Here is a 61,311-nt window from a genome sequence, read left to right on the forward strand (position 1 = left end):
CACTCCTTCCTCTTTTTTCATTCCTTCCTCATTTATTCACTCCTCTTCCTCTTTCTCTTTCCAAAAATTTATCTTCTTCCTCCCCCTCCTCCTTTTCTTCCTTCTTCTCCTCCTCCTCTTCTTCCTTCTTCTCCTCCTCCTCCTTCCCTTCCTCTTCCTCCTCCTCTTCCTGCTCCTACTCCTCCTCCCCCTAGTCATCACCCTTCAATTCCTATTACTACCCCTGTTTCCCATATCACTCTTTCTCCTCCTAATCCTCCCTTCCCCTTCCTCCCCCTTCCTCCTCCTTCCTAATCCTCTCAACCTCCTCCTCTCAACCTCCTCCTCTTCCACTCTCCTCCTACCCCTCCCCCTCCCCATCTTCTTCCTCTTCCCCTTCTATTTCCTCTTCTTTCCGTTCTGTTTCCTCCCTTTCTGTCCTTCTTCCTTTCCTCTTTCCCCTTGTTCTTCCTCCTCCTCTTCCTCCTCCTCCTCCAACCCTTCCCATTCCTCTTCTCTTCCTCTCCTCCTCCTCCCCTACCCGTCCCCTTTACTTCCTCCTGTCCATCCTCCTCTTTCGCCTCTCTCCTTTCCTCTTCCTTCCCCCCCCTTCCTCTTCCCCTTCCCGTCCCTCCCTCTCCCCTTCCAATTTCTTCCTCCTCATCCTCTTCCATCTCTTTCTCTTCCTCTTCTCTCTTCCCCCTCCTCCCCTTCCTCTATTCTCCCCTCCTTTCCCTTCCCCGTCTTCCTGCTTCCCTTCCCTCTTCTCTCTCCCTTTCCCTTTCCCCTTCCTTCTTCCCCTTCCTGTTCTCTCTTCCCCTTCCCCTTCCCTCCCCTTGCCTAACCCCCCCTCCAGGCAGAGGCTATTGGACAGTTATCCGGCCATTTTAGTATTGATCTCGCATTTCTAGCAAGTATTTCCCACTCTCTCTCTCTCTCTTGATAGACAGATATAGATAGATCGAAAGATGGATAGATAGATAGATACAGACAGACAGATAGATAGATATAGACAGATAGATAGATATTAGGATGGACAGATAAACATAAATAGTTATATGGATGTAAAGATAGAAAGACTCATACAAAATATGGATGACAGATAGATAGATAGATATACATAAGTATAGCCAACATTACTTCTATTGCCAGCACCAGTACCAACATCGCCATCATTACCAACATCGTCAGTCCTAATATCATCACCAGTACTAACATCAGCATCACTCCCAACATCATTTCCAACATCATCACCAATACTATCATCGTTATTAATACCAACGTCACTACCACCGCCTGTCATCAGCAACATTACCAACATCACTGACATCATCATTATCATCATCAATTTAAAATAACACTACAGGTTTATTAGCATTATTTTTCCTCACCATCGCCCGTATTATTATTATTATTATTATTATTATTATTATTATTTAACCCTCCCACAGCCCTGCGGGAAGTTTTCGTGTTTTTGTCAATATTATTATTAGATATTAGTGAGGATCTAAATCGCTGCCATTCGCCTATCGTTTGAGCTAGTCTTCATTCTCTGCCATACATCATAGCCCTGGTTGGCCGCTTCATCTGACCAAATATCATCCCAATCAAACTGCCGGAACTCGGATAGGATCGGCAAAAAAAAAGAAAGAAAGAAAAAAAGACCTTAAAACTCAGGAACCACTTCAGTTAGAGGGCTGAAATTTTGATGGCATATACCTGGCACTGTCCAGAATGCAGTGCTTAATATAGCTCAGATCGGATCATCATTCTCTGAGATCGCCTGTGGTACAAAACTTTAGACTACTACGGAAGACAGAAAGCACCTGATTTTACATGAAGGAATAATGCCAGAGCCGCCAAACTTGGACTGACGCATCTTGATGACCGAAGGTGACATGGGAAGATTTTATTTATCAATATTGTCCTTCAAGAATTTTACGTCTTTCTAGTTATTATATTATTATTATTTTATTGTTAATATAGGCCTAATCATTTTTGTCATTGTTATTGCTGCTGCTGCCTTTTTGTTGCTATTATTATTATTATTATTATTATTATTATTATTGTTGTTATATTTATTATTATTATTATTATTATTATTATTATTAGTATTATCTTACTACATCCGTCAGACGTGTGAAAGCCGACTTTCATTGTTCGTTCATTCACTTCCAGTACCACCGCCACCTCTGCTATCAACACCATCATAATTCCACCCCACCTTGAGAGAGAGAGAGAGAGAGAGAGAGAGAGAGAGAGAGAAGAGGGAGGGAAGGGGAGCGGAGGGAGGAAGGAAGACTGGGAGAGAAAGGAAGGGCGATAGAGAGGAAGAGAGGGAAGAGAGAAGGAAGGGAGAGAGATGAGCGGGGAGGGAGAGAAGAGGGGAGAAAGGGAAGGGAGGGAGAGAAGAGGGGAAAGAGGGAGGGAAGGGAGAGGGGAGATAGAAGAGAGAGTAGTGGTGGTATCGCTAAATAAAACCCTCGCTAAATGTGCCGGAATTGTGCGCCGGCTGAAAGGTCGTGGGTGAGAGAGAGAGAGAGAGAGAGAGAGAGAGAGAGAGAGAGAGAGAGAGAGAGAGAGAGCGTTAATAGGGAAATTAATGTAACAAAAATAACAACAGAATGATTGAGAGAGAGAGAGAGAGAGAGAGAAAGAGAGAGAGAGAGAGAGTCTGGGCTGATATACACATAATTACACTTATATATACATCCTCTAAAACACACACACACACACACACACACACACACACACACACACACAGAAGGTCAAGGTCGGTGGCTGTTTGTTTGTTAGGCCCTTTTATGGGTGCACATGCGTTTGTTGTTGTTGTTGTTGTTGTTGTTGTCTTAGGTACTGTTGTTTTTGTTGTTGTTGTTTGTTTGTGCTGTTGTTTTGTGGAAATGCTGTTGCTGATCATACGCAGACATACACGGACAGGCCGATGGATTGATAGACAGATAGATAGATAGATGGATAAATAGATAGATAGACAGATAATTAGATAGACAGTTAGATAATTAAAGACAGATAGACATAGATAGATAGATAGATACAGATAGATAGATAGATACAGAAAGAGAGATAGACAGCAGATAGATAATTAGATATATAGTTAGATAAAATTAGACAGACAGATAGATAGATAGATAGACAGACAGAGATAGATAGATAGATAGATAATTAGACAGACAGATAGACAGACAGATAGATAGACAAGTGGACAAATAGACAGATAGATAGCTAAATATATAGACAGACAGACGCGCTACAGTAATAAAAGCCTAAGTTCACGGACACAAAGACACAAGCAAAGAGATTTAACAAAGAAAACCACAGAAGAAGACGAGGACTTCAGAGAGTGCATACCCCTTCTGTGGCTGCAGCATCCCTCCCCCTTTTATCTTTATTTTTTTATTTTTCGTCCATAATTTAATCCCGTGGCTCTCAAATGATCCCCTGTCATTACTCTAGATTTGGTGCTACTTCATATAATAACGTTTCCATACGACTGATGAAATGTAGACAGACAGACAGACAGACAGACAGACGGAGAGCTATATATAGGAGAGAGAGAGAGAGAGAGAGAGAGAGAGAGAGAGAGAGAGAGAGAGAGAGAGAGAAACATACAGGCAGAATCAAATAGACAAACAGACTAATTGGTAAAAGCAAAGACAGACAGACAGACAGACAGATGCAAACAATTTCCACAGACAGACAAACAGATTAGCACAGTCAAGCAAACAGACACGCGAACATACTTACAGACAGGCTGACAAACAGGCACGAGGAAGTACAATGACAGATTAATAGAGTGACTGGCAAACGCAGAGACAGACAGGCAGACAAACAGACTAGAAGATGCAGACAGACAGACAGACAGACAGACAGACACGCAGACGAAGACAATTTTGAGAGACAGCCTTTCCTTCAGTTTTGAGGGACAAGAATGGATAATAGCGTGTTAAAGTGGGGTTAATATAGTTGGTCTTGTTTACTCAGGTTGTTTGTTAGTGCTATTACTGCTACACCCGTACTCGCGAAGCAAGAGCGAATGTTATGTTTTGCTCAACGTGTGTGTGTGTGTGTGTGTGTGTGTGTGTGTGTGTGTGTGTGTGTGTGTGTGTGTGTGTGTGTGTGTGTGTGTGTGTGTGTGTGTGTTCCGCATAATGTCTTCTTAATGTTCTCTCTCTCTCTCTCTCTCTCTCTCTCTCTCTCTCTCTCTCGTGTACGTATGCATGTAGGTATCGTGGCCGTGTATGTATGTGGGAGTATCTTTATGTGCGCGTGTGGGTGATGGTTCCCAATGGCGGTCAGAGGCTGCAGGTGACATCTCTAATTTCCCGCCCAATCTCTTGTTATTGTAGTTTTGCCTTGCCTAAATGACAACGCGAACACAACGTCAGCTCCACCGCGAGTTAATGAGCCCGCTGCGTCGTGGAGAAAAGTGCAGGAGTGGATAATAGAGTTCTTTGGTCAACGTTGTTACTGTGATGGGCGGGAGAAAGGGTATTTTAGACGAAGGGAAAGAGACTTTTATGCTTTGACTCGAGGTGGATGTGAAGGAGACAGGATAGACGATGGGAAGGAGGCTTTTATGTTTTGACTTTAGGTGGATGTGAATGAGACAGGTTCTTTGGTCAGTCTGGTAACGGGCTCGAGAAAGGGTATTTTTAGACGATGGGAAAGAGGCTTTTATGTTTTGACTTTAGGTGGATCTGAAGGCGACAGGTTCTTCGGTCACTGTGGGTAACGGGCTCGGGAAAGGGTATTTTTAGACGATGGGAAAGAGGCTTTTATGTTTTGACTTTAGGTGGATGTGACGGAGACATTTTTTTTTTTTTTTTTTTTTTTTTTTGTCACTCTGGGTAACGGGCTCGAGAAGGGGTATTTTAGACGATGGCAGGGAGGCTTTTGTGTTCTGACTTTGGGTGAACGTGAATGAGACGAGTTGTTTGGTCTTTCTGGCTTGTGTGCTAGAGAAAGGATATTTTAGACGATGGAGAAGAGGCTTTTGTATTTTGACTTTAGGTGGACGTGAAGGAGTCATTTATATTGGTCAATGTTGTCAGTTTAGGTGGCGGGCTGGAGACAGGGTGTTTTAACTTTGATATTGGGTGGATGTGAAGGATTCTTTTAGTCAAATGATGGTACTTTCAGGACACAGGATGGAGGAGAAATATTCTTGGAGCTGAAAATAAGTGAAGGGGTCTTGTATTTTGACTCGAAGTTTAACAGTGACCAGACCTGTGGTCAAATGTTTTTACTTCAAATGATGTCTCCGAGAAGGGGTATTAATGAGGATGGGAAAGAATGACTGACCCGCTTTGACTCTGGGTGGATGGTAACGAAGTCCATGGTTAGAAATGTTAATTTGAAAGTGACTGAAGGAGACAAATGTGTTGAACTATAGGTGGACAGGTAAGGGTGCTTTGGTCAGTGCTGTTAAGTGATGGTTCCGAGATGGGTTTTTTGAGACGATGGAAATTACTAAACGGGTTTACACATATTTTGACTTTTGGGTAGATGGGAAGGAACGTTCTAACTCAGCTGCTGTTGCTTTCAGGCGATGAGATGGAGATGCACCATTTAAGATGAAAATGAGTGAATGGGACTTTTGCTTTAACTCTGGGTAGGTGGCAGCGAGTTCTTTAATCAAATGTTTATATTTTGGAGTAATGGGATGTACTCTAGAGGATGGGAATGAGCAAAAAGGGCACAGGCTATTAATTTCGGTGGCTGAAAACGCGTTCTCTGGTCATTAGTGTTACTTTGGGGTGATATAGTTGAGACGAGGTGTTTTAGAAGACTAGGGATGGAGATTTTTAAAGGAAATCGTACAATTAGGAGCAGTACAAAGTTTGTGTGTGTGTGTGTGTGTGTGTGTGTGTGTGTGTGTGTGTGTGTGTGTGTGTGTGTGTGTGTGTGTGTGTGTGTGATATATTGCATGTCTCATCCGTGTGTGCATGTGTGCCAGCGTGTGTGTGTGCGCGCGCATGTGAGTACATTATGTGTGTATGTCTGTGTGCAAGAGGCTGCCGTGTGAGCGTGTGGTGTGTGCGTGTGGCGTGTGCGTGTGAGGAGCGGCACTGACACAACCGCATAATGGGCACACAACACACGTCACCTGTCCACACTCACACGCCGCATCCTCTTATATACACACTTCTCTTCCTTCTTGGTGTTGGCAGCTTTGTTGGCAGTGATGAGGATGGCACTGTAATTTTTGTTGGCATTGTTGTTGTTGTCTGTATTGGTGCTGTTGGCAGAGTCTTTCCGATAGTATGACAGTTAAAAAGTCTACGCGTTGAGGAAGATGATCCATTTAGGTGAGTTACAGTGGTTAGGAAAGTCGTATCGTGTGTCTATGAAATTTTTAGGAGTTCAGGGATCCATCTACCCATAATCCTTTAAGCAGTCACATATGATTCATTCTGCGTGCCTGATGATGTACGGCCACCATGAAAAGTCCTGTCGCCTCTCCTGCATCACTTTCCATGGCCTTTGAAAATCACTGTGGTAAATCTGCAGAAATCGACACTAAAGACACGAATCTGTGGCTAAATAAAGTCACCAGTGTCAGTTGTTACGGATTCATTACACTGATTTTCAAGGTCCAAGAAAACCAGGAGAGGTGACAGGAATTTTGATGTTCACTGTACAATATGGCGAGTATTTGTGGCGGTGTTAATGCACAGTGGAATTACCCGCCAGGACTGAGGCATATGTTAAAATTTCTAATCCTCTGGTGGCAATGGAAAAACTACTGAAATCTGGTTAAATTTTTGTACATAGAAAGACACATGCATGAGAAGAAAAAATAAATGTTCTTCCGACGTTATGGGCCAAGTCTAAGTAAATTGTATAAGAGTTATTTCACTTCAGCATCCAAGTACTTTATCTGTCTTTATTTTACTATTACCTGTTCACTTTAACTAGGTGATTCATTTCCTGTTGCTCAATGGTTGAATAACACAGTACCGTGGTTCTACGTCCTTTCCATGATACTTCTTCGTGACTAGCACGATACTTTAATGTTAATCTCCTGTTAAAGCTCAACGTTGAAGGGAGTAAGATGTCAGTTTGATGCTTATCCTCATTTCAACTTAACTTGGCCAGATTTTCGTCCCTTGGTAGTTAATTTCACGAAGCCCATTGGAAAAATAAGACAACACCACGGCTCCACATCCTTTCCATACAGCACTTATTCGTAGCTAGCATCATATTCTACTGTTAACCACATCCTTTCCATACAGCACTTATTCGTAGCTAGCATCATATTCTACTGTTAATCTATTGCAGCTACCCAAAACACATGACTGATTGATGGTAACTTTAGGCCAAATTAGAGTAAGACGATTATAGTTTATGTGAGCTGAGTATAGACGATACAAACATTGCAGCAGTACTAATTTTTGTCCAAAGGCAGATTCCACTGGTTGCTGATCACATTCAAGATCCCGTATAATGTAACTAATCCTTTACAAGCGGAAATGTTGGGTAGGAAAGAGACACAGATTAAAGCTTGGATTCTTAATTTCTCTAACTTTTCGGGCTGTACAGAACCCAGACTTTGAAGATGGGTTCCGAAATGTTAGAGAAAATTTTTAAATCTGTCTCTAACCTGTTTCTCTCTCTCCCTCCCGATATTTCCTTTCCGTTTCATGAAGACTAGACTTTTTCTACTCATTTTTAAGTATTTTATCGACTGAAGAACACGACCTACACTCTATCCTCAAAAATAATTCACCCGCCACATTCAAATACTAGGGAGAAAATTTACATGCAGGCTACACTGAAGCATTATGTATATGTAAAATGAATGTAACTAGAGTGTTTTTACTCTAACCTGACAAAAATCTAGAGTCGCTTTCAGGCCAGTTGATCTTTCTCTCCTCTCTCTCTCTCTCTCTCTCTCTCTCTCTCTCTCACACACACACACACACACACACACACACACACACACACACACACACACCCTGCCCCTTACTATAATTAGAACAACTAAGCACTTGATGCTCCCTTAATAACTTCAGCTCGCTCCTTCCCTCTTGCCCTCACTCACTCTCTTACTTTCTCAGCCTTGTCTACCTCCCCCCCCCCTCTCTCTCTCTCACACACTCTCTCTCTCTCTCTCTCTCTCTCTCTCTCTCTCTCTTTCGCATTCACTTACTCCCTCACTAACTCACTCCCACGCCATGCTTGTCACACACACACACACACACACACACACACACACACACACACACACACACACACACACACACACACATTCTCTCTCTCTCTCTCTCTTGTAATGCTGGTTTGATGGATATATTGGAGGATGAAAATAAATATAAAGACAGATAGATAGAGACAGGAGGGGGAGAGGATGGGGAGAGGAGGGAGGAGAGGGGAGAGGAGAAGGGAGAGGAGGGAGGGGAGGGGGCAGAGAAGGGGGGAGAGAAGGACCAGTTTAGTGAGCAGGGAAAGGTTTGAACGAGTAAATGAATTAAAGAAGGAAATGTGACAGGTGAGAATAAATGAAGGAGAGAATGGAGGACAGGGAGAACAGGGAAGGAAGAGAGGTGGTGGCTAAGTGGCAAAGAAGAGGGCTGCTGATCTTGAGACCCCTTGATCGATTCCACATGACCCAGGGGAGAAAAATGAGAATCCGAATTTCGCTTCGTCCCTTCAGTCCAACGACGCATTTTCTTCATTCTAATCTCCAGACGGATTTATTCAGCGCAGGAGGGATTTATGGTAGGGAAAATCTTGCTGGTGGCTCTAACTAACCTCCTTGAATCCAAAATTCTTTAATCTCATAAAATCGCCTGGAGATGACAATTTAAGAGAAAATCAATCTATCCGTCTATCTATCTATCTATATATATCTGTCTGTGTATTTATCTACAGCCAGACACCTTAATCCCGTAAAGGGTGGCCACACACAAATCGCCTCCATGTCGTCCTGTCCCCTGCCATTTCGCTGCCCTCCCCCCAACTTACACTCCCCTCTCATATATAAAAAAAGGTATTTAAATTGAAAGGAATCAGCACTTCAGTACGATAACCACTATCATTTTATTCTTGCTCATTTCAGAAACCATTATTAAGCTTAAGAGATATATCCAGCCACAGAAATTTCCAGCCACATAAATTTCCATCCACAAAAATTTCCAGCCACATAAATTTCCAGCCACGGAAATTTCCAGCAACAGAAATTTCCAGCCACAGAAATTTCCAGACACAAATTTATAGCCAAAGAATTTTCCAGCTACAGAAATTGCCAGCCACGGAAATATCCAGCTACAGAAATAGGTTGAGCGGACGGTTCGGTATTAGTGCCCAGGTGTTGACATGCGAAGGTGTGTGTGTTGTAATTTGCTGGTATGTATGAGGAGTGCCAGGCTTCAGGTAACGCAGTGCCTGTAACATAGCAGAGTCGCATAAATAAACATAGAAGGGAAGGGATGCAAGAGCTGGCAGGAGAGATGGAGGAAGGAAGGAGGAAGAGTGACGGAGGAAGTAAGGAAGAGAGGGGGAGAGGGAAGGAGTGATGGGGGAAAGGAAGGAACAAACGTAGGAGGGAGGGAGGGAGGGAGGGAGGGAGGGAGGGAGGATGGATGGAAGGGAGCATGTGAAAGCTGGATGAATGGACGGATGGATAGATGGATGGATTATGAATGGATGGATGGAGGGAGGGAGAGAGGGAGGGAGAGAGAGGGATGGAGGGAAAGAGACAGGAGGGAAGATGGACGGGGAGGGAGGGAAGGATGGGAGGAAACATGTATAGGATGGATGGGGAGAGGGAGGGAAGAAGGATGTGAGGGATTATATGATGGATAAAGGGAGGGAGGGAGGAAGATGGGATGATAGGGAGCATATGAAGGAGGGAGGATAGGAGGGAGGAAGGATATTAGGGAGGGAGGGGGAGGGAGGGGAGGAGAGAGAGAGAGAGAGAGAGAGAGAGAGAGAAAGGAGGGAAGACGGACGGGGAGGGAGGGAAGGATGGGAGGAAACATGTATAGGATGAATGGGGAGAGGGAGGGAAGAAGGATGTGAGGGATTATATGATGGATAGAGGGAGGGAGGGAGGAAGGATGATAGGGAATATATGAAGGAGGGAGGATAGGAGGGAGGAAGGACGTTAGGGAGGGAGGGAGGATGTTAGGGAGCAGATAAGGGAGAGAGGGAGGGAGGGAGGAAGGAAGCAGATGAGGGAGAGAAGGAGGGAGGGAGGAAGGGAGCATGTTAGGGAGCATATGAGGGAGGGAGGGAGGGAGGGAGGAAGGATGTTAGGGAGGGAAAGAGGGAGGGAGGAAAGTTGACCTTTGAAATTATAAACTCTTAAGTTGGTTACCCTCTCCCCCTCCTCCCTCCCCTTCTTCCCCTCCCTCCCTCCCCCTCCTTCCTCCCATTCTTCCCCTCCCCTTTCCTCCTCCAAATCCTCACCCCCTCATCCCTTCCCCTCCCCTACCTCCCTCCATCCCACTCTCCTCTTCCTTTCTCCTCATTTCTTTCCTTCTTTACCTCCCTCCTCTCTACCCTTCCCTCCTGCTCCTTCCTTCTCCCTCTTCTTCATTTTCTGTTCGCCTCCTCTTTCTCTTTCCTCTTCCTCCTCCTCCTCTCATCTTTCCTCTTCCCTTCATTGTTCTCTTTTAAATCCTTTTCCCTCTATTATCCTTCACCCCTTCCTTCGTATCTCTCTCTCTCTCTCTCTCTCTCTCTCCCCCCCTATTATTTTTACACCACGACCCCCACCTCTATCACCGCCATTCTATTCCACAGCCTTTTATCCCAGGTAAGGTATATCCGTCACTTCCCTCCCTGACAAATCATATAAAAAGCATCATCTATAGACAGAGAAGACACCAAGCCTCTCTCAGCTTCAAAGCATCAGCAAACAGAGGGACGTGAGCTGTGAAATATTACGCGAATTTTTGCAGTCAATATTAACATTCTACGGAGCTCCTTCAGTAATAAACTCTACGGGATTCGTCTGCCATGTTTAATTTACTCGCTGTGGGATTTGTGCCCGCCTCCTTCAGTATTAAACTCTACGGGATTCGTCTGCCATGTTTAATTTACTCGCTGTAGGATTCCTGCCGTCTCCTTCAGTATTAAACTCTACGGGATTCATCTGCCATGTTTAATTTACTCGCTGGGGGATTCGTGCTGACGTTTTTCTTATGTCTGTAAATCATCTTCAGCTCATGAGGGGCTTGTCTGTTTTTTTTATTACTTTTTTTCTGTGCAACACAAAATTATTTTAATCCGCTTAGGAAAGACTTCTCTCACGGATGGAGCAAGTGTCTTAAATCCAGTGACGTATTTTTTTTTTTACAACCCAGCGATTTTATTCATCTTAAAATAGGATTCTGGCACTGAAAGAATTAATGAAGGCTTTATGTGACCCCTGTAGCTGTAATTGGCACCACTATACCCTATTAACCTTAACTTGGCCCAGTTTTTGTCCTCTTTCAGCTTGTGTCATGTAACTCAGTGGCAGAAAAAGACAGTGTTATGGCTCTATATCCTTTCCCCGGCACTGCATCATAACTTGCATCATATTCTTGTGCTAATCAATTGTTACAACTCACCATTCACGATAAAGATGGATTTTTAGGCCAAGTTAGAGTAAAAAGAGGATAATCAGGACAGAACTGCCTGGTGGATGGAAGACTAATAAAGATACAACGTCAGGAGATTGAGGGGGTAACGAAGGGGGGAGGAAAGGGTGAGTATTAACCACACAGCATCTCAAAATACTGAATAACCGTGTGTGTGTGTGTGTGTGTGTGTGTGTGTGTGTGTGTGTGTGTGTGTGTGTGTGTGTGTGTGTACTCAGGCAGGGGTGTGGCTGGGTGTGGGTGTACTGAGGCAGGGGTATGGCTGGGTGTGGGTGTACTGAGGCAGGGGTGTGGCTGGGTGTGGGTGTACTGAGGCAGGGGTGTGGCTGGGTGTGGGTGTACTGAGGCAGGGGTGTGGCTGGGTGTGGGTGTACTGAGGCAGAGGTGTGGCTGGGTGTGGGTGTACTGAGGCAGGAGTGTGGCTGGGTGTGGGTGTACTGAGATAGACAGGCATATAGACAGATAGACAGAATTTTTGTTTTCAGAAAATGATCATCTATAACATCTCTCTCTCTCTCTCTCTCTCTCTCTCTCTCTCTCACACACACACACACACACACACACACACACACACATACAAAAAACAGAAAAAGTTGTCAGTTTTATTCCATCAGTGTTTTTACCACGAGAACTTTTTTACATACGAATAAAACACGTGACCAGAATTCAGCATAAAGTTGGTTAATTATTGTGAGCCTCCTATATTTGGACTGGGCCTCCTGTGTTATAGCAGGGCCCGTCATTGCCCTAATTGTATCAACGTTATTTTTTAGGCAGGATCTATACACCATGCACGTCTTGTATTATAATAGATAGATAGATAAATAGATAGGTAGGTAGGTAGGTAGGAAAGCAGGTAGGTAGGTAGGTAGGTAGACATAGATAAACAGAGGGGTATGCAGGTAGGTAGGAAAATAAATAAACATAAAGGTACAGACTGATTGACTGACTGATTTACTGATTAATTAACTGATAGATCGATAGTTAATAATCACACACCAGGATGGATAAAAAGACAGACAGGCAGGCAGACAGAACAATACATACATGACATTAAATACCGCAAGTGTCATGACAGAAATTTTTGCAACTCCGTGAAATCCACAATAATCATAAAAAACAAGTTAAAATGATGATCTGGGAATGCATGGTTTTCACAGTACACTTATCAGTTATATTACACGAATTTCTCTTTTATAAATCAGCATTAGCTAATTGTTGGCAAAATAAAACAAAAATTTCTTATATGTGGTACTCAGATTTGATTAATAATGAACAGATACCAGATGTAAACAAGAGGCAGGGTAGTGTTAAATCTTATATGAAATAAATTCTAGGCGACCAAGGTTACCAAAACGATATTCATTGTGTACTAAATTTTAACACATTTTTCAACGTTATTTTTAAACTGTGTGGCCAATCTCGGTGCACAGTTTTCCTGATTATCAATATTTGCAACACTGAGCGGTGACTAATCCGAAAATCAGTGGACAAGGAGGAGGGGTCAGAAAAAAGCATCTACAAAACAGACGATGACACTCAGTTGGAAGGTTTATTAATTAACTTTGGGACATGACCTAAGCAAAGACACAGCTCGCCAGCGTAATTTATCATCTAAACACTTTTCCTTCTTAACGTGCATTGCCATAAACGAGATGCATCACCTCCAGTACCTTTTGTGCTTAAAAGTCGTTAGCCTACTAATAAAAGGTTAAAGCCCGTATAAAACGAAAATACACCTGCAAACGGAGCGTCCCTCTCGTGCTGTGTGTGTGTGTGTGTGTGTGTGTGAAGAGAGTCGGGGAAGGACTGGGGTAGCGAGTTTCCACCAATACTATTTGGAGGGTCGCGGGCCAGAAAGTTTTAGAATCACTGACCTACACCACCCACCCTCCTAAACCGTCCTCCCTCCTTCAACGCCCTCCCACCTTCTCGTACACCATCCCCCCATCCACGCCACCCTCACACATAAACCGCCCAGCCACCCACACCACCTACCCATCCACACCACACACTCCAGCGATCCTTTCCAAGATTTAATAAACTTCGAAGACGAAGCTGAGGATGGGAGTGACCTCTTGATCCGGGTATAGATAGTGACCTTCATTGGTTGCACTCTGCCTAAAAACTGGTCGGAGTGGAGGTTTCTTTACTGTGAGAATTTTCGTTTTCCTATTTTTCAAGAATAGAAATTCACTGAGCACGCAAGCGCACGCGCAAACACACACACACACACACACACACACACACACACACACACACACACACACACACACACACACACACATGTATTTGCAAGAATATAATATACGGTATATGTTTTATTTAAATATTAATAATCAACCAACAGTACTTTTGTAAACTGTGATTTAGAGGATACGTAAGCATGATAGGAGTAAGAATACAGTTAATTAGTATTAAAAACTGGAGAACATCGTACAAAACGTAATTTTCCTCTCCAGACATGAAAACTCATCTGCATGTAAAGCAACTCCACTGTGTACATTTACATATGGAACACGGAGTTATAGACTTAAGCTGTTGTCATGACCCTGCCATTCAACGTGAAGGCCGATCTCCGCACCAGAGCAGCTGTAATTACTATTCATATTATTGAACTGGCCAACTGCGAATCTATAAAACAACAATTAAAGATGCACAATATTGTCTACGGTGCCTGGTCCAAGAAATTAATGACCTTTCGACTGTTTTCATTACTTTCTATTGCATTATTATAGCACAGAGATATTCTTAGCTCCATTATTTAAGTTTCCTTCAGCATATTCTATCGCTACTATTCTACTCATTGTTCTTAACTGTCTACTGTATTTGCTTCGCTTGTCAATTACTGTGGAAGAACAGCCTCCGTCTAGCTACGCATGTCTCACCCCTGTCCTGCCCAACTCTCCGATGCCTGAACTGACCGAAATTGTCTGTCTTTCACGTATGCAATTGGTCAATACTGGAACTGTCTTCTTTAGCCTGACTTTTCCAGAGCCTGTGACCCTCAGTCTTATAAACGCAATAGCCATATAAAATAAACGGATATTTGTCTTGATATTCTTTTTCTTCCATTTTGACAAATTTTGCAGACTCTCAACTTTGAATTCCTTCTTTTGCATTAAGAAAATGTTGTTAAATAATATGGCCAACAATCAGAGAATACTTTTACATTGCCGACAGACTGATACACTTATTTCACTGAGGGGTGAGTTTCTTAAAATGGGCTAATCAAGAAATTCACACTGATATGACTATTCTTTCGATATACTTACACAGGTGTTCGATTTTTACTCTGCCCTGAGCAATAAGATTAACAGTTTATTACAGTACAGTTCAGGAAATACAAATCAGAAAATACATTTCAGAAAATTAAGTTACATATGATAGGGATGGGTCGTTGGCAGCATCAAATAATTCCTCAGATGGGGGAAGCACAGTTTGATGTTCACGAAAAAAAATCAGGACAATTTTCTTCTTAAAAGTAAAATTAGTTTCATTAGGAAGGACCAGAGGCGTTAGATTCTACTCTCTCGCTTGGTCATCTTGGAGAAACACATCGCAGTTACGACAGGAATCTTATCGTAAGTTGGTAAATCATCGTAAAGCAGGATTCTTGAGTTTTGTCCCTCTAAGCTTTGGAAGATTTGCCATTACTCCCATGATCACTGCCATATCATCATCATCATCACCATCATCACCATCCTCATCAAAATCAACATCATCATCATCATCATCATTATCATCATCACATCACCATCATCACCGCCACCACCACCACCACCATCATCATCATCATCATCATCATCACCATTATCATCATCATCATCTTCATCACCATCATCATCACCGTCATCATCATCATCATTATCATCACCATCATCATCACCATCATCATCCACACCTATTTTCCCTCCTACAGATGGGGTGGGGGACGACCGCTGCCACCACCGCCAAAACTAAAACCATCACCATCATTGCCAACATTTCCAACACCAAGTCAACACCAAGTTATTCATTTCTGCCACCAAAAACAACACTCCTTTACCCTTATAACACACACACACACACACACACACACACACTTCTCATACATCTACCACTACCAACACTTCCCATAGTCTACCACCACTACCAACATTTCCACACCACTGCCATCACTACCAACATTTCCCGAAGTCTACCACCACTACCAACATTCCCACACCGCTGCCACCACTACCAACATTTGCCAAACATCTACACTGGGGCATAGCCAGGATTTTATTTCATTTGGAAGGAGGGGCGGGTGTTGAAAGGGGGCAGAAGTTTTTCATTGTAGGGGGTGTATTTTCATATCACGAAGAAGAAGAAGAAGAAGAAGAAGAAAACGAAGGAGGAGGAGGACGAGGAGGAAATACAGAAAAGGAAAAAAGAAAAGAAATATAAGAAAAAGGAAGAAGATAATGAAAAAGAAAAAGAAGAAGATGAAGAAGAAGAAGAAGAAGAAGAAGGGGAAGGACGAGGAGAAAATAAAGAAAAAGAAAAGAAGAAGAAGAAGAAGGATGAAGAAGACGAAGGAACAAGAAGAAGCGGAAGAAGAGGAAGGTGGAGAACAAGAAGAAAAGAAGAAGAAGAAGAAAGGTTAGCTATCTCATCGACTGCACTAAGGTCACTAAGACAATCAATATTTACAATGTTCCAAGCCTGCCCCAGAAGATGATGCGCAACAGTCTTATGAATATCCAGGTTAATTATTACGTCCAGGTTGATTATCATGTCCAGGTTAATTATTATCTCCAGGTTAATTATTACACAGGTTAATTATTATCTCCAGGTTAACCATTACACAGGTTAATTATTATCTCCAGGTTAATTATTACATAGGTTAATTATTATCCCCAGGTTAACCATTACACAGGTTAATTATTATCTCCAGGTTAATTATTACACAGATTAATTATTATCCCCAGGTTAATTATTACGTCCAGGTTGATTATTATGTCCAGGTTAATTATCTCCAAGTTAATTATACCATCCAGGTTAATTATAACATCCAGGTTAATTATTACATCTAGGTTAATTATTACATCTAGGTTAATTATTACATCCAGGTTAATTATACCGCTGGATGAACCGAGTCACGGGGGTAACGAAAGTAGTCCACCAGTCTGACCAGCCCCGAAAATCGAAACAAGGTCTTCCATTCGTAGGCCGGATGTGACGACCTGGGACAGTTTTATTCTTTTGCAGCTACTTGGAGATGTGTCCTCAAAATTTCATGTGTCCTCAAAGTTTCGTGTCCTCAAATTTTTCGTGTGGCGTCCTCAAAATTTCTTGTTCTTTTCATTTGTCATCAAAGTTTCGTGTGTCCTCAAAGTTGTATGTCTGCAAAATTTTATGTCCTAAAAATATCGTGTCCTCAAAATTTCGTATCCACAAAATTTCAAGTGGCCTCAAAATATCGTGTCCTCAAAATTTCGTATCCTCAAAATTTCGTGTCCTCAAAATTTCGTGTCCTCAAAATTTCATGTGTTTAAAATTTCGGGTCCTCAAAATGTCATGTCCCCCAGAATTCGTTTAATCAATTAATCCCTTGAATAAGATTATGCAGTTTATATTTACCCTATTTCTGGTCGATTTTACTCAGTTCGGGAGAGATATTTCGAACTGGAGGGGTTAAATTTGCCCCTCATTTGCCCCCGGTACAAAAAGTGTCCCCGGAGCTTAATAGAAACGTCTGGATATAGAAAAAATTAAATTTAAAAGATATATATTCGTGTTGAAGAGGTTAACTGCATTCACATACTGTATAAAACGATTTGCTTCAGAGTTCGATAATTTGTGTCAAGTAACGAGGGATGAGGAAAACATGCATAAGGAAAATAAAATATGTAAACTGGAGACTCACATGCACCCAAGCTATACCTGTGACTGTGCATTTATCAGGCTGGAACAGACATCATGGTGGAGAGCAAGTGAATGAGCTTTTTTTTTCTTTTTGTACACAGACTTGGCCTATACTTGCCATCTCTCCATCTTGAATGTCCATGTGTAACAACAGACTAGTGCTAGAATATGTTTACGAAGACGTGCTATGGAAAGGATGTAGAGCCGTAGCATTGTCGCTTTTTAAATAACTGAAATAAACCAAAAAGGACGAAAATATGAGCCAACTTAGGATATAAGAACTATAGTTACGTTTATTATTACTAACTTTCTGTGTGCAATAAATCATATCAAAATGGCGTGAATCAAGATACCAGTATTTTTAGCTGTCTTTTCAGTGTCAGTAAAGTTGAATTTTAGGTACGGTAAAGTTATGTCTACGGGTATGCAGTGTTCGTGACATAAACGCGCCAGAATTTTTCATAAGTCATAAGATTTTCCATGTCATCGTAACTAGACTCTTAGGCACCTCTTTTTTAACATCTAGTTGCTGCCAATGACCACTCAATATTTCCTTGTATGATATTGATGAAATCTATACCAGAATAAAAAAGGCACAAATAACATCCAATAGTATATCATGGCGAAACACAGAAAATAATTTGCTAAGAAGGATTTGTCACAAAGCCATAGCCCTGGGAGGTCGGGGGGTCTGGGGCTGCATCCCTCCCCCCAGGACTTGGAAAATGTGTCTTTAAATGTGTCTTTTCCAGCGTCAAAAGCTGATATTTTTGGGCAGATCTTCCTGGTTGTGCACTGGTATCTTTAAAAGGAAGTCATGGTTAACGCTATTTGAATCCACTCTCATTATCAAGAACACATTCCCCTTAATGCGTGAGAGTAAAGTGATTGAAGTGCTTTTGGTTTGTTCTGATTCTGTTCCATTTCTCACCATCAGTTTTCATGCGGATACATACGTGAGAAGGGAATTTTAAGCATACCATTTACTTACACAAACATTATTTAATATATTTACTCGTATATATATTTTGTGTACTGTGTTTCGTTAAAGGTAATTATTTGAAGATCAGGGTAACCTCGAGTATTTTCAGGGCAGACTCCATTCCCCCTTCCCCAGAGAAATGCCTGCCCTAAACACATGATAATACTGTCCCTTGTCTGTACCAGTTCCTTGCCTATACCAGTGCAACTACCACCATTACAAACATTCTCCCACTACCAACATTCTCTACTACAAATATTTCCCAGTACAGTATTCCCACTACCAACATTTCCCCCTAGTAATATTCTCCATCACCAGAATTCCCTACCAACATTCCCAGCTACCAATATTCTCACTACCAGCATTCCCCCACTTCCGCCATCCCCACTACCATCACTGCACAGCCATCCCCCATTACCATGCCTACCACCATGGCCGGCAACACCATCGCTATCACAATTGCATCTACACCACTACCACTATCGCAACTCACCCTTCCTCGCCCTCACTCCATTACTGTCACCGGTTACCAACATTACCACCACCCCTGCCACCACCACGGCCAACACACCTACCACCACAATTACCACAGCTACTGCAATCAACACAACTACCACAATTATATCCAGTGCCATCGTAACTACCAGACATCACACCTACCATCACTACCACCACAGTTACCACAGCTACCACAGTTCACACCTACCACCACAGCTACGACAATTTCCACAACTACCACAATTAATTACATCCACAACCATGAAAACTACTACAATCACTACAACTACCACAACTATCACAATTAACACACCTACTACCACAACCACTACAGTCACCAAACCTTCCGCCACAACTACCACAATCAATTATCACTCTCTTCACTCCAGAAAGACATTATTCTCAAGGACTTCAGGTCTCTCTCTCTCTCTCTCTCTCTCTCTCTCTCTCTCTCTCTCTCTCTCTCTCACCAATCCCCCCAGTGGAGAGACATTTCAAAATTCAAGGACGTACGCTGGATCCAAGCATACCCTTTCCTCAAAATACAAGTAACATCAGTGTATGGCATAAACTCGATTGCGTAAACTCAACTGTAAACACATCGCGTAAACCTGATGCCCTGAAAACACTCACAGGTACCATCTCTGAACAGTCGAAGGAATATTTGAAAACAGTGTATAAACAGCTCATTTAATCGACAGTTAATCCCGCCTTAGCAGCCCAAAAGGAGAAAAAATTAAAACACACACACACACACACACACACACACACACACACACACACACACACACACACACACACACCTACCACTACCACCCAAAACTTTCAGCCTAAGAGCATCCTCCAAGGCCAGTCTTATCGTCGAATAAGGAAGCTCCCTGACACCTCTTCCTAAGTGATTTATTGTTTATTATGCTTTATTACCCTTGTCCATGTAAATAAATCCTTCCATTATCGGTACACTACATAATAACCTACAGACTGATCTTAACCAAACATATCCAAAAATAAACCGCTAAGGAAGAGGTGTTGGGGAGCTTCCTTTCTGGACGAGAATATGGACCCAAGAGCCACCACCAAACATTCATCCCTCAGAAACTACCCTACCCAGAGAGACACCAGTGGGTCATCAGCTTTCCCTGCTTCAGTACCAACACAGACGCAAAATAACACAACACAACACAGACACACAACAGCACAACACAACACAATGCAACACAACGTAACACAACTCAACACAATGCAACACAACACAACACAACACAATGCAACACAACATAACACAACACAGCACAACACAACACAAAACAACACCACACAACACAACACAACACAAAACAACACCACACAACACAACACAACACAGACACACAGTACAACACAACACAACCCACTCTGTCCCTATTTCAACACAGCCCCCCACATGAAAGTACTCTTACTCGTCTGATCCACCACACTCTCACAACAGACACAATTCTTCACCATAACCTCAACAAAAAGGTCTATGGGAGCGCCTGGTGGAAGTGGCCGGTGTCCTGCAGTCCACCGAGTCATGTCCAGACGGGTATTTTTTTTTTTTTTAAGAGACAATGAATGGAGGAAGGAAAAACAAAGGAAATAAAATAAACAACAACAACAACAATAACAACCACAGCTGCACCCATCATCACTGGAATACCACAGTCCTCTTTTCACCACCACAACTACCACATAGATTCATTACTACCACTACAACCAGTGATTAGAACTAGCGATACAACCACATTCACCACACTACCACAATCTCCAAGTACCACAACTACCACAGTCACACTCACTAGTCACAACCACAGCTACCACACTTACATCCACTACCAGCACAACTACCACACCTACCACCACAGTTACCAGTCTACCACCATTTAAAGTTAACCCATCCTCATTAACTACCACTATTATAATTGTGGTGGTAGCAGCTACAAACATTTCGTCACAACCACAATTACCACAACTACCACAACTGCACGCTCGATTACCAGACAAACCACAATCCTCTCCACAGCCACCACAACTACCACAATAAATTCTCTACTACCACAGTTATGCCATTTTAACTAGTAATACATCCACAACACCACAACCACACTCACCACCACCTCTACCACGAACACCTTACCTACCATCACGGCTACCAGTCACCACAATCAACCCCACTGCCATCACAACAACCACAATCAACCCTACTACCACCACAACTATCATAATCACATCCCCTAACACTACGACTCCCACAATCACACCCACTACCACTACAACTACCACAATCATCACATCCACTACCACCACAACTACCACAATCACCAAACCTACCACCACAACTACCACAATCCCACCCACTACCACAATCACCACACATACCACCACAACTAACACTCTGTCTCCATTTGAATATAACAATTACTCATTTACTACCAACATCATGCTGGTCTTTGTATTATTTATCACTATGTCGCCCAGAAACCACAGATTACCACAAGTACCACAACCACACGCATCATCCCCAGAAAAACCACAATCCCTCACTACCACAACTACCACATACACCACCTACCACAATTACCACAACAATTAGCACCACAGCAATTAACATGACTCCTTCTAACCACCCTTCCAACATAGCAACTGCCTCGATATCAATCATCACTAAATCGCCACAACCACAATTAAGTAATCACCACAATTACCACCACTGCAATCATCAGCCCCATAGAAGCTACAGTCCTCCCCTCCACCACCAAAGCTACCACAATCAGATTCATTTCTCCCACTTATTTCTACCACAATTACCACAACTGTAGTCATCATCCCTAGAGAAACACAATCCTCTCCTCCACCACCACAGCTACCTCAATCAGACTTATTTCTCCCACTCCTTCCTACCACAACTCCCATGCACTTCAACTAACACTACATTCATACCTGACACAGTACCACAGCCACCACAAACACACACTGCCACAACCACCACAGTTACCACCATCGCCACATCTAACCTACCACAGTCTACCCCAGTTGCATCATCTAACACAACCACCGCATTCACCACCACAATCCTCTCTTCTACCACCACCACCACAAGAACCACACCCACCACCAACATCAACCAAACCACCACAACCACGCCCACCTCCACCACCACAACGACCCTCCGCATCCACCACATCATACTCGGGCAACATCACATCACCCACAACAAAATGAGAAATGATCATCAGTCACTCCATTCACGATTCCTCCGGCATTTTTTTTTTCCCTCCCTCCCTCCCTCCCTCTGTCACTCACTCTCTCTTCCGCCCTCTCTCTCTCTTTCTCACTCCGTTTCTCTCTCGCTCTTTCTCTCTCCTTGCCTCCTCCGTCTCTCTGCTCTCTCAGCTGACGTTAAAATACCTCACCTCGCGGCCATTCTCCTGCCATGCTTGTGTCGAAACCTCCAATTTTCGTCCCCCAGCGAACGCCCTCCCGGATTCCTTGCGACTTGGCGGCTACTGACTCAAGAACCACCGGAGACGCCCCACGAACGCTCAGTCTCATAAAAGGGGCGTGATGCTGAGCTAGGAGGTGGAATATAACGCCCTGCACCAGCTAAAACACTCCATTTCACTGACTGGCGGCACCTCACCCCACCTCACTGGCCCACACACTGCACCTGACTCTCTCGGTTATTGATTTGGGGCAGGGCGTGACGTCAGAGGCGCCTGGGCTCCTCATTGGTGGAGAGGTCGGGAGAGCAGAGTGAGAGCGAGAGTAAAAGAGAATGAGGAGCATGTCTGACTCAACTAAAAATATAAAGTTCATGACTCAGCGTGGCATGACAGCGTGAGTTCTACGTCAGGGTGTGTGTGTGTGTGTGTGTGTGTGTCTTTTTCCCTTGCCCCTTACGTATTCTAATCTGGTAATAAAAGACTTTGTCACTCGCCGTGTAATTACTCGCATGCACACGCCGACAGACATTGAAAAGTTACGAGACAGAGAGAGAGAGAGAGAAGTCGTTTTTAACTAGATGCATTGCCCACCCTGTTACATGATCCCATACTTTTACTTTGCCAATAAGAATCGAATTAAAAGGTGCATTTCTGTCTATTCGAATTTGAATCTAAGCCAGAAGAAATTCGATCAAAATTTTCTTACGTCATGTAGAGGTTAAGGAAGATAGGTCTGGTTAAGTTAGATTAGGTTAGGACAAAATTCGTGAATGATGCAAGCTTTCATTCACTTTTCTCTACCACCACTTCCAACATCCCCATACCATTACAGCATCCTCACATCACTACCTCCACTACTAACATCATCGCACTACTACCACCATTACCAACATTTCTCACACCACTACCAGCATCACCACACAACTTCCAACATCATCACACGACTGCCACCATTACCAACATTTCTCACACCACTACCAACATCCTCACCCCACCACAACTCCAACACCGGTTCAGATATTCCTCACCCTACTACCAACATCCTCACACACACCCACATCCTAACACCATTACCAACATCCTAACACCACTACCAACATCCAAGCACCAGCACCACTACCATCAACACCTTCAATTCTCCATTACCATCATCCGTATTTGCCAATTTTCATTCCTATAATTGTCTATCTGTTTCTGCTATTATGTGCTTGCTTCTACTGTATCTCTTAGTTGTATGTGTCTGTCTGCTACTGTTGTATGTATGTGCTGCTGTTGTCTGTCTGCTACTGTATGCTGCTGTTGTACTTGTCTGTATGTTGCTATTGTGTGTCTGTCTGTCTGTTTCTGTTGCAAGTGCCTGTTACTGCTGTCTGTGTTTGCTGTGTGTCTGTTTCTGCTGTTTGTTTGGTTGTTGCATGTGTCTGTATTTTTGGTGTATGTCTTACTCTTGCATGTGTCTGCCTGTCTGTTGCATGTGTCTGCCTGTCTGTTGCATGTGTCTGTCTGTCTGTTGTATGTGTCTGTCTGTCTGTTGCTTGTGTCTGCCTATCTGTTGCATGTCTGCCTGTCTATTGCATTTATATGTGTCTGCTTGTTGCTGTAAAGATGTGTTTCCGTTTTACGTGCTTGCCTGTTGCATATGTTTTTTGTATTTGTCTGCTTCTGTTTTATGTGTCTGTCTGTTGTGTTTGTCTGCTTCTGCTGTATGCGTCTGCCTGGTGCCTGTGTCTCTGTCCTGCTGGTGTGTGTCTGCTCGAACTGTATGTGTGCGTCTGCGGTTTTTCGACTTTCTCTGTTTGTCTGCCTCTTCCTCTTGGTTTGCGTGGTTGTCTCTGTTTGTTTGTGTTTTTCTGTTTGCTTGTCTGACTTTTTCCTTCGGTCCACCTGTTTCTGCTTATTTGCCCTATTATTTCTGTTTGTCTGCTTCTGGTTTTCTCATTTTCTGCCTTTTTCTTCTCTGTCTGTTGCTGTTTATCATCATCCTTCCCTGCTTCCCGCATGTTTTTCTGTTTCTCTGTCTGCTTCTCTTTAGCTTTTTGCTTCTCTGTCTGCTTCTCTGTTTCTGTTAGTTTCTGCCTATCATCCTGTTTCCCTGTTTTCCTGTCAGCTTTCCGTTCTTCTTTCTGCTTCTGTTTATCATGTTTCTCTTTCTCCGTCTGCTTTTCTGTTTCTATGTCTGCTTTTGTTCGTTAACCTGCTCTTCTGTTTTCCGTCTTTTTCTGCGTCTCTAATTTTTGTTTATTATCTCCGTTCTCTGTTTTCTGCCCGTTTCTCTGCTTCTCTGTCTGCTTTTTGTTTATTATCTCCGTTTTCTGTTGTCTGCCCTGTTTTCTGCTTCTCTGTCTGCTTCCGTTCGTCTCTTTTTCTACTTGCTTTTTTTCTGCTTGTTTTTTTTTCGTTTTCTTCCCTGCTTTATCTGCTTCTCTGCCTGCTCCTGTTTTACCTCCTGCTTCTCTGCTTACTGTCTGCTTTCTGTTTTCTGTTGGCGTATCCATTCAGGGGACCGGCTGACGTCCTGGCCTTCTAATGGGTTGAGAGGCTGACGGTCTTCCTAGAACTTTGATATTGTCAGTGGTTTGCCCGGGAGAGAGAGAGAGAGAGAGAGAGAGAGAGAGCAAAATATGCTTCTCTGACCGTAACTGTATGCTCAAAGGATGTATGAGAGAGAGAGAGAGAGAGAGAGAGAGAGAGAGAGAGAAGCGGTAGGGGTAGGGGAGAGGGAGGGGGAGACAGACAGACAGACAGACAGACAGAAAGACAAAGCGAGGAGGGGAGAAAAGAGATTGTAAATATACCTCTGTGACCGTAATTGTAAGCCCAAACAGTATGTGAGAAGTTCAGAGAGAGAGAGAGAGAGAGAGAGAGAGAGAGAGAGAGAGAGAGAGAGAGAGATCCTTCGAAGTGAAATAAGAGTTGATCAGAAAAACTACACTCTTTTCCATATCAACACACAGTCGTTCACGCCCACACACTTATATCCACACACATCCACCCATCCTCACCCACACCTACACCCACACACATACATTCTCACCCTCACCCACACACCTGCACTCTCACGCACACCTACACGCCCACACCCACACCCACATACCTACACTCACATCCTCACCCATACACCTACACAGATACCCACACATCCTTACCGACACACACACATTCACTCCCTCACAACTACACACACACACACACACACACACACACACACACACACACACACACAAAACCATTTCATCTGCTCATTCACACCAACACACCACCACCAACACCCTCAAACCAACACCAGAACACCTACATCAACGAAACACCTACATAAACACCAGAAGTCACAACATAAGCCTTCGTATTCCAACTGGACCTGGAGATTTCGTTGTACGGTCGCTCAGGAAAGAAGTGATATCTCTTTAGCCTGCCCCTCCGCGTTTCGTCTCGTGTGTTACCACTATAAAGTTCACGACTCCAAGTGGTTCGAACTGTGCTCTGAACTCCTATACGTGAGTGAACCTCGGTTTGGAAATTAGCTTCACTGGCTGGGTGGTGGCTGCGGCCCAGTTCTTTGGCTCCTTCACTGTGCTCCATCCAACTTCCATGGATATTTGCTGTTTGCTTGAAATGTAACTTTATCTTAGATTGTTTTCAGCACAGCCATTAGAATTAAGAAGATCACAGTATTCATTCCTAGTAGTCCTTTTGATAATGGCCAAAAACACCAGAAGGTAGTTACATTCCTAGCGTAGGACATGATGCTTCATTCTAGACTGGGGTTCCAACAGGCACAGAAGTTGAGACCATCACCCGAACCATGTAAAGCTTTAGGGACTGCAGCGTTACGGTGCATCAGGGAAGGGCCACGACTTGAGTGTCTGAACCTCGTCCTCGAGTATAAATTTTTCGTGTTGCACATTTTTATCCTCTTGTATGTTACTGGGGAAACCATGTAAGTGATAAGTATATATAAAGAGCCTGAAAAAGAATATGAAGGAGTAATATTCGTAATTAATTTCTAAAGTATCTACCAAATCTCCTCTGCCACCTACAGTGCGGCCCTCAGCCAACACAGACTCAACATAACAAATAACAATTAACACTGTCTCCTTGAAAAACACCATCTCTCTCTCTCTCTCTCTCTCTCTCTCTCTCTCTCTCTCTCTCTCTCTCTCTCTCTCCTTTATCATCTATGTTCACTGATATCAGCCCCTTTTCTGAATCATCCTACTTTTTGTACTCGCATTATCAAACTAAAGTTGATGCTGCGTGATTCTGTCAAAGAACGAATCTTTTTCCGTGTTTCCGAATTTGAATCTTCTGAGTTCTCTACACCTTTTGAATTCTCTGCACTATAACTAAGGCTGTTTTGTACATCTCTAATCATAAATCTGTGCTTCATAATTACGGGCGGTGCTTAAACTCCCCTGCAATAGAATCTTGTGTGTACTGCATCATGTGGGAAGGTGCCTTGTAGCATTTGTTACTCTTCAGTCTTAAGTTCTATATTCAGTATCATAATGCATGTGTCTACGTCAGCATATGAGAGGTAACTGAAGGAATGAATGTGATGGAAGAAGGTAGTTTGATGAAGATAGTGGCCAATGCTGACTTCTTTATACAGGATATTAGAACGGAGAGAAATATATAATGATGTCAGATCTGTAACCCAAAAGCTGCAAGACGAGGGAAAGGAGCTGTTCAGCTGACATCGAACCCCTATCATACCTGTACACGCTTAACTGTATTGGCTGTACTATAAAAGTGAAGAAAAAGTTAATTTTATTTTCTCACTGTCCAGTTTAAAATGTAAAAAGTAAAGCATTCTTGATATCAATTTTTTAACATCCTCAACCATGAGAAAAGAAAGAGGCCAATACGAGCCTTCTTCCCTCACCACTGCGTCAACATCACATGAAAGGAGAGCAGGAGGACTGGTGAAAGCTTTTTCTGTTTTTGTTTCACCCCAAAACCCTGCAGCCTGGCGGTCTCACGTTGGTAGTGTTTTGCAGTGTCTGATATTGATAATATTGGTGTCATAATTTCATTATAAGGTCTCCACACCGTATCATGGAGAAGTACTGTATTCCTTCAGGGTCTTTCTTTTCTTCTTTCTTCTTATTGTTGAGAGAGAAGTAACTGTGTGATGCACTGGTGAATGGAGAGAGACTTGATATGATGAAAGAATCTTAATTCCTCAGTGAAAGAACAGAAAAAGGAGTTTAAGCCAAGTGTGTGAAAGAAGTGGTGAGCAGATTGGCTCAAAGAAGATAAATGGCCGATGCTACCGTGCTTCGAAGGCTTTCATACCCAGCAGAGGAATAAGTATTTTTGATTCAGTACTGCAGATGCAATTTTGTGGGTTTGAAAAAAGCATGACATGAGTCTGAAAAGACAAGAGTAAAGGCACTGGAGGCGTTGGTGGGTGGTGTCAACCGTCATCCACCCACTTAGTGTAGAGTTGTCTATTGCTTTCTACACCTTTGTAATTCTTTTTCTATATTCCCATCATTCCTGTCACTTCTATTACCCTTCTTCCCACTTCAGGTGGCTCTACACTGAGTGGCAAGCCTAGTGGTGTCCTGTAACCCCAGGAAACCATTTATAATGCTGGGTGACAACCACATCAGCAAAGTAACAGGGGGATATGGAGCATACTATGGCCCCCCCCCTGTTAACTGAGTGGAGAGAGGCAAATGTGGTGTCCGTCCAGGAACCAAACCTCTACATTCTTCCCCACGTCTCGCTGTGGCGAGGTGTTGTCTGCCCCAAGGGAACATTGGTTCACTGCAGGGAACAGTCCTGCAGGGGCAGTTGCTTGTCTGAGGTTGATGGGTCTGCTCGGCCAGACAGACTGGTGTTGCTCAACAACAATAACCTCACCCAATCTCTTAGCTGAATGGGATGGTTTAATTATTTTGATTAAACTCTCCCATTACTTTCTGCTCAAGATTCTATTCTCGTTTACCTTTAAAAGCTGAGAACATTCTTTCCACATCCGATCCACTCTGTGAACAGTGCTTTACCCTTTAACCGAGATGGCTTTCCCTTGCTGAATAAGATACCTGGGTGTGGCAGCACCAGTGATGGCATTATTGACATTCTTACACTACTGACCGGCAGGATATTCCCATTACTGATTATACTGTAACTCTCTGACGTTAGCCGTAACAAATACATCAGTGTTGGTCATAGTAAGAGTGATATAAAACTGAAATTCTGACTAACTTAATCAAGGCTTGATATTACTAAGACAATTCTTTAATTTTCGACGTCACTGGGAATGGACAAACTCATACACACCAGCATCCGCCAACCTGAACGACTGCTGAATGTATCTAAACATTTACTGACGATCTATCACTCTGTTGGCCTCTTCACTACGATGACGCATTTTCAGATGTGGGAACATCTCTTGGAGCGGCTCTGTCCATTTGGCTCTTACTAATGATTTTGGGAAACGTTATATTAAAACCCTGAAGCTCCCAGATCAATCTCTTCCTTTTTAAATCTAACTTGGTCTAAAATCGACATTTCTCCATCATGAATGCTGAGTTGTAGCAAAAGATAAACAACGGAATATAATGCTTGTCATGAAGAAGTGCTATGGAAAAGCTGTAGTGCTGTAGTATTTGTCTTATTCTTCCACTGGGTTACATGAAATAAGCTGCTAAAGGAAAAGCATCTGGGCCAAGTTAATGTGAATGGAGTATAACGTTTTTTTTTTACTTATGTATTTTATGTATTTACTGTATTAGTGAACCGGTAAGTGAAGTGATATCTAACCTCTGCAGCTAAATAATAATAATAATTGTAAGAAATAATGACAGCAACAACAACTACAACAACAACAACAATGATAATAATAATAATAATAATAATAATGGTAATAATAATAAAGTCCCTAAGTTATACAATATTGGGCTCAGGAATCAAAGCAAAGGGTCAGCTAGGCTATTAACCCCTTCAATATGATAACTCTCTCTCTCTCTCTCTCCAGACGATTTCATTGGGCTTTGGAGGGGCTTGGAGAGGTTAGACACAGACTGCATTACTCTCTCAGATATACTGTAGTCTCCATTAACGTTTTATCTTCATTAACCTTTTAGATAAGTCTACATTAATCTCCTCTATGGGGGCGAGGGAGGAGTCAAACAGCTATCATCAATCTCTTTCTAAGCTGATAATGTTTCGAGATAGTAAGCTTGAATTATGTGTTGTTAGCAGCTGAGGTGAAGAAGGGAGAGCTGAGCGATGTAGTAATGACTGAAGTGGGTGTGGGAGTGGGGGAAATGGGTGTTTGTGAGCTGTGGGGGAGGTGGGAGGGAGGCTAAGGAGAGAAATGGGGGAGGGAGGGGGTACAGGCAGGGGAGAGGGGGCCAGAGTAGGGGTTACAGTGGGGAGAGGGGAAGGGATACATGGAGAAGTCGAAGTTAAAGAGAAGGGGATGAGGCAGGAGGATTACAGCGAAGGAGGAGGGGAAGGGGGATTACAAGGAAGGGTGGAAAGGGGAGGGAGAGATGGGGATTACAACGAGGGAAGGGGTTACAGGGAGTGGAGAGGATACAGGAGGGGGAAGGAGGGGGCGTTGAAAGGAGGGGGAGGGTTAAAAAGAGGGGGAGGAAGCAGTGTTTAAAGGGAGAGAGAGGGAGCGCTAAATGGAGGGGGGGAGGGGGTGTTAAAGGGAGGGGGAGGCTGGGGGGAGGGTGCAATGGAGGAGGAGGAGGAGGAGGAGAGAGGAGAGATGTGGCAGCCTGAGAACTAGAGCTAACCCCTTCAATACGATGACTTTTTCTTTAGAGTTTAGTATATTTTTATCTCTGTACGATTTTATTTAGCACAGGGGAGGCTATATATAAGGAAAGGTTATAGATACAGTATTCATTAATCTTTTCACTCTCACATGCCCCTTCAAACTGTAAGAGAATTGTTTTGTGGGTGTCAGAGTAAAAGTGGATAATTCGTCGCAGTAGTAAAGTGAGTAAAGCTGGCGTAGTAAAGCAGGTCTGACTGAGACGTATGGAGGAGTGGACAGGATGGGCTTGGATGGCACTGGGCAGTGGGGATCACAAGGTATGTATTCCGTGTGAAGTTTGGCATTGCAGGTCAGCTGGTAGCCACGGTAAGTTTTTATTATAATGTGTCGGAGCAAAAATAGGTGGTGTGAGTGGAGATGAGAAGGCGGGTTGGGCTAGGGCAGTGGCAATTGATGAGGCAAGATTAGGGGAGTATGCCCTGTGAAGATCCGCGTTGTAGGTTGGCCAGTAAGGTGAAAGTCATAGATGATGGAGGATGGATGGGGGGAGGCAGTTTTTAAAAAATGCGTGAAATGGGTGGAGAGTAGCGGGCAGGATAACTTGGGATGGTGGTGGGTGGTGCAGCAGGGCAGGACGCGTACACCCTGGGAAGACGAGTGTTGTGTGAGGAACTGGTGGCAGTGGGAAGGAAGGCTTAAGTTATAGAAGTATTCTTGCAACTGGCAGACAGTTTTGTTCAGCTCGTGGGAACCTCTCGATTGTTTTGTTATTGTTATTATTGGGGCACCATCCTCCTTTTAAGGGACAGAGAGTGAGCCGAGGGATATTTGCATGACTGAGCAGGAGATCCACCATCAAGTGAGGGCTTCCCTTTCCAGAACCAATGAAGAAGCAGATTAACCTCTTCTGTAATTTCTTTGAGAGTATGATATAAAAGAGGAATGAGGTAATGTGAGGGCTAAGGTTGTGAGACAGAAGCAGTGTGAGGCTGCGTTAGGGTGAGATAATGTAAGGATGGGGCAGTGTGAGGGTTGAGGCAGCGTGAGGGGATGAGGCAGTATTTGGGTGAGGCAGTGTGAAGGATGAGGCAGTGTGGGAGTGAGGCAGTGTGAGGGGTAAGACAGTATATGAGGGAGGCAGTGTGAGAGTAAGATGGTGTGAGGGATGAGTCAGTGTGAGGGGTTAGGCAGTGTGAGGGCGAGGCAGTGTGAGGGTATAGCAGTGTGAGGGGTAAGGCAGTGTAAGAGGTGAGGCAGTGTGTATAACCTTTTAACACATTCACTGATCTTTGTATTTGGCGGGCTTCACCAACACCCTCTACCCCCCCCCTCCCGGCTCTCACCCTTTCCTCTATCCTTATCCTCACCCTCACCCTCACCGGTCTCACTTCTCTTTACGCATTCACGCTTAGCCTCATCCTCATTCCTGCCATCTTTCATTCTCACACTCATTCCATCCCGTCCTTCCCTCCATCTTCACCATCGTCCCCACCCTCACACTTGTACTCTCCCCCGCACCCTACTCTCACTACTGCCCTAGCCAACTCAACCAACACCTCGTCATTTTTCCTGCCCGCACAACACCATCATCTCAGCCAGGGGCGCAGCCAGAAATATAAATGGGGGGGAGGGCATAAACCTAGCCCCCCCCCCACAAGCCTCACTTAAGGATGCACTGCACTATACATATTCTGTAGTTAAGAGTTCTACTAAGTTGCGTGTAGCTATTTATGCTGAAAAAATTTCACCAAGAAATATGCTTTTTATAATCATGAAAGGCTTTGTCCACCTCTTGCATCGTAAAACGTACAGTTCCTGCTAATAAGACAGGTCCACCAATAATATACTGTCGAAAATCATCATCAGTATACAGTATATCACCACAAACTGGCCAGTTGCATTCCTTAGTTCCTCTCCTTTCCAAAAATTTCATTGTACAACTCTTTTTCCCTACTTTTAACAGCATACCGATACTGTATATGCTTTTTTGCCATAATCCACATCACATTATTTTCTCTCTTTAGGGCATGCATGCAAAATGAAAATGAGAAATATCTACTTGTTGACACCCAAAACTACCATAAATACAGCAAACTATAATATATAGAAGTATATAATGCATGAAAAGTAGGTTTTCCTTGTGAAAATCACGAATGAAATTGTTGTCCTAACTCACCCTGGGTAAAAAAAAAAAAAATGGTGAGCGAGTCGGGACAATTGTCTATTAATCCTTCAGCACTGCTCTGCTGTAAAAATGCATTTTCTGGATAAATCACAAAAAAAAACTATAACAACTGAAGATTTCATCCACCAAAAAGTAGACCTTTAGCCCTAAATCTGACTGTGGGAGAGGAAAATTGGCAAAATATGTGTGTTCTCAAAGATGAAATTCTACAAAGGTCAAAATGCTACCCTTTCATATTTGCACATTTTTCATGCATTATTTGTGGTTCTATTGAAAACTAGTATTAACAACATTTGTAAAGTTGGGGCAGGGCTATTGAATGGGCACCATAAAATGGAAATGTCTTGGCATTAGGCACTGCAGTGCCCACTGTTCCAACTCACCCCGTCCCGCATTGTCCCAACTAACCACACTCAGCGCTAATGTCTGTGAAAATCCATCGTGTTAAATACTTCACTTAGTTCAGTGACAATTACTTTACTGCAGTGGTGGTTGCCACACAGGGCACAGGTAGCTAAAGCCTTAAATATATCACAAGGAAAATCTTAAGCAATCATTGGCTTCCACTTTCTGCGTGCACCTACAGTACACTTATGTAGGGCTCATGGCATGACATTATCATTTGTTATTATTACTGGCAGTAATAAAATCCTTTACAGTGTAATGCATTTGCTAAACATAAACTGACCTTTTAGAACTTGAACTCATGAAGTCCAGTATACTTGATTGCTGCAGCTGCTTCCGTTTCATAATACAGTGATCCAGGGAAACCCATGGAATACGTCTTTTCACTTCTTGTCACAGTACAGCGAGCAAGTAGCGTAATTAGCAAGTTGTATGGATTGGTCACTGGTGTAACACGGTCTGATGAGAGTTGACTGATAACTGATGGCACAGGCTGGTGATGACTGATGAGCGAGTGATACTCAGCTGATTGTCGGTAAACATTGCCACGATAGTTTATTTTTCATGTCATTTCTGCCACATGTAGTCCTACATGCCCAGAGGTACTCCTGACTAGTTAATTACATACACCTATTAGTAGCGAACTTTCCAGTTTTGAAGATAATATGTCATAATGTACATTAAAAATAATAAAAAATTTCGCAGAGCGGCACACGTTTCTTGCTTTCTTTCCTGCCTCTCCTCACCCGACCGGTCGCCAACCAAGCGCCAACGGCTCCCCGTGCATAAGTTCGAATATCTGTCTCGCACCTAAAGTAAAGTAAGTCTTAAAAAGTATGTGTATACAAGACTTTTTACTCAGAATTGCATATTTTTTCAGTTCTCCAAATATGTGACATACCGAGTAGGCTATTACACCCTTGATTAAACAAGACTTTGACATTTAAGATTCGCAGTCTATTCTGGAACACACGTAGAAATTTCGGGGGGGGGGGCCCCTGTGGCCCCCCCCCCGGACTGCGCCATTGATCTTAGCCCATAATCCACCATCATTCCCACCTACACATCACCCACTGTCTCCCATCCCCTACCCTCATCACCACCCATGCTACACTTCGGCTTCCCTCTCAACTCCTCTCTCACCGTAACTGGCGAACCGGGGCTACTCTTGATGACAAACTCTACATGCAAAGGCGACCCTTTGTGTGTAAGCTAGAGACTAGGCCTAATGAATATTTGTTGTTACCAGGGTTTCTATACCCGTCCACTAGTTTTTAACCCATTTGTGCTTAGGGTCCATTAAAAAGGAAGGAATTAGGCATTTTCAAAAGTTAATACAAAGGGGTACCCCAGTAACGTAAAACGGACATTGAGCTTCGCGGCTGTTACCGATATGCAAAGGGAGGTGTGTTTGGTATATTTATATATGTGTTAAGTACCCTTCCAGCAAAATCACACATACACGGGAACCCTGAGCACCTAGGGTTAAATCTGTTGTAAAAAGATAACAGCTTCTTTAGGGCAGTAATAGGTAGTTAGTAGACTTCTTGCAACCCCAGGTTCATCTGGACTATCCCCCTTTCGGGAGGTGGAGAGAGTGAACTGAGAGGCGTTTGTGCATCCATACAGATCTTACCTTAGGGTGCATTGGCGCCACTGCGGGAAAAGTGCTTCCCTTCAGGATAGACACTAGTTACGGGTATGCAGTACTGATCTAATTTCACAGCAATAAATTTTCACGTTGATTTAATATTCTTTGGGTATTTTCCTTGTGGTCTGGTTAGCGGTCCTCTATTTTGAGTGAGTTTGATAGTATTTGGGTAAGTTTGGTGTGTCGAGCTCTGGCGGCGTCTGTACTAATTATGGTAAACATTACTGACTGTGGCTCTTAGCTGGTGGAGTGGCTCACCTGGATTTTTAACCAGGGCAACTATTTTTGCCTCTCAGGGATAGCAACTTCGCAAGACAATAAGCTAGAAGAGTTGGTTATACTTATTTTCTGGCTTTTACCCATCTTTCAAAAGGAACATTTTCGGAACCATGCAAAGGCCCTCTCGAACACTGTGTGCAGCTCTGCCTCGCACCTATTATCTGAGAGCAAGTAAGGTTCAGTAGTTCGTTTTGTACGGTAGTTTTGTTACACTTGATCACTACATGGTGTATGTACCGCACCGGTACTGCACCTGAAGGACAGTCCCATAGAAGCTCTTGCGTATGTATGGATGATGGATCTGCCAGGCTCCAAAGCTTGTCATCACTCGGCATAATGTAGTTATCGGTGCCATATTTACCTCCTTAGAATTGTGTTGTACATATATGACTCTTGAGTTTTTACACAGACAATCACGTATTCCTCCCTTCAAGTCATAGCTAAAAAAACTCATTCCCTCTCTACCTCATCAGCAAGTGATTACACCTGACCTTATAATTATCACACCTTTAGGATCATTCACATCACTCTTTCTCATCATGTTTTCACACACTGCTGCCAAATCATGCCTTCATTTCTAGTGATCCTTCTCTGCATGTATTTTCTCTCTCTCTCTCTCTCTCTCTCTCTCTCTCTCTCTCTCTCTCTCTTTTCCATGCCTCATTCTACATATCACTCAAACCAGTTTAGCTTAGCTGAGGCCTGTTAAAACATGGGACTTGGCTCCATGTTCCTCCATCCTTCCTTATGTTGTTAAAATTAGGGAACCACAGTTGGATTCCCAGATCCACAAACCCCTCCATTATAGGGTATGCATGAGTAATACGAAGTTTTGTTATTCCCTACCTCCCAAAAATAGTGAGTATAAAGCAGTAAAATAAAGAAATCTAAGATGTGTCATGGAATTATAATACAGTACAGTAGTGTTAGATTCCCAGGTTGGACTTTGATTCTATGTACTCGTGGCAGAGCTACAGTATATGCCCAACATTGATGATTATGTGACTAGTAACCAAACTGTCTGTTGTAATACCTCAGAGTCATTGATAACCACTGTCTTACTACCATGAATGTATTACCGGTACTCATGTGACTTGTTTTGGAATGTCACAGTAATATCTTTTATGAGAATAATTCAGAAAGTATGGTATAAAGAGTTATAAATATACTGTTAATGCTGGGTTAGAGGATTTTTTTTTTTTTCATCCTCTCTCGCTATTGTAGCTCACATCATAATCCTGACTTCCAGCTGTTGGTATGTGTCTTTCAATATATGTCAAGAATAACACCTTGGTTTTTCTCCATTTAGATTCCTTGTCATACTATTATGTCCCACTAGACACTGTATATTGTTTTTCCATATTTCTTTGAATATTGTGCAAAAGAAAATCTTTCTTTTTCAGAACTTTACCACAAGCAAGCTCTTACAAATTCAGCTGTCCAAAAGAAGAGGAATGAGATCTTCAACAAAGAAGCCAAACGACAAGCAGCACTTGTTACAGATGTTGAGAAAATTGAAGTTAAATATTATGGACAACCTGAAGACTGCACACTTATTATGAACAAAAATATGTCTACTCCTTATAATTGTGCTCAGCGTAAGTGTTAAAATATTTCTGTTGAAGGGTAAAGATATAATAATAATGATGTTTGATTATGTAGCTTGTAACTGTAGCTTTAGTAAACCAGACACAGCATGTAACTAGAGTAGCGTCCAGTTAGTTGAGTGGGATAGGCCTATACTGTTGGAAAGTGAATTGTTTGGCAGACGGCCAGGTAGTGAATAAATACTTTATTCATGCTGATTCCCTCCCTTCTCACTCCTCCTCACCATGCTGTGTATGTGCATAAAAATGTTCTGTTCATTACTCCTGAAGGTGGAAGTGGTCCAAGTCAGGGCAAAACTGTTACATCTTGACAGTAAATATAGTTTCAACAGCTATGCGGTTTTATTCAGTCTGTATAATAGCAACATTGAAAGTATTACTGGTGCTCTCATTGGTTACATTACACTTATTTATGGTAAATTTTGTAGCTACTCTCATTGGTTACTGTACATTACACTTAATTTTTGTAAATTTCTTCTGTTGCTTCACCAGATATGAACCAAATGATCATAGAAAGATCAGTAATTGCTGAGGTGGATGGACAAGTTTGGGACATGCACCGACCACTGGAGGGCGACTGCTCACTTCGTTTCCTTCACTTTAGACAGGTGCGGATTTCTTGCAGACCAAAAAATAAAGTTCTTTTTTACTGATTATTATATACTTGTTTCTCATCCATAATTCCTGCCTATCACACAGGCTTTGGGGGGAACAGTTGAGTGAATGCATTAATGGTATCTCTGTGATGACATATTTTCCACTTTATTCTTGCTGCCTTCTAGTGAGTTGAATCATCTTAGGGGAAACCTTCTGATATCAACGTACTCAATTCAATAGATCTTTCCTTAGTTGAACAAAATCGTCTGGAAATAGCTAGAAAATGTCAAAACTTTATCGGATTGAAGGTATTATGAAAGAAAGAAGAATAAAAATGTATTGGGAGTTATGAATGGAAGAGTGAAATGTTGCAGCATTCCCCTGGTTAGTTTGATACACCAAGGGTCTCTTGCAACTTGTGTCTCCTTTGTTAAGTACTGTTTATTGCTCTTCTTTTACTCTGCTTGGCATTAGATATATTTTCTAGTTAACTGAAAATGGTAATTTTTTGTTCTCCATGCAGGCAGACCCATACTATGCCAATAAAGCTTTCTGGCGATCGGTGTCAGTTATGCTAGGAGCGGTATTGGAATCGGCTTTCAAGGATGAGATCTATGTTGAACTCTGCTCCTTTCCATCACCAAATGGTATGCTTGTGCAGTATAGCAGTTGTGATTGACTGAAGGCTTGTAAGTCAGTATATATACCATGTGCAATACTGTACCAGATTGATATGTATTGATGATGATAATCAGTATTCAGTACTTATCCATGAGTGCTTCAGTCTCAATTGCAAGCTCATTTGAATTAGCTGTTTATATTTTGCTTTCTTGCTAAGTTGTTGTTGTCCTTGGGTCTTGTGATAAGTAATGCTGTCTTCATATTTCAACAGTTCGAACAGGAAGTTTTGTATATGATGTAGACTTGAAGATTCCTAGCTGGACACCCACCAAGGTATGTCAGCCAGTTACATTGTTTCTTCACAACCTTTTCTCTTTCTAATCTTTTGCAGTGCACCACAAACTGCTGCACTGTAGTAAGGATTATGGAAACTGAAAGACAGAATTAGTCACTCATTATATGTTATGGTTTTGAATTTTGTTTTTTATATCTCCCTCCTTTACTTCTATTTTGAGAAACTTTACTGTATCCATTATATTATTGGCAGTTGATATGGACATAGTAGTACAGAACAGTAGTACAGTTCTATACAACATTATACTGAGAGCTTGCAGTAGCCATACTACTTTGTTCAGGATCTTCACTCATCAGCTAAGTAACTGTTCATTGCATATGGTTTCAGTATGCCTTCCATCCAGTTAGCTTTCTCTTTTGGCATTTACCTTTTTTTCAGAGAGAACATTGAAGTTTAGCATTCACACTTTTTCTCAGTCTGTCTGCCATTCTGGTTCTGTCAAATCTGTGATGACAGTAAAATTTAAATTTGTCATTAAGGTCATACTCATTGTTTGTCTGGCTAGACACTTGTCCCAGACCTCATTTATCTACATCCATGACCATGATGTTGGGGGGAAGAGTAGAGCATATTTAATCATGTGAGCTGCATCCCAGTCCTTATCATAGAGAGTCAGTGCTGACTGAATGTTCCCCAGCAGACTGTTACTGTGATGCTCCACATTCTTAACAAATTTTTAAGTTAATGGAAACCTGTACCTTGTCAGCCATTTCATTGAAAGGAAACAGAAGATTTCCTTGGTTTCTGGAAGTTGTTAGCAATGTATTCCAATGAACCATCATAACCCTGTTTCTCACAAATAAATGAAGTAAACAGGATTCAGAAATAAGAAAAGGAAAACATATAAGCAGGAGAACGATCAGCGCAGTGCCCAGTGAAATGAGCCGTACATCCATTCACTCATAATTTAACCCATCAGAAAAACTTGCCTAGTCCTGGGCTCCTATGCTCCTCATGGGGCAACACAGGATTAGATGATGATGATGATGATGATGGGAATTCTTGGCTCCACCCAACAAGCATTTGCCATCCACAGTAGATGATGATCAGATATATGTGTAATATATCCTTGAATGATAGGCCTGGGGGTTAGGATTCTGAGTGAGGAGTTGAGAGGAGGGATAGGCCTTTAATGTACAGTATTAGTGATATGATGGGATAAAAAGGGGTAGATTGGGATGATTTGGGCATGTGGAGAGGTTGGAGGAGGACAGCTGGGTGTGGAGGGTGAGAGTAAGGAACATGAACAGTAAAGTTGCCAGAGGCAGACCAAAAAATGACTCAGTATGGGGTAATACTGTGTGACCAAGAATAGGTGATTGAGGCATTAAGAGGTCGAGCATCATGGACAGCCACCATAAGGTGACCAAGGTCGACACATGCAAGCATGTTGGAACATTCATAAACAAACAAAATGAATATTCACAATCTTATGTTCATTCCATTTCAGTACATTTCAAACATTTTGATCAGTAGACTTCTTAACCCTGCATCTCATAGATGCTGGCATTTCATATGCAACCCAAGCCTTTGCAGCCCTCGTATTCTGTACTGTATTCCTTATCCATACCTAAGCTTTGCAACCCACATATATTCCTTAATCTTTTGTGGGTCAGTACATCACCTAGTTATTTGATTATGGCTACCACTAGATTGCATTATTCACCCAGGGAAGATGCCAACCAGCAAAGGCTTACAAAACTTTTTCTAATCCTTTACAGGCAGGATACCATTCCTGCTGTATGAACAAAGGTGCTATGCTCCAGTGGTGTGGAACTGCTTGGTATTTTATTATGATTGATGCCAGACAATATTATTTGGCTTCAGTAGACCTCTTCTGTACAGAGGGTTACAAAATCACCTTTCTGTTGCTGTTACTCTTGACTTTATCAAATTCATGCTTTACAAAAGTCTCACAGTCACACTGATTTGAGCATAGATACATGTACACCTACATGCAGCCCCCTTACACAGTCCCATTTTCCATTACAGGGCCTTCAAAACACAGTCAGCTTTCTTCCTCTGGTCATTTTAATCTTGACTTCATTATCAAACTTTCCTCTTTCATATCATTGTTAAAGTAACTTGAGATTCTGTCATTTATTTTCAGGGACTGGAGGAGGAGAAAGTTGGATGGGGGCGAGTGTAACATTGCTTCAACTCTGTCCTCTTCAGATATACAGTTCTTTAACCTGTTCATTATAATTATAATTTTTCTAGTGTTACTATTGTCACCACCAGCCATTTTTTTTCTTCTCAGAGGGGAAAAGTAGTACGGTAATAAAAGGGTTACATGTAGTCTTCACCAACCCCTTCTCTACTGTGTCTCCCCATAAGCTGAATAAAGCTATCTACTGGTAGGGTAAATAAAATAAGGATGTCTTTGCACTAAGGGGTCAGGTGACTGTTAGAGTCTTAATTTTTTATGAGCATTATTTTTGGATTTATTTCTGCCAGATTGCTTGCAGTTCACAGTAATCTTATATGCTTTAAAGTTGTAATCGGTATGTTATCCCCATACAACATAACCAGGTACTGTAATACTGAATTTGCTTTCATTATGTTGTTTAACTTTCAGGAGGAATTACGGACACTATCAGGTGAGATGGTGAAACTGGCCATGACACAACAGCCCTTTGAGAGATTGGAAGTAGATGCCAGCATAGCTCTTAAAATGTTTGCTGACAACAAATACAAGTCATTCCAGATACCTGACATAGCTGCTCAGAACTCTTCAGGTAAATAATACCTTCAGTTACAGTTCTACTGACATCACCATCATTGTCGTCATCATTGTCATCAGTCATCATCATCATCATTTTCATCATCATCATCATCATCATGACCTATAAACTACTGAGTTAGCACCAAATGTTTATCTAAATATTTTTATGCCTAGTAACCTGGTATTGAAACTCTTGTTCCTACCTTTTCAAATATATACTTTTATTTTAAATAACTATAATCAGTAAAGTAGACTTGCCAAGTTGATATCACTGAAATTTGTCAAATTGATGTCACTAAAATCAATTATGTCCAGTATCATCCACTCACTTGATGTATTGCTGCTCTCGGGTGTCTGCCCTTTCCTCTCTTCCATCCTCTTCTGTCTTTCTATCGTTCATTCTTTCCTTGTCCTTCTGCTTACTGGGGACTTTACACTCCCTCTTCTGTCTTTCTTTCCTTCATTCTTTCCTTTTCCTTCTGCCTGTGGGTGACTCTACACTGAGTGACAAGTCAAATGATTTCCTGTACACCAGGAAATCATTTACTACGCCGGGTGGTAACCATATAACCAAATTTTGGCACCTAGTGGTTTAGTGGGTAATTATTGCGCTCCAGTCGGATTGAGCCGGAGAAGGTTTATATCCAAGGGGTTGTTGGGGTTGATTGCTCATGTAATGCCACTCAGGGATGAGAGACTGGTCACTCTCATCTTGAATGTCGAGACCAACTGCCTAGCCCCGGGCTCCTACGCTCCTCTTGGGGCAATGGAGGATTGGATGATGGATGGATGGATGGATTAGGAAAAGTACCAACGTTCAGTTGTACAGTATTGGACTTATCATAGATCATGTTTGAGAACAAGCTTTTATTGATATATAAACTTTTGCTGTAATGGGTACAGGTATTTTCAAGTTGCTACATATAGTAGTAAAGTAACCCTGGTCTGTCTGGCCGAGCAGACTCGTCGACTGCAGGCAAGCACTTGCCCCTGCTGGGCTGTCCTGTGCAATAAACCATTGTTCCCTTGTGGTGGGCAGTGTCTTGCCCTTGCCACAGCAAGGTACGGGGAAGAATGTAAAGATTTAGTTCCTAGATGGAGGCCACAATTGCCCCTCACCACCCAGTTAAAAGGGGCACCAGAATAGGATTCACATCACCCCATTATATGGTTACATAGTTACCACCCAATGTCATGAATGGTTTCCAGGGTGACCAGTATGTGTGTGCCTGCAAGGGATTATTGAAACATGTTTGAAAAATACTTAAACATAGATTAATAGATTTACTACAGGTGCTGTATTGACATTATACTCTTTTGTCATGTTTGCACACTTTTGAACACTATTACGTCTGCTGTTAGGTACTTCCTAATGCTGTCTGATTAACCTGAATATTTATTTATTTTTTCCAGTTCTTACCATAATTATACCAGCACTGTACTGATTCATCAAGCTACATGTTTACATTATTTGTGTGCTGTGTTCTTTTACCCCCTTAGTATTTGTCCTACATACACCTTGATACAATCCCTACCTTTTCAAACTTACTTTCATATCCCCACACATGCATGCACACACATACATGCATGGACAGTCTACTCTTCTCCTAGTTTCCCTTCCTCCTTTCACCATGCCACTGACCTGACATCAACCTGCCTTTGTCCAACTCATGCTGCACCAAAGTAATTAAGTTTGTGCTTTTGAGATGAACAATAGTTACTTAAAAAACTTGCTAGAATGGGGGTAGGGGGTAGGGGGGTTTTCAAGAATACTCCCCCAGTATCCCTGCTTGTCGTAAAAGGCGACTAAAAGGGTTGGCGGAGGGTTAGTGCCCCTCCCCGGAAAACAACTAACTAAAAAAAACAAACAATAAGCCTCGGACAAGGACTGACCAAACGATGACGACCAAGGACCGGACAAAGGACATTGTAATTGGAACCTGGAATGTAAGGGGAGCGAATGATGAGGTGAAAGAGAGAGAGATTGTCCAGGTGCTTGAGGATGCGAAAGTGGATGTATGTGGAATAACTGAAACAAAATGGAGAGGAGAAAGTGTGAGAGAATGGGAGTATGGATGGGGTATGTGTGCAGGAGTAGGTGAGAATGAGAGGACAAAGGAAGGAGTATGTATAGTTGTGAGTAAAAGATGGAAGAGGAGCATAAGACAGTATGGATCAGTTGGGTCAAGGATTGTGTGGGTAAAGTTGAAAGTTGGAATACAAATGTGGGCGATTGTGTGTGTGTATGCGCCAACGCAAGATCGTGCTAGAAGAGTGAGAGAAGAGTTCTGGACAAATGTAGAAGTGTGCATGGAAAAGTTTGGAAGGAATGAGAGAGTGTTTTTGATTGGTGATATGAATGGTAGAGTTGGGAATGTGAAGGTGGATGGAATAGTTGGTGAGTGGGGTGTGCCTGCTGAGATAGATGAGAATGGGAGTGCGTTAGTGGACATTTGTGCTGGGAGGGGGTTGGTGATAGCCAATACCCTCTTCAGGCATAAAATGATTCACAGGTATACATGGCGAGTGATGAGAAGGGTGGGTGGTGAACTGAATGAAAGGAAGGCAATGATTGATTATGTGTGTGTGGATGAAAGGATGCAAAGATGTGTAATGGATGCAAGAGTGTATAGAGGTTGGGGGAGTGGACTTTCTGACCACTACTTGGTGATGGCCAGAATTAAAGTACAAGAAAGTTGGAGGAATAGAAGAAGGGAAAGACGAGAGGAAGGAGTAGTTGCAAGGAGAGTGGAAAGGCTACAGGAGGATGAGAAAAAGGCAGAGTATTAGAGAGAAGTGGAGGAACGATTGGGCAAATATGAATTGGAGCAGATGGGAGACGTGGAAGGTGTGTGTAGAATATTTACAGAAGAAATATGTGCAGCATGTGATGTGGTGTGTGGAAGGAAGAGAAGACAGAGGGGGGTGCAAGGAACAGCGTGGTGGACTGAAGAGGTGAAACAGGCTGTGGCACAAAAGAAGAAAGCATACAATGAATGGATGAGAAATAGGGGCGTGGAAGAGGTTGAGAGGCGGAAGAGAGAGTTATATGTAGAAAGGAAGAGAGAGGTGAAAAGATTAGTAAGAGAGAGTAAGAAGAGAGTGGATGAGGAATTTGGAAGAAATTTGAGTGTAAAGTGGAGGGACTGTAAGAAAATGTTCTGGAGAGAGGTGAAAAGAGTAAGACAGGGTGGAAGTGAAGTTAGCAGGGGAGTGAAAGATAAAAATGGTAGATTACTAGTGGAGAAGGGAGAAAAAGTGAGCAGATGGAGAGAACACTTTAAGGAATTGTTGAACGTAGAGGATGGAAGTAATGCGAGTATAAGTGGCTGGGGAATGGCTGGGAGAAGGAGGGAGGTGAGAAGACAGGAAGAAATCAGTAGGATAGAAGTTGTGGAAGCAATGAAGGAAGGTAAATCAGGGAAAGCCCCAGGAATTGATGGAGTGTGTGGTGAAATGCTGAAGCATGGGGGAGAGATAGTAGTAGAATGGATGTGGAAGATGTGCAGATTGGCCTGGGAGGAAGGTAGAGTCCCGGAGGATTGGAAGTCAGGTATAATTATTCCCTTGTACAAAGGAAAAGGGGAAAAAGAAGTGTGTGGTAACCATAGGGGCATTTGTCTTCTTAGTATAATAGGAAAAGTGTATGGTAGGATACTTATTGACAGAGTTATAGAAAGAACAGAGAAATTAGTTGGAGAAGAACAGGGAGGCTTTAGGAAGGGAAGAGGTTGTGTAGATCAGATATTCATTCTCAGATCTTTAGTGGAAAAGTTTCTAGTGAAGGGAAAGAAGTTGTATGCGGCATTCATGGATTTGGAGAAAGCATATGACAGGGTGGATAGACAAGGATTGTGGAAAGTGTTAAGAATATATGGAGTAGATGGAAAGTTGTTGAATGCTGTGAAGAGTATGTACGATGGTGCGAAGGCTGCAGTGCGTGTGGATGGTGATCTAAGTGAATTTTTCTCTTTGAAGGTTGGGTTGAAACAGGGATGTGTCATGTCTCCATGGTTGTTCAATCTGTTCATGGATGGGGTAATAAAAGAGGTACAAGGTAGGGTAGTGGATGTTGGAGTGGCCATGGTGAGAGAGGATAGTGTTTGGAAACTCCCTGTACTGTTGTATGCAGATGATACTGTGTTGTTGAGTGAAGACGAAGGAGAGCTGCAAGGCTTGGTGGATGACTTTGGGAGAGTGTGTAAGAAACGGAATCTAAAGGTGAATGTAGGGAAGAGTAAAGTGATGGTCTTTGAGAGAGGTGAAGTCAGTGAATGTACAGCGAGGTTGGATGGTGAGGAATTGGAAAGTGTGAGTACGTTTAAGTACTTGGGTAGTGTGATGAGTAAGGATGGAGGTTTGGAGGGTGAAGTGCTTGAAAGGGTACAGCAGGGAAGAAAGGTTGCTGGTTCCTTGAAAGCAGTGATAAGAAACAGGGAAGTGAGCATGGAAGTGAAAAAGTTACTACATGACAGTATTGTGATACCAATTCTAACGTACGGAAGTGAAGCTTGGACGTTGTTGGAAGGACACAAGTCAAGAGTGAGGGCAGTGGAAATGAGTTATTTAAGAGGAGCCTGTGGAGTCACATGGAGAGACAGGCTGACGAATGAGGATATAAAGGAGCGTTGTGGTGTTGATGTGGATGTGATAGGAAGCGTTATGAGGAACACACTGAGGTGGTTTGGCCATGTGGAGGGGATGGAGGTTGAAAGACTGACGAAGAGAGTGTATGTGAGTGAGGTGGAGGGGGAAAGAGGGAGGGGGAGGCCGAGGATGAGATGGAGGGATGGGGTGGAGAGGTATATGAGAGAGGGGGGTGTGAGCTGGGAGCAGGGGAGTGAAATGGCGGGGGACAGGGCGACTTGGAGGCGATTTGTTTGTGGCCACCCCAAACGGGATTGAGGCATCTGGCAATAGATAGATAGATAGATAGATAGATGTACATGCATGTCCTGAAAATGTGTTTTTATTACAATATGTTGGCATTCCTGCCTAATTAACATCTATTATCATATTGCCTTTCCCAATACTTCCCACACCATGTACACACAGGCAACACTGTGGTGCTGTACTGAGTGGGGAGCTTCATAGAGATCAGCTGTGGCCCCATGGTAGCCAACACGGGTCACATGGGCAAAGTTAGTGTGGTTTCAGTGCACCCTATTTCCACCACTCATGCTGCACCAGAGTAATTAATTTTGTGCTTTTGAGACGAATAATAGTTACTTGAGAAACTTGCTAGAATGGGACATTTTATCCCCAGTACATGTACATGCATGTCTTAAAAATGTGTTTTTATTACAGTATGTTGGCATTCCTGCCTAATTAGCACCCATTATCATACTGCCTTTCCCAATACTTCCCACACCATATACACACAGGCAACACTGTGGTGCTGTACCGAGTGGGGAGCTTCATAGAGATCAGCTGTGGCCCCATGATGGCCAACACGGGTCACATGGGCAAAGTTAGTGTGGTTTCAGTGCACCCCATTTCCACCAACCAGGGCCAACTTTTCAGAGTCCAAGGAGTGGCACTTCCAAAAGGCTTCATGGTGAGTAGTGGAACTTGACACATTTTATCTAATCATTATCCTCATTCCCCTTAATCCCTGTTCTCCATATTCACAGGGGATGAGGTAAGACTGATTTTTTAGGGCATAAATTAGAGGAGAAAAAGACATCAAACTTTCAGGTTCCCCAAATCCCCCACCCATTTGGTAGGGGCTACAGTTCTCTACAGTATAAGTGTTAGGAATGTGGATCTCACATCATGATGCTAATACACTGGGATGGATCTTCAACTCCATTCTTGTACAAGGAATGGGTCATTAGTGTTCATTCTCCCCTGTCCTCGGGTATTTTATGTGTACATTGTTGGTTGTTAAAGATATTGCATAGTACAACCTGCAGTACTTATGTTTGTAGTGTTGCAAGAGGTTTAGCTAGTTAGAAAGAAACAGCAAACTGGCTGTGTATGTAGAGAGAGTGATGGAAGTGAAAATGATAACATGGTTGGACTGGTACAAGAAAGGAGTTCAACCAGAATTTGCCTACTGGACTAGAGTATTAGAATCATTTCCACCAAAATAAACTTATTACAGCAACCAGTCTTCGCTATTGCAAGGCATGTATGCTGCAAAGGAACATCAGTTCACTGCAGAGGTGATTGCTTGCTTATGGTTAATGGGTCTGCTCTGCCAGACAAAGCGGGGTTACTCAGAAGCAACATCCAGACCATATACGATTTCCAGGAAACAGACGAACTGAATCACCAGAACCAAATTAAGTAAGATTTTCATGATACCACTGGAAACCAACTGATGGAATCTCCAGGATGGTGCAGTCTTTGAAAGTTCTCATTTTGCATAGCACTCTTAGGTTCTGTGGGGTTATGCAGCATGGAGTTGCAGGTCATAGTGCTTCTAGATATTGGTGTGTGTTGTTCTACTCAATCAGTAGTGCTTAGTGGCATTTGTTAGGCAGCTGAGATGTCTTTTGGGTACCACCATCACCTCCATACAGCAGGGATTTGTGTTTGGCCACACACAATGGTGAGTGAATAAGTGTTTGGTCAATTTCAGTGGACATTCTGTTAATTAGTCCCTCTTATGCTTTTATATCACTCCTTCCTTAGGTAGGGAAAGGAGGTTAGGATGATGATGATGGTAAAAAAGTTATTCTGTTAGTCATCTGGTATGATTAAGCACTTATTTGATATAAGAAATATAATGTAGACCAAATCTGTATAGCTTTACAACATAGGAGCCCTAGTAAAAGTTATTATTTATTGTGCATTTGTTACATAGCTATATATGTTCATACTCTATAGTTATCAAACATGGATAATGTCACATGAATGGTACAAGTATTAGAATTTCAATGAACTTATGTTGGGTACATATATGAGAGGATGATTTGTCAGTATAATGTAGTCATATTATCTCTTTTCCTTTCAGTTGAACCATTTCACATATGGTTTGCTGCAGAAGAGAGCTGAAAGACTGGTGAGTACTGCTTTACATTAATTATTTGTACTTTCAGAATGCCAGTTTATGATCATAACACATTAGACAAGTTGCAACACAGTTTTTACCAGTTATATTCGTTATTGGTAAGTTGGCTTTGTCAGAAAGAAGTGCATAATTAATTTAATTTCATAACTATCATCCAGAAATATTAATTCTTTTTACTTCATAACCCTTTCATCACATTCCCCCTCCATCCAGTGATATAGGTTTCATTTTATTTGTACTGTCTCCAGACTGGTATATGCAGCTGTGGGGAAACTTTTCAAACACGAAAAGTTAAATACAGTATAACATTCTTTTACCGATTCTCAGCAACAGGTCTCACAGAAACATAAGAAAATCATTTGAAGGCACATTCCCAACAAGGGGTCTCACAAAAACTTAATAAAATCATTTGGAGGTAGGATGAATCAGTAAGATGTATTACCATACCTGACTGTAGGGGTTAATTGTTCTATCTCCAGACAGTTTTATTCTTTTTAAAGGAGACTTTCTTCACTGGATAAGTTTCTTAGCGTTCATTAACTCCCTAACTGCAAGAGGTCTTCCCCATGTTGATGAAAAAAGTTTGGTGCCAGCAATCAAAATGAAAAGTATGTCATCATGCTGAAATTATTAAAAGATTTGATGAACTTGTAGTGTTTGGAGAATCATTATAACCATTTCAGTTCAATGATGTTATACTGTTGCATCCTCCAGAGTATTTTATTCAGCTGAGAAAAAACCCCATCACATTGAAGAGGTTTATGCCAACTCTTTCTAATCTAATCCCCTCCAGTTCTGAGAGTTTATCATAATCTAAGTAAAACTGTCATGAGTTAGCAAGAATTGAAAAAATATATATTCTTGGGTTCACTGAGTTAACCCATTGAGCCCAGGGATGTGTTTATTTCATTTGTACAACCACTTACCAGTTTCATTCAGCTTCAGAGTGTTATTTTGAATTTGAGATACTGTATAGCCCAGGTTAATCCTTTCACCTTAGTTGTATAAAAGTGTCTGGTGGTAGTGAAGATATATGAAAAAGTAAATCATTGGTTTGTAGAGGCAGACATGTCAGTTCTAATATGAATCTTGTTCACGTCTGCTGCAGAACAAAGGCAACATCCCAGTCATCCCCACAGAGGGCAGCCATCAAGCACAAACATCTGCTTCTGCCATGTAGAGTGTATTGTATATAGTAAACTGTTAATTTTTTTATGGATGTATAAATAAATAGTATGTCAAAGAATCATGGGTTTATTAGTAATGGTTCCCCAGTGATGAATGTTAGGTTGATTAACTGTAAGAAGATAATGACTGATATTATAAGGATACCTGTAATACATGGCAGAGTAGAACATAGAAACACAATACTGTTGTTACTGTGCTACAGCAGGCTCCAGCAGGATAGATTATAAAACAATAGAAATTTTTAAAGTATTTTGTTATGAAAGAAGGACCAATAAATGTGAGATGTGGAACTAATGAAAGGATAAAGATTTTCATCTGATAATACCACTTAAGGGAAAGCAGCTGGTCACTACTCAATTTAGACTAACCCCCAGGCCTCATTTTCCCCAGTGAGGCAGTAATGGATTGGACAGTAATGATGATGATGATGCATAAAGAGAAAAATGTTAAAATGGTATAATCATATTCATATAATGTGCAGAGGTAGGGTGCAAGACAAAAGTCTTAAAAAGCGCAGGTAGTGGGGTGTTCGTAGGAAACCTCAACTTCAGAAGGAGGAGGACAATGAGTGTTGACGTGAACAGCATCTTTATTACAAACATTTCGACATTTAAAATGTCATCATCAGTGATCTAAAAGGGGAAACAAAAAATCAAGTCAAAACACAAAAACCAATCACAATATTGTGTAAGTGAAAAAACACACACAGGCACACAGTCTGAAGAGTACTAAAACACTTACATAACATAAAGATGTACTGCAGACATAGATCACTGATGATGACATTTTAAATGTCAAAACGTTTGTAAAAAAGATGCTGTTCACGTCGATGCTCGTTGTCCTCTTCCTTCTGATCTTAAAAAGCATTATTGACATGGCAGTGTTGTGAGAGAAAGACCTTTATGTGGTATGGAAGAAGAAAAGGGATCATTATAATAATGGGAGAGAGGGAAGAGGAACAGGACTTACAAAAAGGGATAAGAGAGATATGTGAATTCACTGGAGTCAGGAGGTTATTCTATCTTAACCATTCCCTGTCATGGGGTTCCCAGGAGGAATCATAGAGCTGAGGATAATGATGTATGGTATTATTATCACAGAAGACTCCAGCCTACCTCATATTCGTCATTCATAGCTTAGTTTGCATGTTTCCTCTGGTGTACCATAAGAAACTGATTATCATTGTCTCCTTAATGCAGAAAATAGTCATTTTAAAAAACCTTTTTTGACAAAAACATAATCTCCAATGTTGTCCTTATCTATTAGATAGTCATATAGATTATAGCCTTTGTCCTGGATGTTTTGAACAAAGGATACATCCTTGCCCTTGACATCTCCGTGATGTTCAACTAGAAGCACCGAGATATCCACACTGCTCCATGGTATAGTCTTCAGAATTTTCTGCTCTGCACCTTCTACATCTAAGGAAAACAGGTCAATCTGGAAAAAAAAAAAAAAAAAAAAAAATGAGGAAAATTACACATTACCTTAGATATTGTACCAAATTATTGTTGCCATATACAGTATCATGTTCAGTAAGCAACATCAACACTCTCATAAAATACACCTGTTGTAGTTTTCATTAGTTGTAAGTTCTGTACAGTATATTCCCTCCAACCTTTGTAATATTAAGAGCTTTTATGTAAGTGGTGATGGGGAAGCATTGCACTGAAGCATAAGTAGTGTCATAATGATTTGCTTGATAACGCTGATCACGACCTCCGGCCTCAGTCAAGAAGGAGCTGCCCCTGATCACCCATAGGGCTGATGCTGTGTCTGTCCTTGCATGTGTGTCGACCACCTCTAACACCATTTCCTGACATGTGAAAACCAGCTTATTAATACCTATCGTAATTAAAAGCACAGTAAAATATAAAATTTTACTCTCATCTTAAATGTCAGGACCAACTGCCTAGCCCCGGGCTTCTACGCTCCTCATGGGACAACGTAGGATTGGATGATGGATGGATGAATTATATTTGTTGTACAAAATATACACATTTATGGATTATGTTTGTACATTAGTTTCATATTTCAACAAAGAAAAAATGCTGTAGATGACTGCATATTGCTCTAGAGTGATACTTCAAGCTGCTTTTATACAATAACATATGAGTGACTCATTTGTTCACACAGGTCGGCAAACTTGTTGACTTCAGCTGAGTCTGTGACAACAGCTCAGTTTTTTCACCAAATTTCAAACCCTATCATTGTCTGGATGAACTAATTTGTTCAGCTGTCCTGTAGAATTTGTTGCTGTAACATCATTCCGTATCCTTGCTTTTAGAACCTCTTCATCATAAAGTATCTGCCATCCAGCTTGGTGTGATTGAACTGTGCTCGGACTTTGGTTAAGCCACCTTGCATTGATAGGTGAATATTAAGAATGACTGCAAAAGTTTGCATTTGTAGGTAAATAAGTAAGACTGACTGTGCAGAAGTTCAACAAAAGCCAAAAATTACGGTATCAGTTAGGACATATACTATGCTGAGGTCAGCATGATGCATATTAACGTGCAGTAGTTTGCTGCTAGTGATGATGCAGAAGAGTCCATGTGAAGTAAGACTAGCATCATATGCAGTGTGTAGGTATATATCCTTTCCTTTCCAATCTTCCAATGGTGAGTTTGCAACTTACATTGGGAAAATGATGGTTGTATGCTTGAACAAAAATTATGGTATTCCACATATGTGCAGTCATTGTGCTCCATAACTGGATTCCATAATTTGTATGCTTATTCACAATAGAGGAAATAGGTGATATTGATAAAAATGGTGGTACAAAAGGAGTGGTCTTATGGCATATCATTATATTATATGTATCTGAGAATGATTGGGCATTTCACATTTTCCTCAGTAATTTTGTATTTTAAAGATAGCACAAATGTGGATTCCACATTTTGTTTAAGCCTATTTCCTAGTGTGGATATGCTAGGTATCCACATTTTTGTCTAAGCTTATGACCATAATTCATACTTAATTTAGCAGGTTCGGGTGTTTATCAGCCGAACTTTCATTGTTATGTGCAGCTGACAATATTACCAATTGCTGTCACCTTACACCTCCCTTTGCTAACCCAAACCCTAGACTGAACCTAATGTTATATTGTATATGTAGTTCAATCTTTCCCTATATTTGATATCTAGTCATTTTGGACCTAGCCTGAATTAATCAGCAGTACCTTCAGACTTGAGCCCACACTGACAAGAAATACCATAGGATGATTATCAGATTTCATTTTATATATCCCCATCCATGTAAGTGTTTTATTTTGGAGCCTTGATTTACCTGTGGGAATGGACTGATGGCAAGGCAAGTGTTGGAGGACCATGCTTTCCTGTTTTTCTTGAGGAGGTGTTTGTAGGCGACTGGGTTGGCCTCCACCAGTAAACCATGCCATCCATACACCTGTCACCATGATGACATTGTCAGCTCTGCTCTTAAGAGAGTATATTGTTTTTCAATATTAATTCTGAAATTTGATTAAAATTATCCAGTACTAATTTTAAATGCTACCTGCAATCATATCAGTACAGACTCTCAGGTGAAGAAGGAATGACAGTACAACATTCTCTATTCATTCAGTCAATATATGTCATGCTTCCTCATAAAGGAAACCCCATATTGAGGCTAATGTTTTCTATGAATTGGAAACTAAAGCAAGTATCAAAACCAGCTGATTTCTTCCCAGGAATTTCTGGACACAACTGGGAAAAAACAAATCTAAGATGTGTAAGATTTGTAATAATGATAAGAATCTCTGCATGGACTTTGCTTCAATGTACTTGTAGCTAAATGTTTCCTGACAGAGAGTGATTGTGTGGCCAGTTACCATGCCTGTGGCTGCATTTTGCTCTCATTTTGGTACCTCCTAGAGTCAGTGGTAGCCAGCCATCTACAGTAATACCAACATAATTACTGTATTCTCTGTTTTGTGCAACTTGTGTGGCACCAACAGCCACAGCTACTCCTAAATCTTCAATACCAGTTGTTTGGCCAGAAGATATAGTATGTGCATGGTTATGCTTAGAGACACTCATGCGCTGATCGTTATTCAATATGTTCAAAGATAATACACAGCTAACAGGAATTACAGAAGAACTTGACATTTTCTTCATACATTCTGAATTGTTATAGCTGTTGAGTATATGCGTGTATACACTTGTTTATATTTTCAGTGGCAGGCTGGTGTAATGCTATAGCTTCCTGCTCTGGCACTAGTGGTGAAAGAGTAATCTAGCCTCTACAATACTAGAGTACATTGCTGCATGTTTATGGTGAATATATCAAGTGATGCAGCTTTTAATAAAAACAACAACAATTCCCTGTAGGAAAGACTACCTTCTCCCTGTATTGGGATACAGTCCATGATACCTTAGTCGAAAGAAATCTTTGCATTCTCTTATAATGGACACTCTGGTGATGTGTCTTGTGCAAATGGATTTATTAGCAAAGATGCAAGTATTATTATCACAACTGACCATTTACATCCCATGGTTTAAGACTTGCCAGTGAATCCTACCTTGCTTCTGTTATATGTGTCAAACAGTTTCAAGGTGGGATCCCTGTTGGTATTGTACATGTGTTTCTCCTCCAAGCAGAAAAAACTTGTCAGCACCATGAATTTCCTGCCTATGACAAGACAACATTTTGATAAGCTGAGTAGTCACAAGCATGGTTTTGTCTCAGTGTATTCAGTCACTTCAAGTTTTCATATCTCTGTCAGCAGTTTGGTGTTTTATATGTTCACTTCATTTTATAGCCTACACCAGTAGTCTTGCATCTCTGCTGAGAGCCCATGGTATTACCTATCATTTCTGTCCTGATGATACACAGCTTTAAGTGGATATAACATGTAAGGATATTGAGGATCTAATGAAATCTCTGATACCTGATATTAAGATGTGAGTGGCCATGAGAAAAGTGAAGTTATAGGATGATAAAAAAAGATTATCATTACACAAAGAAGCAAGAGGGGATGACACTGAGGGGATGACATTGATGATATCTGGTCTTTGGATCTTGAAGAAATGCACCTGCAGCCTATTAATCATGACAGAAATCTTGGAGTGTACAGTACTTTAACTCAAATTCGAACTTTCAGGAGCATGTAGGTTCTTTGGTGAAAGCTTGCAGTTTCTACATTTGGCATCTGCATGCCATAAAACAGTTCTTAGATGTGCAATGTCTATCAACACTGGCTTACTCACTTGTGTTATCTTACACAGACTACTGTAACTGTTTATGGGTTGGTCTGCTTATCATTTGCTGAAAAAGAAAGTTCTGTGAATGCATAATATGGTTGCTAGACTTATTTCTGGTTTTCCTTTAAGGACAACTGCTTCATTCATACTTGAACTGTATTGGCTTTCAGTAAGAGCCAGGACTGAGTTTAAACTACATATATGTTTAATGGCCTTCAAGGCTGTTAAGTTCAGTGAAGCTGAGTACTGTATCTAGTTTAAATGTTATCTCCTCTTGATGTACATTCTGGTATTACTTTCCATAGCAGTGATGACCCATTACATCTTGATGAGCCTAGAGCAGTAAGGGAGTGTTGCCTTGCTTCATGCTCCTTTAACACAGTACAGCATTAGGATTATTTAATAAGCTAACGGTGTTTATAAAGTATTATAACTCTGTGGAGTCATGTAAGGAACATTCCTTGAAAAATTATTTAGTTAATTGTGCTGTGATGGATACAGTAGTTATAGGGTTAAATGAGTCACTGTTGTTGCATAACCCCAATCTGTCTGGCCATGCAGGCTTAATAACCACAGGCAAGCAGTTGCCTCAGCTTGGTCATTCTGTTCAGTGAACTGACATTCCCTTGCACTAGACAGTGCTTCGCCACAGCAAGGTGTGGGGAGGAGTGTGGAGGTTTGTGTCCTGAATGGATGCTGCATTTGCGTCCCTATTCAGTTAAAAAGGGCACCATGGTAGGCGCCACATCACTCCATTGTTTGGGCATATGGTTACCACCCAGTGTTGTACAGTATGTGGTTTCCTGGGTTTCAAGAAACCATTTGGCTTGTCACTCAATGTAGAGTCACCTGTAATGGAAACGACAGTAATTAAAAGTGACAGGAAGAATGGGGAAATAGAATGAAGGAGGGTAAACAGAGGAGAGAATGATAAAGGCATAGGAAGAAGCAGGCTACACTATATCAAGTGGTCGCCACCACCTCCTACCATGGGTCACCACTGTTGATGCCGTACTACCTATGAATTTATACTGTAGTCTGTTCTGTTGAGGATTTGAGCAGTAGTGAATTCTTTTAAAAGACTAGCATTTTTATGGAAAAAAATCAGTATTATTATTGTTATTGTTATTATTATTATTATTATTTTTTTATTTTATTGTTAGTATTATTATTGCTAAATTACAGTATAAGCAAACATTAACCCCTAAAAGATGTGTGTTTGCATATGCTGTCCGTGGGTACTAGGGCCTAAAAGACGGGTGTCCGCATATGCTGTCCCGTCCCACCCCACGCCCCCACACCCACCCCACCCACCCCTACCACCACACCCACACACCACCCCTACCACCACACCCACACACCACCCCCACCCTCCCCACCCCCACCCCGACCCTCTGACCCCCCCCACCCCGACCCTCTGACCCCCCCACCCCCAAACCCCAACAGCCCTCCAACTCCCTCCATAGCCTCCCCAACCCTCCCCACTACCCCCTACCACCCCAACCCCCACCATCCCACCACCCCCAACCTCCCCATCCCAACCCCCCACCACCCACACCCCATGCCCTCACCACTCACCCCCATGTCCCCACTATCCCCCATCCCCCTAACCACCCCCCACCCCCAAAATCCCCCCTGCCACTGCCACCCCTTATCCCCCCCTACCCCCGACCACCAACTCCCACCACCCCAATCCCCTACCCACTAACCCCCCCTCACTCCCCCCACACCCCCACACCCCAAACCACCCCCACCCCCAAAACCACCCCACCTCTCCAACCCCCACTGCCATCCCCACCCCTCTAACCACCACCCCACCCCCCTCCCCACCCCCCACTTCCCATCCCCCACCCATCACCCCCATCCCTATCCTACTCCCATACCCACCCCCCACCTCCCCAAACCATCAAGCCCACCCCCACACCATCCCACAACCCCCCACCACCCCTCCCACCCCCTACCACCACCACCCACAAACCCCCCACAAACCTCCCCGCCTTTTATGCCCGTCGTGAGTGTATGTCAAAACATTCCGATGTCCGTCTTTCAGGGGTTAAATCCTGATCATTATCACCCAAACCTTCTCGAGATGGAGAGTATTGGAGAGGTACTCGCCATCCAGTGCACCAGCCTCTATAAAGAATCCTGGAGGCTGCTTCCCAAACAGCTGAATCACTCGGTCATGAAGAAATTTCCATGAGTCCAGATCCTAGGGTGAAGAACAAGATATTTAAGTTGCCCCCTATTTTTCATGGTTCTGACTTTCCTAACTTTGTTTATTTGTGGCTGAGTAAACTATCACAAATACACTAGCTTAAGATATTTTATGGACTGATGTAACAAAACAGTGTTGTTAAATCATGTGAAAATAAATATCAATCATGTACAGTAGATTCTATGTCTGGTGATGTTTGAGGGCTTTATAAATGGTGTCAGGCAGTCACTTACAGGTATCTGTTGTTAAATTATGACCATAGGGGCTCTTTTAGATGGGTTTTCATTGTTCAGAGATTTTTACTATTGGCTGATGTGTCTTCCCAACACTCATTAAAAATGAGGATGACTTACCCTTTTCCCACTTATCCCTTAAAGTTTTGACCTCCTGAGAAAAGAGGTCTGGATGGTGAAGATAAAGATGTTGATGATGAGTATCCATATCATGTGATCATAACTGTATATCAAGAGATGACTACTGACCTTGTAATCAAGTCTGTTTATGTAAGTGTTGAGGTTGTAAGGCTTGGTACTGGGCTGCTGTAGGTGGCGTACACGCAGTTCAGTCACAACACGTGGGTCATCACCATTCAGTGGTCCTTTAAGCCGCTCTCGCCAACCCCCCATCCTACTGCCACGCTGCTCACCATGTTCAGCTCCAATGCCCAGATGCACAACGCCATTATCATCATCATCCACATGAACAGTCTTCCTGCTGCACATTATCACCTGGATAAAAATAGTGTATAGATAAACAATCCTCTCTATCATCAGCATCATATTGGAATTAGAGTCATAGCTAGTGAATAGGTCTGAGGGTTAGCAAGACGAAATACAGTACACTGCTATGATTAAATGGAAATTGAGTGAACAGAAATTATATAGGTTCAAAGAGGCAGGCGACACAGAAAACTGATCAAGATGCAACAGGAAACCCAGAATGTTGCATGTTGGTGACGTCACAAGACAAAGATCAGGAAGGATGGTGTCCATGAGGCTGTAAGTTAATGTGGATTTTATTGATGCCGGAGGTGGGACAAGTTAGAAGAATGGCTTTAACTGGACAGTCCAGGTGAGTTCACATCAGTAAAGGACCAATTGCCAACTTGCCTGTTTTTATCAGGTACTAAACCATTGGGGAACTGTGTTAAGCTCTGAGGATGTCTTAGTTACTGAGGGATAGTTTCTACTGTGCCCCACATCAAGATCCAAACTTTCTGACTGGGAAGTGGGATTGCTGCATATTGGGCTACCCAGTCAGAAGCATGCTCATGGCCCATGAACTAAAGGGTGATGCTGGTCTCATTGGAGGCATACTCGGCATGCAACCAAAAGATCCTGGGTTGACACAAGACCTTAAGACAGTGTCTTCTTTTTCCTAGTCTGTTTACACTTATTATGAAATGTGAACTTGATTCTAAAACTGACGGTTGTATATTATAGTCTAAGAAGATGTTTCAGTGCTTTTGTTGTCACACTTGCATAAGTCTATGATTGTCCCCTACCTTTGAAATATTGTCCATGCAATGTGATTAAGCCCCCATACCTGTCCCCTTTCTCCTGATATTTCTTTCCGTACCTTATAATTCTTCCTGTGTTCCCCTTTCTTCCCCCCAACCTGGTGGTAAGCCCCACGACAGTTTGGTGCTTTCCACGTCAGTTATTCCTGAGAAGTAGAACCACTCCTACCTCCATCTTGTGAATACCTCCTCCTCCCCTCCTCCCACCTGGTCTCACCCTTCCCTTACTGACCTTGTCAGTAGCCCCCACACCTGGTGCCTCTCACCTGTCAGCTAACTGTCAGCTAACTGATGCCCCAGACCAACTGTTTTAGTTCATCACTTGCTGTTACGGGACGCGCGTCTGTTCCATTTGCCCTCCAGGGTCATTAACAGTGCATAATTTTGATTCAAGCACAGATAATACAGTGATGAGGCTCTGGATCTCCGTATGGTAGATAAGTGGTTGACAAGGTGCCTGGAGGTCTTCACTCGAATACAGCTCCAACCCCACAACTGTAGGAACAAAGTCCTTACGACCAGCACAGAGATTTGGTGTGGCACCTTAAGCATTGTCCTTCATCTCCATCCCTTGCCCTCAGTATATATCAGTTAACGTTTACATCCCTGGGAGCCATGGAGGACTGATATTTGTGACTGAGGATATCTTGCTGGGCTATGACGATGACAGTGATGATGAGGATCAGGAACAGGACATATGGCATCCACAGTAGAGAATGTGAAAGAAAATCTGTGTCTTTAGAATTTAGTTTATAATGCTTCTAAAAGTCTATTCACCTTTCAGTACCTGTCCACCAGACATAAGGTAATAATACCAGTTCAGTGATACGGTTTAGATTCTACTCTTTATACCTGGAGACGATTTTGTTCAACAAAGAGAGGTAAACCTCGTTTACACGGAGTTAATGGATCTAGTAATTGTCTCAGATTACAAGTGACAACCACGGGATATGGCACTACTTTTCCAAGCCTGGGACTGCTGCCAAAGCCATACAATACATACCCCAAGACCCTGAGTCACGGGAGTCCATGCATCAGTACCAAACTAATACTTTTACGATTTCACATATTCAGTCATCTATGTCTTAATGTGCTCTGTTACTGAATATCAGAGCTCGCATACCTCCGCCGACGCCAATAAAATGTATGACTTACTCCTGCATCCTGATCCGGATCCATCTCAAATATAGTCAACTCTTCTTTGACACATTGCCCGCCTGTTCAGCAGATTTCAGTGAAATCCTATATCAACTTTTTGAGATCTCGTAGGCAGCGGATAAACAGGCAGACACGGGTGAGTACAACCTTCTCCAACTTCGTTGACAGGGGTAATAACCCCACCCCCCACCGCCGCACACGTAGTCCCTACACACCATTTCGCACTCCCACCGCATTACTGATCCTGCTTAACTCAACCCTCCACCCATTCACCCAGTACCTCTACACGCCACAACCTCACGACCCTCCAATAAGGTTTACAAGTTGGCATGGACAACGAAGTGATCCATGCCAACCAAACTCCACCTCCAGTCACGTCCTACCTTCGGTCTTCAGACTCTTTCTATCGCTCAGCAGAGCAAATATGTTGCCTACCTTGAGGATTTCAATGCTGCGCTAGAGGCAGTGGTGACTGCAACCTCACAACCCTCGCACATTACTCTGTCCACAAAGTCGACTTTCCCTTTCAACAACCATCCCAGAGGAAGAACTCACACCCACATGATGAGGAGGTCCATCAGATAAAAGAGATGCAGCTCACAAGTGGCTGGACCTTTCAACGTTCCCTGGCCATCACCCGTGGTGCTGTAAGAAATGCAGCACCGTGAACTACTACGTCAACTACTTGGTGCAACGTCACAATGGAGGACAGACAACGACTCCCACGTATTGACAACTCCCTCAGGTTGTTACGGGGCTTCACGTGTTTTGCATGTTAAATCTCCTATCCGGCTACTGACAGGAGTACCAGTAAAGCAGCCAAGCCTCGATAGATGGGGAGCCAAGATGGGGCCAAGTACTGTTCGGGGGGGGGGGATTGTGAACATTCCACACGTATTAAATAACCCTAAATTTCAAATAAGGGAGCCAGTGGAAGGACAAGACTTTGATGGAGGGGCGGGCTCACCTCCAGGCTCTCCGTGGCTATGTTACTGACAGACACTGTACCTCTGGGGAAGGTGCATACTTTCTACCCTTCGTTTGCAAAGGTGGACGCTAGGACGAAGGTTATAATTCGCCCGTACTTGTACTGTATGTCCGTCATCTCAGGATTATGGTGAAATCTTTGTGTGTGTGTGTGTGTGTGTGTGTGTAATTTTTTTTTTTTTTTTTCCACCGGGTCGGTCAGGATCACTTGATGGTCGTGATCGTCAGTTTTTTACCCTCCAGGAAGGGAGCTGAGAGCTCATATAGTCCGATCTAAGGGCAAGGTTGTGACCTTCACACACGCACACACCTGTCCCCTTCCTCAAAGGGAACAGTAAGCTCCCACTTCGTCAGTGAAACTTTTTCGCAACCTGAGCGAGACGCGAACTCCCGTCTACCAAATGGCAGACGAGAACGTTACCACTGAGCCAGCGAGTGGTGTGTGTGTGTGTGTGTGTGTGTGTGTGTGTGTGTGTGTGTGTGTGTGTGTGTGTGGATTAAGAAATGAAATACATTCGTGAAGGTAATGTACAATAAATACGTCAAAGAACACTGTGTCGCATTAAAATTTGCATAATTATGTGCCACAGGGAAATCCTGAACGTAATAACCTCAAACTTTTACAGCCACTGATTAGGCTGTGAGCGAATATTATTGATAAAATGATTACTGTGTACCATTGATCGATGTAACTGTCCGTTTGTTTAATGCAACTAAATACAAACTTTGTGTGGCGGAGGCATCATGTTTGCTGGTGGCCAAGCAGCGTGGACATTTGCTTGACTGTTTTTACGGTACTCAGCGAAATTTGGTTACTAATACAGGCCTAACAAAATAATGAGAGAGAGAGAGAGAGAGAGAGAGAGAGAGAGAGAGAGAGAGAGAGAGAGAGCGGAAGGGAGGGGGAAGAAAAGCGGGACTTAATAATCTCCCCTAACGGTTTAATCTAGCGTATTCCCACATCATTTTCCCACATAGTATATCACTGTTCCTCCTCCCCATCTGCTGCTCACTCCTTTGCATCTTTGTTCATGCTAGTCTGTGTCATGCTTTTCTCATGGTAGTACTCATATTCATGCTAGTCTCTCTTTAGGCTGATTTTGATCCTCATGCAAATGTCACAATAACTCGTCCTCATTTCTCTGTCGTCATGCTAATCTTATGCTGGTTTCTGTCATGCTAAGGTCTGTTGCCATGCATATTCTTTCCTCATGCTAAAGTCTGTTGTTTTCATCAGAGTTCGATAACAGAGGAGAGGGAGAGACGAAGGAGTATATATACTGTAGTATAATTAATGACCTTTAATGCTCCACAACAGTCCCATTATCATAGCGCAGTCTATCACATTACAAGTACATGAGTTATTAACCCCTTCAGTACCATGACGTCTTTGTACACTCACCATCAAAAGTCTTGTCGCATGTTCTGCTTTACT

The 61,311-nt window shown here is 42.4% G+C and overlaps 2 protein-coding genes across 2 annotated transcripts; one reads left to right on the forward strand and one right to left on the reverse strand.

Annotated features, from left to right (window-relative positions):
- Nucleotides 1–34,678: 34,678 nt before the first annotated feature.
- Nucleotides 34,679–48,851, forward strand: mRpL39 (mitochondrial ribosomal protein L39). Its single transcript, XM_080273285.1, has 9 exons — nt 34,679–34,853; nt 36,086–36,280; nt 36,782–36,897; nt 37,410–37,533; nt 37,779–37,840; nt 40,441–40,600; nt 45,972–46,144; nt 47,549–47,596; nt 48,714–48,851. The coding sequence occupies exons 1-9, from the start codon at nt 34,793–34,795 to the stop codon at nt 48,783–48,785; spliced, it is 1,011 nt and encodes a 336-aa protein (XP_080129411.1). The 5' UTR covers nt 34,679–34,792; the 3' UTR covers nt 48,786–48,851.
- Nucleotides 48,852–49,999: 1,148 nt separating this feature from the next.
- Nucleotides 50,000–58,283, reverse strand: LOC145400990 (protein Star-like). The gene is made up of 6 exons (XM_080273349.1): nt 58,248–58,283; nt 56,695–56,940; nt 56,078–56,206; nt 52,082–52,201; nt 50,412–50,609; nt 50,000–50,233 (listed from the first exon to the last, which is right to left on the reverse strand). Exons 1-6 carry the CDS (start codon nt 58,281–58,283, stop codon nt 50,000–50,002), a joined length of 963 nt encoding a protein of 320 aa, XP_080129475.1.
- Nucleotides 58,284–61,311: the final 3,028 nt, after the last annotated feature.

This window comes from Coenobita brevimanus, chromosome 54 (genome assembly GCF_032717465.1).
Source record: "Coenobita brevimanus isolate Jiangsu-jjx chromosome 54, ASM3271746v2, whole genome shotgun sequence".
In the NCBI taxonomy this organism is placed as follows: domain Eukaryota; kingdom Metazoa; phylum Arthropoda; class Malacostraca; order Decapoda; family Coenobitidae; genus Coenobita; species Coenobita brevimanus.

Bases quoted from the DNA above. Each gene is read 5' to 3' on its own strand.
- LOC145400990 (XM_080273349.1), bottom strand. From the start codon at position 58,283: ATGCTTAAGGTGCCACACCAAATCTCTGTGCTGGTC. The intron at 52,202-56,077 runs GTTTGGGTGATA...TCATGGTGACAG, and splicing joins ATACTCTCCATCTCGAGAAG to GTGTATGGATGGCATGGTTT. The intron at 50,234-50,411 runs GTTGGAGGGAAT...TTTTTTTTCCAG, and splicing joins AAGCTCTTAATATTACAAAG to ATTGACCTGTTTTCCTTAGA.
- mRpL39 (XM_080273285.1), top strand. From the start codon at position 34,793: ATGCAAAGGCCCTCTCGAACACTGTGTGCAGCTCTGCCTCGCACCTAT. The intron at 36,898-37,409 runs GTGCGGATTTCT...TTCTCCATGCAG, and splicing joins GTTTCCTTCACTTTAGACAG to GCAGACCCATACTATGCCAA. The intron at 47,597-48,713 runs GTGAGTACTGCT...CGTCTGCTGCAG, and splicing joins AGAAGAGAGCTGAAAGACTG to AACAAAGGCAACATCCCAGT.